A 69,877-nucleotide genomic window follows, 5' to 3' on the forward strand; every position below is an offset into this window, starting at 1 on the left:
ATACGAAAAGGTAAGAAGTACGGATTTGCTTGGTGTGATGATGATGAAAGGGTATGCCAGGTGTTAGGTATTTGTATCAATACCACATCTTAATATTTCATTTTCTTAGGGATTTTTAGAAGTTTGATACATGATACAGTTTTTTAATATTAACTACAGTCAGTATGTCAGTGGCTATAGTCTTAAGTCCTTTTCCATTTTTCAAATTACATAGAATATTAAGTTTGGTACTTTTTTTACTCTATGTAATTTGACTTGGGCAGAGGCCATACTTTAAGGCTGGGTTTGTTAATTCCCCAATATCTATAAATCTATAAAAATATTGGTAGTTAATTTGAGTCAAATGATTAGTTATTTTAAATGGTCAGACAGTGTAAAATTAGGCTGGAGAAAAGAATATAGATTGTGTTCTTCATAAACATACCTTGAAATATTTATGTTCTCTCCCCTAGATAAACCCAAAAACTCAATTTTAAGTTAAAAAGTTAATGTCTGTATAGTAAACTAATATGAAGAAAAATGTATAATCTATACTATAAGATTTTAAGTTAAATTTTAGCTTACTTAGTTACTATTTTTTAAGACAAACTTTCTTACTATGGATTAGTGTCTGACAATATAAACCTGTAGAATGCTTTTTTGCATTCAGAAGGTGGCAGTGTCTACCCTTTAATCAAAGTCTCTACCTTCTAGTTAAAATAAACGAGATAGGTTGTGGTGCATAATTTCATGTAAGTGAAGCATAACAGCAAATGTTAGACCATGGCATTCAATGAGCTATGGATTATTAACAATCATTTCAATATTTTTAATGCATTTTTCAAAGTCCTGCTTAATTGTGGAGTTGACATGAACCTTAAGATAAATGTATTTTTATATAACTGGGCTTGGTTAAGTTTTGGCATGTTGACTTATTTTTCCCCTTGCTTAACTGTATTGTCTTTCCTACCAATTTCTCCTGCCCTTATTTTGGAAGGATATTGCTGCATACCGAGCTAAAGGAAAGCCTGATGCTGCAAAAAAGGGAGTTGTCAAAGCTGAAAAAAGCAAGAAAAAGAAGGAGGAGGAGGAAGATGAAGAGGATGAGGAGGATGAGGAGGAGGAAGAGGATGAAGAAGATGAAGATGAAGAAGAAGATGATGATGATGAATAAGTTGGTTCTAGCGCAGTTTTTTTTTCTTGTCTATAAAGCATTTAACCCCCCTGTACACAACTCACTCCTTTTAAAGAAAAAAAATTGAAATGTAAGGCTGTGTAAGATTTGTTTTTAAACTGTACAGTGTCTTTTTTTGTATAGTTAACACACTACCGAATGTGTCTTTAGATAGCCCTGTCCTGGTGGTATTTTCAATAGCCACTAACCTTGCCTGGTACAGTATGGGGGTTGTAAATTGGCATGGAAGTTTAAAGCAGGTTCTTGTTGGTGCACAGCACAAATTAGTTATATATGGGGATGGTAGTTTTTTCATCTTAAGTTGTCTCTGATGCAGCTTATACAAAATAATTGTTGTTCTGTTAACTGAATACCACTCTGTAATTGCAAAAAAAAAGTTGCAGCTGTTTTGTTGACATTCTGAATGCTTCTAAGTAAATACAATTTTTTTTATTAGTATTGTTGTCCTTTTCATAGGTCTGAAATTTTTCTTCTTGAGGGGAAGCTAGTGTTGCTTTTGCCCATTTTGGATCATGGTTTATTACAGTGTTTATCTTTTCATATAATTAGCTGATAAAAAGCTTTTGTCTACACACCCTGCATACTCATGATGAGGGTAATGAGCTAAATTGAGACAGTTTTCATCCATAAGTGAAATTCTAAAATTGTGATCAGTTGATAATCAAGTTTCACATAGCCCAGTTACATTTACAAAGTGAAAAGTAACCACTCTACTCACAGCATGGGATTAGAATCAAACATTTTGAAAATCTGTCCTTGAAAGAGTAGTAGAAAAGTATGTTCTAATCTTTACATGAGGACTACGTTTTTAAACTCCCATTACCATGTAATGGCATTATATTTGCAGTTCCTACATTAAAGAAGACCTGAGAATGTATCCCCAAAAGCGTGCGTTTAAAATACAAGACTGCCATGTGAAGTTTTTTGTTGACATTAATTCTGGCAAAACCTCGGGGGAAAAAAATATGGATGGCTTAGGAAACAAGATTCCATTAAAGGTATTTTTAATTAATCGGGCCAAAAATTGTATGCTACATTTAAAATACAGGTCTATTTTTCAAATTATTTGCCCCTTTATAAGCTAAATAGATAATGAAGGAAGAGGACACTTAACCTTTGTATCACAGTATGAATTTATTTGAACTTTATTTTTCTTTATAAAACTCAAAACTCATTAGGGTAATATGTTTATCCACTCAGCCATTTAGGAAACGATTTGGCAGTTTTTGTGGTTTTTGACATTCTTAACAGTGCCAGTGTTTTAAAATAGCATTCTTGTAATTTTACACGCTTTTGTGACAGAGTGCTGTTTTGTTATCTAATTTGACGTGGACCTTTCCATTTGCATTTGTTTTTGTAATTTCAGGAGGAATACTGAACATCTGAGTCCTGGATGATACTAATAAACTAATAATTGCAGAGGTTTTAAATATTAGTTACATGGCTTTCACTTAAGATTTTGTTATGGACATATTTAAATCTAGTTTTTGATAATAACTTATCAACACCATTTAAGGGCTGGCTGGCTTTTAAAGTACTCTGCTTATAAATAGGTTAATGGGCTGATAAAAAGGTTTTTGTCAAATATTCCAAGTGGTCTCAGTAGATACTAAATATAAATGAAAAACTTTTAGAATGTTGGGTTAAACAAGATAGTTTTTTTAAAGCAAGGCACATATTAGGTAAAAAGATAGCGATTGCAAATATAAAAGCCAAATGAGAACCTCAACAGAAATGCTGAAATTGTGTCCAAATTTATCAAATTTTTAGTCAAAAGGAACAAGTCAGTATCATCCCTTGATATATATGGAAGTTTTTGCTATGGTTATAGAACCACATTTAAAATAACAGTTGCTAGCAATGATGATCCCTTTATAAGTGAATTCAAGGAAACTAGCAGGTTAATAATGGAAACTACCTTTTTATGTTGAGAATCTGAACAAGTCTGGACTAACTGGCTTCAGATCTTAACTGGGAAAAATGGATGAAAACACTCAATCTGAAAGCCATTCTGCTCTGTTTCTACAGACCCCTGGAATGTAGGGGGCAATTTAGATAATTTAGTGTAAAACTACAGATGATGTTTTTTAAAGTTACTACATAGGAACTTACTGTTTAGAAATAGTTTCAGCACTATGGTGGGTAAAGATAAAGGTATTCTTAGCATCAAGGAAAGATTAAAAGGTGTAAGTTTAGTAGTTGCATTCTTAAAAATTGGTATACTAATCAAAACTTAACATCCAGTTGCCTAATTTTCCTGTACAAAGGTTAAGAGCTATGGCTGGGTAGTTGTGATCAAGGTGTTGGTATTTTCCCTATCTTGCGTGTGTGGGGTGTGTGTGTGTGTGAAATCTCACCAAGGTAAAAATTAAATGATGTTAAGTGTGTGATAAGAGGAGCCATTTGACATACTTCACTGCCCAGGAAATTGGAAGTACTGCTCAGATATCAGTGTAGTATCTACCTATACTGAAAACCACAATCGAGATGGGGATGGGAGGGGGTTTTTTTGAATGAAAATCATGGTCAGCTGCTTTGGCATGCAATCTGATAAAAGCTCATATCTAAGCTTGGTACACCACACCTGAAAGGTCCTGAAGTAGCTCTTTTTCAGTATCAGCCAGGCGCCTTTTCCCTATGGTAGTATTGCTGCATATTTGCATAAATTCAAATATATTTTGGGTCTTAGAATTAACTATTGCTTGATTATGAACCACTGGTTAGTAAGTTATTAGGCTGTTTTATTCAATAGTGATTGTGGTAAGCTATTTAAAATGTTTTCATATTTGTGCTTTGCCCTTTTCAGATGGCTCTGAATTTTTTTAAAAACTGCATGAAAGCCAGAAAACAATTTGTATATCTATGCAACATAAGATGCAAGCTGATTTTTTTGTCCTCTTCTAAGCAAAGATGTGAACAGCAGTGCTAACACTTGACATAACTTTGGAAATTCCCTGGATCTGAGCCAAGTTGCTCCCTGGAGTAATAAGACAAAGTATAGCTTGAAGACTGCTGCAATTTAATGATACACCACAGCACAAATACCACACAACACAGAATGACACAAGCAGAACAAGCCACACACTCCAAAATATTCAACACCCGTTTTCCATTGGGCTTCAATCTGAAATGTATCTGCCAGGAAGAATATGATCGCTTATACCTTTAGGCATGTCCATTGATTGGAATCTTCTATATAATTGAATTTATTGGTCGCCCACTAAAAGAAAGTAGCAATACAAGATCTGGGATAATGAGGGATTTGATAGACCTGTAGGTGACCACATGAAGAATGGTAGGTGAAGGTTGATGTGGAGACTGAAAGCCTTGTAAAGTACAAAGTATTTTTCATTTTCACATATAAGTGACATTCCATAGTATGAAGCCCATAAATGAATCATTCCTTTACTAATGGTCATTCACATTTCCTACTTTTTTTCTATTTCTAACAATACTGCAGTGAACTGTGTACGTGTCTCTTAGGCACATGTAGGTTTTGTTTTTTTTGGTGGTTTTTTTGTGTTTTTTTTTAAGATTTTATTTCTCTTTAGAGGGGAAGGGAGGGAGAGAAACATCAATGTACAGTTGCCTCTTGTGCATCCCCTGCTGGGAACTGGCCTGCAACCCAGGCATGTGCCCTGACTGGAAATTGAACTGTGGTTATTGGGTTCGCAGGCCTACGCTCAATCCACTGAGCTACACCAGCCAGGGCAGGCACATGTAGGTCTTTAGATACCTCAGAATAGAATTGCTGAGTCAAAAGATTTGTGCATTAACAACTTGGCAGACCGACAAATTGGCCCCCCAAAAGGGTATACTTTAAAACATTTTAGCAATGATTTTTTAAATGATAAATCAAGATTGTTACTGGCTATTCTTTGGCTCCATAAAATAACCATTTTTAAAAGATTCAAAATTAAAATACTGAAATATTGTCATTCGATACCCAAACACAAGAAGACAGAAACAACTGAAAGACCTTGTGTTGGCTGTTAAACTACTGAACAAATTATTTCTCCAAAAAGTTACTACAGTAACTAAATAAATAATTTGTGTGAGAATGAGGAATTTCCCATTTGACATCCTCCAACCTAAACAGGAGCATCAGTAGTTTTACCTGGGGAGGGCTTTTCCTAGCAGAGACTGTCAATCTACAAACAACAGATTTGGAAAAGCAGTAAGTTTTGGCTATAGATTGTACTCAAGGAGTGTGGACAAGATTCTGAGCACTAGGAGATGACGGGTTACTTGGGAAAGTGAATGGACACTGAAGACCTGCCTTAAATGGGGTAAAAGGATGCCTGCTTCACCTCCCAGGGTTGGTAATTTAGGGTACAGGACTTATGCCAATGCATTTATAAACCCTTAAAGTGGAATTAAACTTTGTTCCTTAGAGTTACATAGACTAGTTGCAGGCTTCACCATATTTTTGTTCATTGGGTTTTAATTAGAGACCATCTTATAAAATGTTCTGAACATAACCAATTAAGAATAAATAGTCCTAAAATATAAGTATCAGGTGAGAGAGTACTCCTACAGAAAAACAGGAAGCTCAGTCACCACATCTTCAGATACCAGTGTGATGCCCAGGTGTGAAGAGAGATCTTGGAGGATATTCGGCGAGGACATGGCAGTCCCCTCTCAGATCTGAATTCCAGGGAACTCAGGTCTTGCTGTGCATCTGGAGTTGACCTGCCTGAGATTTGGGTATAGTGACTGGGTGAGGCACACTCAGGCTCTGAAGCAGGGAGTCTGACCCAGAGATTCTTTCACAAGAGGAACAAGAGTTGCCCTTAGTTTGGGGGCCAGTGCAGGCTCATAGAACATTAGAAGCAAAGGGCTTTTGCCAGTCTAGCCTGTGGTGTTTACAGAGTAGAGGGTAGAGGCCCACAAAGACTCAGAGGTTTGCTCAGACCAAAAGTAGCATCAAAACAATAGAGCAGTGCCAGGCTCACAGCAGGAAAAAAAAAAAGAGTTCTTCTGCTTTAGTTTTATTTTTTATTTTTTGTATTTTATTTTTAAATTGAATTTATCGGGGTGACATTGGTTAATAAAATTACATAGGTTGCAGGGGTACAATTTGATAATACATCATTTGTATATTGTGTGTTCACCATCCCAATCTTTCCTCTTCTTTTAAGGATGGTAACAAGGGTCTGGAACGCTTCCTCTCAGTCCCTCACTTTCATGCCTGGGTTCTCATACCACAACTACAGTTGTTAAAATGCAAGCAGGGCAACACTCTGCCATCACTGTGATTCCCAGCTTTCCTGCTCCTATTTACTTAGACTCAAGACACTTCCAGACAAAAAAAACCAAATTACTGCTTATCATATAGGACATTATAAGCTACCCAATTCTAAAGAGCTAAAAAGCACCAGAATTGAGCTCCTTGGAGTCTTTACATTAGCAGTGTGAACCTCCAGAAGTAGAAGGCAGAATTGCGATACACTACACACTGCAATAACTTTTGAAAAACTCTACCTTATTCTGAATGAAATTTGCACTTATTGAAAGAAAATAAATAAGAAAATAAAAATCATAGACGGATAATAGTATGGTGATGACCAGAGGGAGAGGGGAGTGGGGGAAGTAGGTAAGGGAGATTAAATGATGATGGAAGGAGGCTTGACTTGGGATGATGAAAATATAGTATAATATACAGATGTTGTATTATAGAATGGTACATCTTAAACCCATGTAATTTTATTAACTAATATTACCCCCTTAAATTTAATTAAAAAATACATAAAATAAGCTACAATTCTAGTCAGACAAAAATACTGTGTGTCCTTCAGTATATATGTATATATAACATTTAAAAAGCTATGGGGGGATTCACATAAAATTAACCACTTTAAAGTGACAATTTAGTAGTATTTAGTACATTTCCAGTATTGTGCAACCACCACCTCTATCCAGTTTCCAACATTTTCATTGCCCACAAAGACAAGGGCATACCCATTAATTTCCCTGGCCCCTTGGCCCTTACAACAACCAATCTGCATCATCTCTATGGATTTACCTGTTCTGAATATTTCACATAAATGGAACCATACAATATGTGGTCTTTTGTGACTGGCTTCTTTAACTTAGCATATTTTCAGGGCTCAGCCACATAAAGAGCTTTATATTCAATTAATTGCAGGACTTCAAAAGAGAATGTACACATTAATTGGAATGGGTGAAAAAACTGAAAATTTTGCAAAAGCATTACAGCTTTTTTGATTTTCATTTCATTATAGCACTGTTCTTAATTATATAATTTTCAAAATCTATTAATTAGTTGTTTGTATCAGAATTTTTTCTTAAAATAAGATGAATTGTAATTTTACATGTGATTAAGACTAAGACATAGGTCAACAGTTCTAGGGAGTACATGTTTTATTTAATGGCAGTCAACAAGTCAACATAAAATTGGATTAATTATAAAAAATTATCTTCTAGTCAAACCCATAGGAATCTATTTCATCCACTGATGAGCTTGGATTTTACACTATATAGATCAAACCTGGAAAGCAGTGTAAATTTCATGTTTCCTTTAAGAACCCAAATTTAAAAAGAAAAGAACCTAAAGTTTAGAGGCCAACATTGCAAAATTTTGTCATTAACTTATATGTTGAGTTTCTCAGATAATTATAATGGACCATTAGAAAAAATACTGATTTTATTTTTTAAAATTAGATACATTATTGTTAAATAACTTTCTATCTATATTATATACAATAGATATCTGTTGTATATATATATTTGTTGTATATGTATAATACTTGAAGTTTTTTTTTAAGATTTTCTTCATTTATTTTTAGAGAGAGCATAATGGAGGGAGAGAAACATACATCGATTAGTGGCCTCTCACAGGCTCCCAGCTGGAGGCCCAGCCCAAACCCAGGCAGGTGTCCTGACGGGTAATCAAACCAGCAACCTTTTGGTTTGCAGGATGTCCAGCCCACTGAGCTACACCAGTTAGGTTAATACTTGAAGTTTTTGAAAAAACTAAATATTAAGGTCTTGAAGGTTTTTAAACAATTGTGAAGAAATCAACTGACCCGGAAAAAACCCAACAGAGATGCGGTTTGTTTGTTTATTGATTTATTTTTGCTTGGTCTTCATTTTTAGGCCAAATCTATTTTTTCTCACCTTTATGACCAGTCTTAGTAGGCTTTTGCTTATAAAAATGTTTAAAACATCACTAAAAAAAATCACAAAATTACACTCAGTTTGTTTTATTATAAGTATTTCTCTTTTAAAATGGGAAAATTCTTAAGAAGCTAATGTTTCAAACAGAAATTTGGGTTGGCCAAAAAATTAGTTTATTCTTTTCTGTAAAATAAAAGACACAATTTTAATTTTCACCATTAACTTTATTGATTTGGATATTTTGAGTATGTTGGTTGTCTCCCATGTGGTATAACTTTGATTTTTCTTAATTAATGTCTTGATTTGATCACTATTAACTTCAGCTGGTCTACTTGAACCAGTTGAGCATCATCCAATGAAAAATCTCTAGTATGAAACTTCACAAACCACTTTTGACACGTTCAATCAGTCACAGCACCTTCTGCATACACTGCACAAATCTTTTTTGTTTGTTACAGTTGCATTTTTACCTTTCTTGAAATAATAAAGCATAATATGCCAAAAATGTTATGTATTTTTTCCATCTTCAATATTAAAATGGCTACACAAAAATTCACCAATTTTGATGGTGTTTTTTTTTTCTGAATGTACACTGAGTTCTGGCTGGTGTGGCTCAGTGGTGGATTGAGTACCGGCTGGCGAACTGAAAGGCTGCTAGTTTGATTGCCAGTCAGGGCACATGCCTGGGTTGTGGGCCAGGTCTTCAGTTGGGGGCATGCGAGAGGCAACTGGTTGATGTATCTCTTGCACATCAATGTTTTTTTCTCTCTCTTTCTCCCTCTCTTCCCCTTGCTAAAAATAAATAAATAAAATCTTTAAAAAAATAAACTCACGCCAACATGACAGCTATCACAATACAATCTAACAAAATTGTTTTGAATGAAGTTAAAGACAATTAAGCACTACTAGAGCCATCTTACAGAAAAAAAAAAAACCCTTTTTGGCCAACCTTTGATGGCATTCATACCTCTATCCTCAAATAGGATGAAAGGTTAAAAAAAAGAATGAATGAATGCTCATGTCAGAGTTTTATATAGGACTTGGCTTCTCTGTAGACCAAGAGGAAAGCATGTGATAAATGTGTGGAGTCTGGTATTATATGATAGTTTGGGGACATTCTAGTCTCACTTTGGGAAGTGTGTGGACAGCGCTGGCCCCAGGGATGTTGGTCAGAGCTGTCAGCAAGGTAACAAGATCTCAGCTCCAGCAGAAACTCCCATGTAACCAGGATGAAGGGCCCGTTTTAGGGAATGTTTTTTACAACTCTTAACATTTCCTTCTTTGACAGGAACTGAATGCCCAATCAAAGCACTTTCTTCAAATTGAGGCAGCCCCTTTGGAATCATACACGGGGGAAAGGGAATCTGGTACCATTTTTTCTAGAGATAGGCAACCTGCTATAGGTGTGCTGTGTAATGATTTCACTGCAGCAGACTTACAAGAAATAGCTGCTGCTAATTTTCATAAATATTAAAAAACTCCTAGACCTGTTATTCTTTCTCCCAAGAGCTCAGGAATATGGGGCCGCTTGAGTTTCTGATCTTTAATTCCAGGAAGTCAGGTAATAGACATTGTCAGATGATAGTCATCTTCTTATTATCTACTCTGCATTCTTTCCCAGCACCCAATTTTAGCTAAAAACAAAATAACACCCACCTAGTAGCACTTTGAGAGTTAAGAGGAGAAAGTCTGAGGAAGATTTTTAAATAATAAACTAGCAAAGTACACTCGTACTCAAGCTGATAAAAACCATGGGTGAAATCTAAGTTTACACCCAGTATGAAGAAGTCTTTCAATGTTTTATAAAAGGAGTTTAAAAGAAATTTTATTCATCTAAATGTGATTGCTTCAGGTACATGATATTGTACCATTCATGTATGTAGGTGTTCCCTCACTGCCTTAAACTGGTTAGCATGATGTCTAGTGTATAAGAATGATCAAAACTGGGAAACACTCACATGTCTTTACCTTGAGAGTACAAGGTATGTGAAGAACCCCTTGGTTAACAAGTTAAGTCCCCTGGTCTATAAATTCTGTAATGAGCCAACCCCAGCCTCTCTTTTCCTCTCAGGAAGGTTCTACTGGTCACGCCAGATCTTTTCTCCCTTGACCCAAACATCCAGTGCAACAGGGTGCCTGTAGCCACTAAGGAAGCCAGTCAGAACCTCTGCCACCTCTAGGGTCCGTGCACACCCCACAGCTCTCTCCAGTGGGGCTGTAGCAGGTCTCACCACCAAATGCTCTTTTAGTCCCCCAAAATCTGTAGGCAGTGGTGTTGCATTCCCAGTCCCTTATCTCCAGGCACATTATCTTCAAGCCAAGTCCTTTCCCACAAGATTTCTGTTTTCTATTTTCTTTTAAGAGAAAGTGGGGGAGTCAAAATGCAATTCAAAGTACACAACTGTTTGCGACTCTGTTCAAATGATGTAGTCACGTTTTTCTAGCAGGGCTGTCAGTTCAGGAGGGCTGGGACCGCTGCTGTCTGTGACTGCTGGATACCTGAGCAGCTGCTCACATAGGTAAGGGCTTCAGAAATAAATTCAGTTTCTATACCACAGCAAACTACAAATTCTACCATGTTATTTCCAACACTAAATAGGATATAAGTCATTTTTAGAAATTTAGGTTGACATACCCTATCTATTACCCAGTTGCCCAGGATAATGCTAGCAAAATATGGGGATGTTTCATTATAATTATAGTGAAATAAGTTATGGACTCTAAGATCTTTGGAAGAATGGGCACTAATATGTCCAGTCAATATCATATTTTTTACAATATCTCCAGGTGTGTGTATCATTATTAGAAATAATTGTCACTTTGATAAGCTTTTTCTTTTCAGCTGATTTTCTTCTTGAGTATAAAATATTCAGGTTCAGAGAACATTTTTTTTATAGTTAAGACTCCTTCAGTTCCATTAATACATGAAAGTAATTGCATTAATGTCATTAAATGTTTCTAATACACAAAGGGAAAAAATCTTCCTTTCTTCCTTTAATAAAAATCTTCTGAAGTCTTATTAAATACAACAGACTACATTGGACCTGTCACTAAGTCAAATCTCCTGAATTGAACTGAGTCTTTCCCAAATGTATTTTGACCAAGTTTTAGGTGAAAATCATCCTCTAAATGATTGTGCTTTAAAGAGTATTATTGTGACTTTCTAGTTATCCTGTAATTTAACCTTCTTTACATGATACGAGGTTATTACATCAAGCAGTAGCAAGTGGAATACATCACACAGAGAAACGGCAAAGACCACAACATTTTTTTAGCTGGATCCCACACAGTACGTTGGAAAAATATATAAACCCAGGGAGAATAAATTTCCTGACCCCGAGTAAATCCAGTTTCTCCTCAAAGGTTAGGTGGAGGTTAAGTCAAGAAATCCGAGGAGTGGGTAGCCTGCTAGTGGGATCCATACGACACAAATGAGTCAGGCACCATGCTTGGCACTGGAGACCCAGAGTCAAACAACATAGACCAAGGCCCCCCTCACCGCATTACCATGAACTTATAGTGTTATGGAGAAGACAGTGAGCAAGTTATCAAAACACCCAAGAAGATAGTTTCAGATGCTAAGAGCCATGAAGACATAATGTGACAGAGGGTGAGTGAGGAGGTGGGCTACCGAGGTAGTCCCGAAAGGCCTCTCTGAGGAGCTAACAGGAAGTTCATCCACTTTCGAACTTTATTAGGACTTCCGCCTGCTTACTCTGTTGCAGTTGGATAGGATGACTGGTGGCGGGCTAAGGTTTAGGGTCCCCCGGGGCAGCTCCAGCGGAAGTTCCTCAGGACCCTTCCCACGATCCCGGAAGGCCCAGCCTGTTCTCCGTGTCCACCGCTCCCCGTGTGTGCGTCTCTCTCACACCCTCCCAGCAGAGGCTCTGGATCCAGCCCTCAGGATGTGGAGAGCTGCAAATAGCACCGACAGCTGCAGCTGGAGGTGGCTGTCCGGGAAGCGCGCCAGCTGCCACCGCCGCAGGAGCCAGGCCTGCCACAGGCTCCTGGAGCCTTGGTGAGTAGCCTAGCGGAACCCTCGATGACAGGCCAACGCACTAGTGCAAATTACGGCTTTGGTTTTCCAACTTGTGCACACGTAATGATGGGAGGCAGGAGAAGAATGTGTGCCTTAAGTATTTTTCGACACATCTTCAGGCAGCCTCCGAGGTAGGTGAGCATTAATAATTACATCTTCTGTCCAAGGTGAAGTGGGTACGTGACTTTGGGCAGAGCAGTTGAACCGGGAACCAGGACTCGAATGCAGCCCTCTGTTCCTGGGGCACGGCCTTTTCCTTGGCATATGTTCAGTGCCTTCACTTTAGCTCCTTAACATGTTTTCTTCCTGAGCTTGCTGCTAGTTCCGAGACTCACATTTTCGGCCACATTCCTACACTTGAGAGTATAAATATTATTTATAGAGTGCCACGAGAAATTTGTCCAAGGAAGAAAGCCTAAAAAGATTAAAATCCAGCCCCTGCTTCTGCCTCACACGGAACAGGGATGGGGTCAGCCGGGCACAGCCAGAGTCAGTTCTCCCCAGAGGGAAGTGGGAGAATTGACGTTTGGGAAACAGCAGATTCGGCGTCCAGGGGCTTCACCCTTCTGGAAGGTTGGTGTTTTCGCAAGGGTTTGCACCTCTGCCTGAAGACAGAATACAGCCCCCGGCCCGCGCCCCGCCCTTTGCCTCCCCTGCCTCGCACTGGCAGCACTAAGCTGGGCGGAGATGCTTGACCCCACTGGACCTACCCTTGCATGGGGACATGGATGTGCTTCTTCCCCCCTGGGCCCTGCCGGGTGCTGGTGGGGAGTTCTGGTGCCTTGCAAGGCCAGTGTAGCCTGGCAGGTAGCTGTAGATCCAGTCTCAAATGGTCAATTGCCCTGCAAGGTGCGGGTGTGAGTGCTGCTGCAAAAGGAGAGAAACTGCTGTCCTGAGGTAAGGGGGCTGGACAAAAACGGGGCTACTGGCTGTTGGTCCTGGCCCTGAGGGAGCATCTCAGGGCAAGTTTAGCTCCTCCCTTAGCTTTTACGTGTGAAGAAGAGACAACACACAACCCAGAAATGGGCAAATAATGACAAATACAGCTCTGTAATTGTCACAGGTAACTGCTGCCAATAACTGTGACTTTATATTGTACTTTCATCTTTCTCTCTTCTTTTTGTTTTATTTTGTGTTTTGCTATGCAACCAAAAAGGTTAATGTTTATAATCTAAATGTGAAGAATTCGGCTGGTATTTAACACATGTTACTTAAGGGACTTATCTTTAAAAAACCTTTTAAAGAAACCCATACATGTTTAGAGGTCAACACTGAAGATTTTAAGAAATAAGACTTGCAGTGAACAGGAAGCACTATTACATTCTGATTTTTTAAATAAAAGTTTAAAAAAAAGATTTTATTTATTTATTATTAGAGAGATGGAAACAGAGGGAGAAAAGAGGGAGAGAAACATAGAAGTGTCAGAGAGACATTGCCTCTTACCTGCCCGCAACCAGGAACCTGGCCTGAAACCCAGGCACGTGCCCTGACTGGGAATCATACTGGCGACCTTTTGGTTCCCAGGCTGGCACTCAAGCCACTGAGCCACACCAACCAGGGCTATAGTCTGACTCTTCCAACTAAATTTTCAACATGCTTTAGCAAATATTTCTGTTTACTCCAGGTGCATGTTTTGTCTCAGGCTTCCTTTTTGCTGAGTGCTTTAAGTTGGCCAGAATTTCCCCTGAGAGAGAAGATCTTCATGTGGAATATTAACTGCTCTGCCTATTATAACCATAAAGCCAGGCCTATCTAACTTCCCAGGGTGTGTCAGAAGTTGATTTTGTGTGCTGTTTAGAGAGGCCGTGGCATCCAGAACAAACAAAAGTAAAATAAACCAGAGCCCCAAAGAGAGAAGACGGTGAAGTGCAAAGACCTAAAGCGGTTCTCAATTTTAAGTCACTGGTTTTCAAAAACAACTCAAGCACGGGCTTTGTGGTCATACTACTTTGTAGCAGCTCTCAACTTGACCACTTGCTGGTTGGGAGCCCTGGGGCAAGCACTTAGTTTCACTAAGCACTCCTGAGCCTCAGTTTCCACATCTGTAAAATGGGCACAGTAATCACATATATGAGAACTTAATAAAATAATCCACATAAAATGGTGGCACAATGCTTGGCACTTGGTTAGAACTCAATAGTCAGCTATTACTTGAAAAATTTTTAAATATTTACTTATTGATTTTAAAGAAGGAGAGAGGGAGAGACAGACAGACAGACAGACATCCAGTTATTCCACTTATTTATGCATTCATTGGTTGATTCTTGTACATGCCCTAATTGGGGATAGAACCCACAACCTTGGCATATATGGATGATGCTCCAACCAAGTAAGCCCCCAGACAGGGCAGCTATAACTTTTTATATAACAAAAATAATTATATAGGAAATAATTAGCTTGCAATAATTAGCATTATATTATTACAAAGTCTTATTCTTTTCTCCTCCTACTTAAGCTTCCACCTGAATGTAAAAGAGTATAGCGGATTCATTCCTAATTATTTGAACTTGATGTCAGTGGTTCTCAAGTTTGTCTGAAAACTGGCGTCACCTGGTCTCACTCCAGAGACTCTGAGTTAAATGATCTGGCTGTAGGCAGGGCTTTGGAAGTTTTAAGTGCTTCCCAGGTGATTCTAGTGGACAGCTAAGTTTGAAAATCAGTGTTTTTTGCTGTTGTCCTTATCCAAAAGGCAAACAGACACCTACAGTTTAAATCAAATTAAAGCAGTATGTATCCCAAGCTCATCATTTGACTTAACTTTGCTGCATTAGCCATTCAATTCAGTCAATCAGACTTATTTTTTCACTGAATTTATGTTTTGACTGATTTGACCAATTAGTTCAGTAAAGAATTTGATTTAATATATGGCCACAGCCTCAAGTGAATTGAATTTGTTGGGAATCAGCTATGATCGTGTGGGTATTTTGAATCTTTTAGATGATTCATTACCACAGAAGTCACATTACTTAATTTCATCCTATACATTTGCCAATCTGGATATTAAGTAAAAATGCTGATCACTTTGGATTGACTTAACCAATTCGTTTAGTTAAAAAAAAAGATTTCTCAAGCTCCTATAACTGCAGCCTAAAAGAGGTTGAATTTGTGGAGGACCAACTAGGGTTTTAAGTGTAATATAGATTAGAACTGACTACAGGAGTACACATCACTTAATTCCATCCTGCACATTTGCTAACCAACTGAATGTTAAATCAAAATGCTGATCGTTGCAATGAGATTAATGTTGTCTCATCCCTTTGATCTCATCCTGGGACCTCTGAAGGCATGTAGGTAGCTATTGGCTTTGTACACTACCGGCTATGTATTATTAACCTCTTTAAAAATTAATGAGCATGTCCGTCCACTTAGTGCTTTGGTTATACTGACCCATCGGATGCATCATGAGCAAGGTAGCACTCAGCCTCCATCAACTTCCTGTCAACATTTTCCATTAGAGACATGAAATGCTAAGTTAGAAAAAGGCCCTGCACCCCAGGAGTTCTGCATCTGGCCGTGGACTGGGCCTTCATGAGCCCCTTTCACCAGCTGGGCAGAGCAAACCTTTCTGAGATGTCTCTGTAGTCAGAATTCAACAACCGTGTGTCTCCCAATGCTTACATGTAAAACATAAAACAGTTATCAAGTAGAAAACCAGGCAATTTTATGTGTATGGACTACTTACTCCACCATAGAAAAGTTATTTATTAGGGTATTTATTTGTAACACACAAAGAAATGGTATCATTAGAAAATGGAGGGCATAAGAATGGTATTTTTATTTTTCCCTTTTGATTGTTTTATTTAGAAAGGAATTTTAGCTGAAGCTTATGTTTAAAAAAATAGCTTATAGTGGCCGAAATGGTCAGAAGGGAACTAGTATTTAGTATGTGCCTATTGGATGCAAAGCTTTTTCTGTGCACAATCTCCCTAATCCTTACAACAACCCCTCGAGATAGAATCAATCAGTCCCAATCTGTAGATAGGGTAACAAATTCAGAGAGATTAAGTAACCTGCTCAAGACTACACAGCATGAAATCACAGAAGGGATTTGAATCCTAGCCAGTCTACCCCAACATCCCATGAGCTATTCACTGCACTGTCAGGGTGACTCAGAATCCTGGTTTGCCAGGAACTGAGGGATGTCCTGGAACCTGGGACTCAGTTTTAAGACCATCCCTGGAGAACCATGACAAGTTAGCTACTCTACTTGGTAACCAGAGCCTGGTGCTTCCATAGGTAGCTAGATTCCAGGCCTCAGGTCTCCCCTGCTGGGAAGGACACTTACTTCAGAAAATAACATATCCAACCATATCACACTCCCACTGGAAAAAGCATGTTAATGAGAATTCTAACCAAATTACTATATCCTCAGGTCATGTAGGTCAAGGATCGGCACACTCTTTCTCTGAAGGGCCATGTATGATTTTGTGGGTCATTGGGTCTCTGTCACCCCAGCAGTGACACTACAATTACAGAATTATTTCTGTAAGTTACTTTAATTGGAATAGAGCCAGTGACAGTTGGGAGCTGTCTTTTGGACCAACCTATTCACCAGTTAGCCATGTCTACTGTTTTCTAATATTTGGGGGCTATGGAATTTGACTTTTCTAACCCTATACAACATCACTTTGTGGGTGTGTGAAGGCAGCTGAATGACATCTCCCATCACAAATTTATATCCCCTTTCTTGTCTGTGGGGAGATATTAGTCACACTCATTTTTCCCTGGTCTTTCCAACCACTTCTTTTGTTCCCAAACGCCATTTAAGAAGTAATTCCTATTGCATTCCACATAAACTGAAGAAATACTCATTTGCTTTAATATAGCATCTTCGTTATTTTTGTTTTTAGATTTTATTTTTAGAGAGAGAGGAAGAGGGGGAAAAAGAGAGGGAGAGAAATATCGGTGGCTGCCTTGAGCATGTGCCATGACAGGACCAAACCCGAGGCCCACACAACCCAGGTATGTGCCCTGACCAGAAATTGAATCTGTGACCTTTCACTTTGCAGACAACACCCAGCCAACTGAGCCATGCCGGCCGGCCGGGGCATCTTCTTTATTGTGTGTTGAAAACGCCTGTTAAATTTATCTATACTGAAACAGAAATACTCATTTACCACTAGAGCAGCCTCTGCCATCCCATTCATCAGTATCTTCCCGCCTGCACTCTGGGTGCTCTCTGAGCATTTGCTTTTTGAGGTGAAGGAATGGGACCACTCCAGACCCTGTACCCCATCACAGAGATGCTCCCGAGTGGAGGAGCCCACACAGCTTCTCAGATCCTCAAGTGCAAAAGGAACACATGGGCGTGGCTTGAGGACACACAGGGGAGGAATGCAAATTTTGGGGGAGAGAACAAATGGGAAGGCTTGGGCTCAGGAATAAGGCAAGTATGGGAGGGGAAAATGAATAGATTAATTCAGGAACAAAAGACACTCAGCCTTTGAGTCATAAGGAGGGCACCCATGTTAAAGCAGGCAGAAGCCACTAGTTCTCAAGCAGGAGATGGACAGTGATAAAAATAGAACTTCAGGCAGGTGCCCTACTGCTGGTGTCCAGGGTGGTTGCAACTAGAAGGCTAGGTCAGAATGTGGCAGTCAAAATAAACAGAAAGGGACAGGGTTCAAAAATAATTTTATAGGAATCAGGAAAGTGTTAGTAGCATCACTAATTCCAGAAAAATTGGGAAGAGGTGATGCTCATTTAAAAAGATGATTTCATCCCTGTCTGATGTGGCTCAACCCACCCCTGGATCGAGCACCAGCCTGTGAACCAAAGGATCACCAAAGGATTCCCTGTCAGGGTGCATACCTGGGTTATGGGCCAGGTCCCCAGTTGGGGGTATATCAGAGGCAACCAGTCAAGTATGTCTCTCACACAGTGATGTTTCACTCCCTCTCTTTCTCCTTCCCTTTCCATCTCTCTAAAAAAAATAAAATCTTTAGCCCTGGCTGGTATAGCTCAGTGGATTGAGCTCGGGCCTGGGAACCACGCAACCACGGTTCGATTCCCAGTCAGGGCATATGCCTGGGTTGCAGGCCAGTTCCCAGCAGGGGACACACGAGAGGCAACCACACATTGATGTTTCTCTCCCTCTCTCCTTCCTTTCCCCTCTAAAGATAAATAAATAAAATCTTTAAAAAAATAATAAAATAAAATCTTTAAATATATATATATACACACATAAAAGATTTCAAGATTCAGCTTGAAAAACTTCAGATATTTTCATGCTCCTTGAATAAAGGTGTTCTCTGAGCCAGCTCAGGTGAGAGATCAGGGCTGTGTATGTTTTATGTAGAACTCTCTATACAGATGGTAAATGAATCAGGCAAGGAGTTTTTAGTGTTTTTTTTTTAACTTTTATTTTCTTAATTGTCTCTGCCTAAATTGATTAATGTCTGGAGAGCAACATTAGAACTAGTGTCTCCTCTGACTTACTCTGGTTGCACAAACCTGCAGATGACATCCATACTGAACACTTCTGCACTAATTTTAACTTCCCCAAATCATGGCTTTTGAGGTAACATGTGAGTGGCCTGAATTACCAGCTCTGGCTAGGTTGGGTTCTGGCAGCTGGTTTTCATTGCCATGTCCTGCCTGTCTTGCCACGCCACACCAGTCACTGAATTGGTGATTGGTAAGCTCGCACTTGACTTAGGAGAACTATAACTGCTTATGACCCTAAAGGAGAGTAATTTAAAGAAGTTACTACAACATTTAGGAATACATAAACACATACTTAGATAAATATTTAGATGATGCACGCACTAAGCAAGGCATTATTTTGGTTTGATAATAAAATCAATCAACTATTCGCCTGAAAAAATGCCGTAATTGTTTATCAATTTAACCCACGGACTACAATTTTCCAATCTTACCCTTGTAAGAAAGGCATAAATGTTGAAGATTACAGTGATCTCCAGTAGAGGAGAATACAGCAATTAATAGTGTAGTTTCTTTATGCTTCAGTTGCTTACCTGAATTACCTATGAAACAGCAACAAACATTGGTGTGATTGGGAAGTTGACATTATTACCCATTTCTTATTTAACAACAGAATCATTAAAAAGGAGAGAGAAGGGACACTGGCAGTGAGAAACTCACTGTTGTATTAAATACACATGCTGTTTGGAGAGAGGCTACATGTTTGGTTTAGCTAAAGGATATCCAAAAGCCACTAAGCAAGAGAATGATTTCTGTTGTGACCAAAATCAATACTTTTTATTTCCGTTTTCCATAGAAAAGCATGAGTTGAACATAGCTGATTTTATATTTGTACATTTGGGGAAAACATGTAGACTTAGAATCATCATACTACGACACATCCCTTATGCTCTGAATGTTTCCTCACTGCTTTGGGAATGCAGCATGAGCAAAGAATATACAAATTAGTGACCCAGTGACATTCCAGTAAAGTGCTAGTACGGGTCTGGGATGGTCCACACAGGAAGAGCCATTCCGGAATTTTCAGTTATGTGAAAATCTATTGTATAACTTGTGTCTAGAACTTGGAGCTCAAATGTCATAGTAACTCACCAAATTGAACCCTCATTGCCAGGGAATTTTCCTGTAGACTTACAGAGATTATCTTCCTGATCTCACTAGAGATGGGAGCATCTTTCATTCTCCATAAATGCCAAGGTTTTTCCTCTCCAGGAGAGGAGAGTGTTCTGAGGCAGAACTCCCGCCCCCTAGACATAAGCATGTGAAATGTATGCATTCCCAGAGAGGCCTTCACCAAAAGTTCAGGCATCTTGAGAGCTGTTTTTATGAAATATTGTTTCTCTATACTCTGACAGTTGCACCTTTCAGACAAGATGTTTGCAATAAACTTTGTAAACCTTCACATTTTTAGAAAAAGACTTTATTCATTATTTTTTAGTTTTAGAGAGGGGAAGGGAGGGAGAAGGAGAGGGAGAAAAACATTGATATGTGAGAGAAACATCAATCAGTTGCTTCTCGAACGTCTGCAGGCAGGGACCTGGCCTGCAACCCAGGCAAGTGCTCTGACTGGGAATTGAACCAGCAACCTTTAGGTTCACAGGCCAGCACTCAATCTACTGAGCCACACCAGTCAGGGCTATAAACCTCCACATTTTGAGAAATCAATTGTAGGTGTTATGACTGCTAATAGAAGAAATTAATGAAAAGAAGTTACTGATAATGTAAATAAAGTCTTCATTAGTGCTTGGCACATAGCATGTGTTCAATAAATATTATAAATGGTAGATGCCATTTTATTATTTGGGAGTATACATATTTAATGACAAATGGTATCATGTATATACATATTCATAAACATATACACATTTATGTATACAATGGGTATATATAATACAAACACAGAAGTGTCCAACTTTTCTAATTGCCAAAAATAATCTTTGCCCATGAATTAGTTCATTGCTGTCTACTGTTTATTTGTTCTCCCTTTAAGAAAGTTGGAAAAGTGAGAACTACTAGAGGTGTGAAATGGCTCATCTATTTTACTTAATTATTAACCCAGAAGCCTCACCATAATTATTCTAAGCATAGCATTAAAGCTGCTTTGGTAACTGATAAAACACCTAATCAGTGAATTAAAATTGTAAAACATATTGCATGATGCCACCTTTATCACAGAATAGAATGTGAGAATTAGCAGGGGCTTCAGATGGCTTCTAATACAATGCCTTCACAACTGCAGAAACTGGGGCCCAAAGAGGTAAGGCGACTGGGTCAGAGCACACGGTAAGTATCAGGGGTCATTCTGAGGCTGGACTTTTGGCCCCATATCCAGGCTGTGTCCAGTCTCATTATCTGGGCTGCTTGTTCCCCTTCTAAAAACAAGTCTGATTACACTGAGTCTGCATGAAGACACTACAGTTGCAGTTGCCTCCTTGGCCTCTTGTGGGTGATGACCTCGTAAGCCTCTCAAATGCAGCAGAGAGGGATTATGATTCTAAGACTTCATTATGATTGAACTGAAGTGACCCAACAAGTTTCCCCTTACCCTCACCTCTTTTGCTCTGCTCTGCTGTTGTAGACATCTGCAAAAAAACAAAAAACGGGTGCCCAGCAACATCATTTCATTTTAGAATAAAAAAGGGTATTATTTTACTTTTGCTTTCCAAGTGTATTTTTCAAGTCTTTGAAATAGGTCATGGGAGTCTTTGTTATATCCAGACATAGCATTTTTTAGCAAGAATTGGCTATTGGTAAATTCAAGAAATCACTTGTCTCTAATTCTGCTGTTTGGAAAGGGTAGTCCAATTGGATGAATTAGCCTAACACCCTACCGGCAGAACCTAAAATGGGGTAAGAGCTGAAGAACCAAAGGCAGGACTCCTTTTGGGTCTCCTTTTTGTTTGCATTTCCAGCAGTAAGTACAGGCTTGGGACATCATAGGTGCTCAGTAAGGTTTGTTGGCAAATTAATGAAAGAAGCAGCAGACAGAATTTCTGATTCTTCAAACCTTCCATGGGAAGAGAAGAGCACATAGATCTAGGGGCAGGCAGTTTTGCTTTCTCAAACTGGGGACCCTAAACATGATGAACTGGGGGCTGTTTCAGTGGCCAGAAAACCAACCAACCAGGCAAACAAAAACCTAAACACCTTTTCAAACTTTCCATTCACTTCTGGTGGCCACCGCAAAGCCTATTTCCATGTCTGAAGGGGCATCTTTTGAACTTCAGTGGGTGACCCAGGAGTGCACGTCTACTTCCTGCGGAAGGCTATGCTGTTCAGAGATGCCAGCGTACATAGTTTGCTCACCGCACGGCCAGCTGCCCAGCTTCTTGTGGCAACTCACCTCTTTTGGGCACACCTAGGCCAAGGCCCATTTCCAAGTTTCTTGCCATGGTGGGGGTTGTGTATTGTATGGTGTTTTCCTTCAAGAAAAAATTAACACTTGAGTTTGCTTGATGACATTTTAGACAATTTCCTCCTTTATGAAGGAAGGCCTTGCCTCCCTGTCATTAGAATCCCAGCCAGCCTTACTTTGGATTACATTTGTCCATCAAGTGGTAGGAGATGCTTCAGTGTATGCTGTCGAAAACATGGCTCCCCAGATAGCCCTGTGCTGCCAGGCTACTCGGTGCCTGTGGCCCCGTGGCAGGGAAGGGCAGAGCAGCAGAGTGCGTGTGCGTCAGTGCTGCCCAGAGGCTGTGCAGGGCGTGAATCTGTGTATTTCAAGGAAGGAGCGACAGTTGAGAATGGACAAAAGACACAGACAAGGGCACCCTCCCAAAGCCTGCGACTGCACCAGTAACCAAAGCTTTCTTGAAGAAAGCTCAGTCTCGCTCACTTTTAGAGTCAGAAATCGCATCTAAAGACGTGTTTTTGGCATGGGGACACTGAGGGGCCTTTATATCAGTATCAGCAATAATACTTTATGTGACCATATTTCTTCCCACAGACACCAGAAAAGAACAGGACCTGCCTTGTAGGGCCAAAAAGGACACTCTACTTCCCTTCCTATTATTCTTATATAAAACCTCTGGTTTGGAAATACAGAAAGACAGACAGTTTTGTCTCTGCGCCAGGAAGACTGTGCCACATGTTTTTCATGTGATGGCTACATTTCACAGAAGAGATGCTTTTACCTGATTTTTTTCCCGGTGGCATTTAAAAACCCTGCAGTAGACTTCGCCACATTTATTTTTCTTTCCGTCCCCTAGGCACTACTGTGAGTTGGTGAGAGAAAAAAAATATTAACTTCACATAAGCCTGAAGAGAGGTCAGGAACATGTCCAGAATCATATGGTAACTGGGGACTCAGAAGACCTGCTTGGGTGGTTTCTTCATCAGCTGGAAGGTTGGCTATTTAAACAGCAGGAGATGTTTATTCACTTTGGAAGTGTCTCACATTGTGTTTCTAAATGGCTAACGTTTAGATTAAGGGGCAATCATTTAGATTTTACTCACTACCCCAATGCAACCAAGTAAAAATAAAAATATATTCAAAAAAGTTTGTAGAAAATTTATCTCATGATAAATCAATACTTGGTTATTATTAAGCTAGAAAAATCTATTTGAAAGATACCTCAAGCTTTTCAAATTGATTTCATGGAGTAGGTCTCTGCCCTCATGACCATTTCCCCCTCCCCACCAGCACAGCCACTGTGAGAAAAAAAGCTGGAGGGTGTCAAGACCAACATCGAAGCCCACTTGACATCTTGAACATTTTCTTGTTTGGGTGAAAGCTGACTTTCCAAATACTTGGGTGACACTTTTTCTGTCTTTATCACGATGCTTGTACTGTGGACAAAGCGTCAGAGAATTGAGGGTTTGTTAATCAACTCATGGCAACTACTGATTCTAAATAAAAAGTTTGTTCTTTTTATGTTCAGCTGTGGTTGAAATTCATATTTTCTTTGTATCAATAAAATAATCTTCCTCCTCGCCCTGGCTGGTGTGGCTCAGTGGATTGAGCATGGGCCTGTGAAGCAAAGGGTCACTGGTTTGATTCCCAGTCAGGGCACATGCCTGGGTTGCAGGCCAGGTCCCCAGTGGGGGACACATGAGAGGCAACCACATATTGATGTTTCCCTCCCACTCTTTCTCCTTCCCATCCCCTCTCTCTAAAAATGAATAAATAAAATAAAATAATAATCTTTCCCCTCCTTTACCCTTTGCAGGTTAAACAATTCTAGTTCCCTTAACTATCTGATCTGTTTCTGGCTCCCCTCCTTGAGTCTAAAGTAAAAAGACACCCAAGTTATGGGGTATGTTCCAGGTATTCCTATCACTAAGTCAGTTCGGTGGGGGGAAGTATCAATTAAAACAAAAAGTAGATTTCTTACCATTATTACTATGGCTTTGCATAGGCCCAGGCTCAAAATTTTCACCCTTATGCCACCTCCCATCTCAACCCCCTGGGGGTGGGGAAAGAAGTAGAAAGGAATGGAGCATGTTATTTCTTTTTTCCTAAGTAAACTTGGGTTCTGATTACATTGTGTGTCAACATCACGAGGTCTCAATTCTTATCCTATGAGAATAGCCAGATCTTACGGTTTTAAAAGTCCAGCTGCTCTTATGGGTAGGTCTATCAGTTAAGTGTAGGCCACTTTCAAAGGTTGTCCATGTACACATTCTGCAGTTAAGTTCCGATGTGGCAGTTTAAACTTCTGCTCAGCACAGCATCTTGCCCACTTGTTAGCTTCAGTGTCCATGATCCAACTGTAGAAGGGTGCAGCCAGTGGGCCCCCAAAAGAAGTGTAACAGGGCACAGCCAAGAGGGGGGTCCCAGAAAAGGATTTGGGATGGGGTCCAGAGCTCAGGGTGTCCAAAAAAAATTAAGATGTCCTTCTCCCCCTCCCCAGGTGTCAGTTGGGGGAAGGCACAAATGGAGCAAGGCCACTGAGAGTTGTTTCGCACAGCAACAGTTTTGCAGCTAACCTCTGGAATGATCATTTAACATATCTTTAACTTGTTTCATAGATATGTTAAATAGCTGTGGCCAAGTTTTGAGCCAGAGAGAAGGGAGTGGCTTCTACCCAGGATGTAACTGGGGGGCAGGTCCCCTGAGTTATAGTGCCTGCGTGAGAGCTTGGAGTTGATTGGCTCCACGCCATGGGGCCATACCTGCCCAGACTAATGATGGCAGCCCAGTAAACTTGGGAGTCCTGGAAAGTGTCACTGATTGTAGGAGGAGTTGGAAATGGGGCTGCAAAGGAGGATGGGTGCAGAGATTTAAATCCAGATGCGGCAGCCATTGAAAGGGGGAGCCACACGGTTTCAGCAAAGTGAGGGTCCCCTCTTGGCCAGGTGAGGGGAGAGCCATGCAGTTTTGAGCAGAGTGAGGACCCCCTCTTGGCGAGGTAAAAGAAGGAGCCACGTGGTTTTGGCAGAGTGCAGACCCCCTCTTTCCCAGGTGAAAGGGGAAACCATGCAGCTTTGCCAGAATGGAGATCCCTGTGACCAGATGAAGAAGAAAGACACATGCTTTTGGTGGAGTGCGGACCCCTGCAGCTTTGGTAGAAGAGGCCCACACGGCTTTGGGGTGCTCCCTTTGACTGCATGGCCTGGGAAGCAGGAGATACTTTGCCTGGAACTTGGTACAAAGAACTCTTTGCCAGTGGACCGTGAGAAGGTGCCACATGACTTTGGATTAACTGGAGATCCTGCCTGGACTGCAACACAGCTGACGATACCAGCAGCCTGGAAAAACGGACGTGTGCTCTTTTCCTGATTTACGGTACCCGGAGCTGGGACAGTGGGAGAAGGGAGAGAGGTGGGGGTGGGGGGGGGGGTGTGTGTGTGTGTGTGTGTGTGTGTGTGTGTGTACCCTAAAGGACTTTGATATTTTAGTGGAGGTGTTAGGCCTGAATAGCATTACATAAACATTTCATTTCCTTTTCACAAATCTCTGGCATTGAGAGAGGTCTTTCCAATTGGTGGTGGACAGAAGAGCCCAGTAGATACTAGTATTCCATCCTTGGGAGGGGCCCCTGTTGTTCTGTAGCAGTTTCTGGCATCCCTAGGTGGGCCAAGTATTGCCCCCCACCCTTGGACCTCTGTTTGGTAACAGGATTTGTAATGGGGTCAGAACTCAGGGTGTCCAGGAAATACTAAAAATATGGCATGTCCTTGCTCCCCACAAGTCTGAGCTGGAGGGATGGGATACATGGAGCAGGGCCACTGAGTTGTTTTGCATAGCAATAGTTTCATAGATAACCTCTAGAATGGTCATTTAACATATCGATAACCTTTAACTGGTTTCACAGATATGTTAAATAGCTGTGGACCTGCTTGGAGCCAGGGAGAAGGGAGTGGCTTCCAACCAAGATGTAACTGGGAGGCGACTCCCAGCCTGAGTTACAGCACCGGCATGAGAGCTTGGAGATGATTGGCTCCACGGCATGAGGCCACGCCTGCCCAGACTCACTATGGCAGCCCAGTAAAGCTGGAAGGATACGGGAGTCCTGGCAAGTGTAGCTGATTGTGGGAGTCAGAAATGGGGCTGCAGAGGAAGACTGGCACGAGGACTTAAACAGAGGTGGCAGCCATTGAAGAGAGAACTACACACTTTTGGCCAGAATGGGGATTCCTGCAGCCCTGTGAGAGAAAATCACCATGTAGCTTTAGCAAAGAGAACCTCGAGGCTTTGGCCAGAGTGGGGGGCCCCTCCCCCGCAGCCATGAGAATCACCATCATGCAGCTTTGACAGAGAACTGCCACAGGGCTTTAGCAAAGAATCACCATGCGGCTTTCTATTTCTTTTCCTGAGATACGGTAGCTTGGACTGGGCAAAGGGGGAGAGAAGGACTGTGTGTGTGTGGGTGTTTGAAGGGACTTTGGAATTTTGATGAAGACATTAAGTCATTACTCTTAAGTCTGTATCACTTGAATAAATAATTGCTTTCCTTTTTACCAGTCTCTAACATGGAGAGCTATAATTCTCTGGTGAAGGGAAAGGCAAACCTAGTACAGGGGGACCCCAGGAGAAGCGGGGGTCAACTAGGTAACATTGTGGGACCCCTTCCCTGGCAGCCAATCCAGGAAAAGCATGGGAGACCACATATGCAGTAGCTTTACAACTACTTGTCACAGTAAAAGCCTGCCAAAACTAGCCAGGAAGGATCTACCCTATAAGAATAGAGTCCCTCCAGCCCATGAGGTCAATCTCTGCTTGGAGTTGGCCTGCTCCCATGTTCTTGGCTATAAACTCTGGGTGTTTGGTTCAATTCTTTGTCCTGATCACCAAGAACCTGGTTACCTGTGCCCACCTGTGATTATTAATTTAATATTAATAACCACATTTAATTCTACTTGTATATTTACCAGCTGTCTGCTTAAAAACTGATATGTCTTCTACAAAGAGTATCATAGGACCAAGTGAAATACTTGGTGTTTTGTTTCCCAAACACTGGGTCTGTTAACCCAGTTCATTTTTCTTAACAGGAAATCAAATGGACTTGGGAAATGATAAAAAGTATGCTATTAGGAACCAAAGATGATGACAACAAGTAGAGGTCAAATATACAAATATACCCATGCAGAGTGAAAGAAATAATACATTTTGAGGCATTCTCACAAAAAAGTTACCTTTTTAAAGAAGAAATTAAATTATATTTCTTTACCAGAATTTTCAGATATAATCCACTTTGTAGAATATTTGGAATACTGAATTCCCTTCTCATTCTTATTATCAAATTAAGACTTCTAATATTTCTCTAGAATGAGTATTATGTCCAGAAAAATACAAAGAGCTCAATAATGCAACAAAATATACCTGAAAAGCACATATTTAAAGATAAGATTATCTTTTACTGTTAAATTATTTAAAGTAGTACTCAAAGTAACTTATGAATGCAAAGTAGTCACAGTTATTTTATATGTGACATAACAGCTAAGAAGCTGAAAAAGAAAAGCAATGGGATAACAGAACAAAACAAATGAGAGCAGAGTCACAACGTCTATCGAGCCTAATATTCTGTAAGAAGAAAATATATATACAAGTTGCGCTTGTAAAAGCCTGTTGTGGAAACTTATGGCTTTTGGAAATGAGTGGTTAACCTTGGATAAAGCCTAAAGGAGATGCGGACATTTTGTTCCCAAATGCTTCTGCGTAACAGCAGAGCACTCAGTCACAGACAGAATCGCCACTGAGTGAGGGTTATGCAGACCAGGGTTGGGAAAGAAGAAACCTGGCAGGGAACTGAGGTAGGAGTCAGAGCAAACAAGATTGCAGCAAATGGCAAATGTCAGGGTACAGATAACGATCGAATACACAGGAATTCAATACAGGCTGTTTATGTGGCCTTTCTTCCCTGACTAGAATAGAAGTTCCACGTGGGCAGGGATTTTTAATTTGGTCACTGCCATACCCCCAGCTTCTGGAACAGTGCCTGGCTCACAGAAGTTGCTCCATAAATATCTGATGGGTAAAAGAACATAATCTAAGTTTCGAAAGACAAATTTGTTGAAAGCAATTAAGTTCCACAACTATCAAATGAACACCTAAGCATGCTATGCCAAGTGCCTACATGTAACATGGAAATAACTTCTATCAGACTGCAATGTGACATGAGAATTAAATGGTAAAATGTCAAGCCCCAAGGCTCCATTTTGGATTTCCTGAGTCAAAATCCTGCTGAGAAACCCAAAATGTGGCCTTTTAAACAGGTATCCAGGTAAATCTCCTACATATCAAAATTTGGATTCTCTAAGGAGGGCTTTGTAGATAAGTAAAAAGATGTAATACAGAACTCTCTCTCAAGTACATCAGTAAGTAAAATCTCAAGGGTGAGGGAAGCTAATATGTAGGGTGATAACTATGGGCCAGGGACTGTTAAAGATGCTTTCACACATAATAATTTAATATTCAGTAATCCAAGGAAGTAGATTTATTATATCTATTTTTAAGGAAACAAGTTCCAGGACAGTAACAAACTTGCCTAACCTTGCATAGCAAGGACCTACAGAGAGTACAAGCCAGGTTTAAGTCCTGAGGCCACGTGCTCCAGGATAGAGACATTCCATGGCACCTGTGTTCAGGAAACATACATAGAGTCGGTTTCTGATTAGTTGAGTCTGTCAAGATGAATTTGTGGAAGTCGGGATTTTAATTACGGGTGTTTAGCCTTAGACCTAGAATATCTAAATCACCTATCACTTTAATAATCATAATTTTAAAAAAAGGAGAATGCTGGGTAATATGGTTTGTTTAGGGCAGAACTAGAAAACTCAGGTGCACAGGGTGGGGAAGAGGGGACAACAGGAGGTACAGTCACATCTAACACTGGGGCTCTGCTCTGGCAGGGCAGGTGCTCAGGTCTCATATTTCAAAGGAAGTCAAAAGCCCACCTTACTGTATGAAACGCCCTGATTTTTAAATATAGATAACTAATTCAAATGTTTCAAAACACACCTTGAAGGTCTAACAGGTCTGGAAAACCAGGACAGGCTGATGGGCTCCCAACTGCAACTTCTGGTCTGGACGATGCAAACCCCAGGAGTACAGCTGCACAGATTAACTGTGATGTTGTTTAGTGAAAATGGTGCAGACCAGAGGTGTATGTCTGCATTCTACACACACGAAGACAGAGACTGACTGTCACTACTGCTGATTTCATTTGATAAAATACATGTCATCTTTTGATATTCTACAGATGTATCAGATGTGGCCTGAAGGCCAAATTTGTGTAAACTGAACTGGGCGTTTCTAGTAACTCAGCATTGCAGGGTTCCCCCCTCATTTGGGTTTCAATCTTCAATTGGCATTGAAGATCAACTAAAATTTTATGATTCTAGGGGTTTCAGCTCCTTTTAAAGGTAAATGGTGTAAACTCTGGGGGAAGAACTTCAGTTCTAGGAAGCAGTCCATACTGCTTTATAATAAAACGCATTTGGAACTTCCTAACTGGGACTTCTTGCTATTAAAGAGTTCAGGCAGCTCTGTTTCCAAGCAGAACTTCTCTCTCACACACAAAAAGACCTGATATACTACATGATATGACAGACGTGCTAGAACTAGCCTGTGAGGTTATTTTTTAACATTACACGGTCTAAATAATTTTCCATTCTTCTAGTATTGGCACTGCTTTAGGGGACATTATCATGTCTACCTGTCATGGCAAGGTTAAAACGACCCCTCTCCCTCTGTGTCTTTATTTCTGCAACGTGTACACATTTACTTAATGTTATCCAGAGGGGCGATGTTAACCGACCAAAGCAGACGTCATCATTAAGTCAAGTTCCTACAATGCACCCTCCCAAGTCTGGCGTTGCTGAACACAGTATAGACGCATCAGCACCAGTGTGGACGGACTAAAAAGGCACTTACAAGGATGGGCTGCCAGGATTCCTTGTCTCAAGCCCCGACCAAAAGCCTCCAGGAAGTGAAGCCGGAAAGTTCTAATCTCATTTTCACGCCTCTGTGTTTTTTATTGTAGTTTTCCACTGTAAGACGAAAAAGCATCAAAGGAGTCGAGCGGACTTTTCAGAAGAAAAGCCTTCTCTCTCCTGGAAGCGTGGCGGAGCCGAGTACCCGGAACAGCGTCCCCCGCGCGCTGCCGCCCCCTCCCGGGGCAGAGTGCCGCCGGCCAAGGCGACGGGCGGACGCTTTTTTTGGTTGATTGTTTTAGGAAAGCTCCTGGCGGAGGTAAATCCTGGGCTTCAAAGAAACTAAAGAACTTAAAGATGTTGCTTATCACGCGCGCAACCTCCCAAGAGTCTTCTCTGCCCCCGAGCAGGGGTCGTAATCGCCACCAGGTCCTCCTGAAGCCCTTGGGGCTCTGAGCCCTCCTTCTTTTACTACTTATTCCCCCCACTTCTCCGTACCCTCCAACGGCCTTCCTCTTTCTCCCACTTCACTCCTCCCCCAGTCTCCCATCCTTTCCTTCACCACCCCCCTCCTCTCCCTGCCATTTCCTCCGGCCCGGCTTTCTCCTCCCCCACCGCCTCCTGCCTCCCTTCCCCCACTTCTCCCTCTCCCACCCCCGTCTCCCACCTCCTCCTTCCCTCATTCATCCTTCACCTTTCGGTCTCCTCCTGTCCCCACTTTCTCCTTTCCTACTTCCCACCTCCTTTACTCCACTTCTCCCGCCGCCCAGCTCCCCCATCTCCGCCGGTCTCCTACTTCCTTCTCCCTCACTTCTCCCCATCTTCTCATCCTGCCTTCTCCTCCTGGCCCCACTCCTTCCTTTCGCTACTTAAGGCCTTTAATAACCTCGGCCACCTCTCCTGACCCCCTGGGCTACGGGCAGCTCCCTCCCTCGATGCTGTACACGGATTTGGGCTCACTGTGGCTGCAAGGCCCTGGGTCAAGAATTTAGATGAGAAAGTTTGCCGGCAGCCCATTGGCCGCTACGCTGCAGCCGGGCCTCCATACTCCCCTCCAGTCAGCTTGCGTCCGGGAGGCCAGCTTTATACAAGGGCTGGTGGTTCCCACCCAGGGCCAGCGGTCTCAGAGAGCTCGAAAAGGAACTGCGAGGGGGGTTGGGGAGGAGGAGAGGGAAGGGCGGGGGAGGGAGGTTAGAGCTTCGTGCTGCGCAGGCGCAGGTTTGGGTGCCGAGCAGGGGAGGTAGGTGTTAAGAGCTGGACAGCAGAGCCCTGGGTAAGGAAGTGTGTTGTATTTTTGTTGCCAGACATGATGGCCACTTCAAACTCAGTGGATCCAGCACTACAGCCTGAGAGCACAGTGCCTGCTTTCCCAGCAGACAGGCCCAATAAGTAGCAGGTACCTGATTTAAAAAACAAAAAACCTATATGCCGTTGTGCTAAGAACTTTGCCAAATGTGTTGCATTTAATCCTTGTAATGAGCAGGAGAGCCTTTTATTCTCGTTTTACACATGTGGACACTGAGGCATGAGCAACCTAAGTGACTTGGCAGTGACTGTACACTTTTTAGTGGCCCACCCAGGACTCAAACCTGCATCTGCCTGGCTCCAAAGCCCACATTGTAATTAGTATTGCTTGTGTGAAATAAAATGGTTTACCTTCCGCAATGATGAAACTGACATCTTGTATGGAAGATAGGCAGGTTAGGTTGTCTGAACCCCGAGAAAGGGAGGGAAAAGACACCTACTAAGAAAGGCTTCTTGTGGCTAATGGAACTCAAATAAAAAGCGGAACTTAACTCGCTGGGTGGTTCAGTTGGATGGAGTGTCCTCCTGCGCAAGCAAAAAAGGTTGTGTGTTTGATTCCGATCAGGGAACAATGGGTTAGCCAAAAAGTTCGTATATTTTTTTAACTTTTTTTGTATGCTGGCTATAATAATGCTTTGTTGTCTTTAACTCCATTCAAAACAATTTTGTTAGATTGTAGTGTGACAGCATGCATTTAGAAAAACTTGACAAAATTGGTGAATTTTTGTGCAACCATTTTAATATTGAAGATAGAAGAAGATATATAACATTTTCAGCATGTTATGCTTGATTATTTCAAGAGAGGTAAAAACTGAAATGCAAAAAAAATTGTGCAACTTAGGCTGGCGTGGCTCAGTGGATTGAATACCAGCCTGTTGACCGAAAGGTTGCTGGTTCAATTCCCAGTCGGGGAACATGCCTGGGTTGTAGGCTGGGTGCCCAGTTGGGGGTATGTGAGAGGCAACTGATTTATGTTTTTCTCCTCTTCTTCCTTTCTTCTCCCTATAAAAAATTATAATAAATAAAATCTACCAAAAGTGCAGTATGGAGAAGGTACTGTGACTGACTGAACATGTCAAAAGAAGTTTGTGAAGTTTCTTGGTGCTATTGACATTTTTGCCAAATAATTCTTTGCTGTGGGGCTGGTTTATCATTGGAAGATGTTGAGCACACCCTGGCCTCTACTGACTAGAAGTCAATAGTGGGAGAGAGCCGACATAGTCAAAATATCCAGACCAATAAAGTTGTTGGTGAAAATGAAAAACATATCTTTTATTTTACAGGAAAAAATATATGAACTATTTGGCCAATCCAGTAGTAGGTTGCAGGTATGATACCCAGTTGGGACATGTATAGGAGGCAATGGATGGATGTTTCTCTCTCACAGCAGTGTCTCTGTCTCTGGCTCTCTCTCTGCTCCCCGCTTCCTTTCTCTCTAAAATCAGTGATCATATCCTTAGGTGAGCATTAAAAAAAAAGTTATTAAAAAAAAAAAAGCAGAGCCTAGCAAGCAACTCTACACAGGGGCCTCTTATGCAGACTGCACTTCACAGTTGCACTAAAAACACTTGCCTTGTATTGTGTTTCTGCCCCCTGAAACAACCCTTATAAAGGAGTTCTTGGAGTCTTATTTCAACCAATCAGACCAAACGCTTTCCTCAATCAGAGCTGCGCAACACTAACCAATCAGGACAGTATCTTTTGGACCAGTCAAACCGTAAGGATTTGGAGTCTTCATTTGCAAGTGCACTTAGTGGGTGACTCCTTTCCATATAAGGCAGTTTCCCTCTGGCTTAAAGAGAACACTTTCTTGTGAAGACAGAAGGTTGACTCTCCTTTCCTGAGCTGAAATACCAATCAGTCTCTTGCTAGAGCATACCAACTCAGAGCAGAGCAGAGCTGTCTAGCCAGGGAGGTGCCTGGCCCCAGGGCTGCATTGCCACTGTGATGTTTTCACAGCCGTGATAGCCACGAGCTGTTCTACAGCATGTACAGTATCACAATTGAGCTATTTTGCACTGAATAAAGTTTTCTTCCCTGTGCCCCAAATTCGGTATTCCTGTTGGATTGAATTGGTGCCAGCGACCATGAGTTGACTGTTTGCAGGTAGGGAGATGCTCAAAGTTCTACACTTGTATCTCACTTGACTATCTCTAGGACAAATCAGCACATCTCTACCTTTCAGGATGTAACATCCTGAGGCTTTTCATTAGCAGGAGCCTGAATCCTGCTAATGAAGAGTTCCCAGATGGGAACTAAGGAGCTATTGTTTCTATTAACCAAAGTCTCCTGTGGTTCCTTAGGGAAATAAATCCCCAGAGCCCTAGGTTGGTAACCCTGTGCAAAATTACTGGTCTATTCAATAGGATTTTTAAAATTTTTTTATTTTATTGATTATGCCATTCAAGGTTAGACCATCTCCACCTATGCCTCCATCTTGGCGGAAGTCTATTCAATAGGATTTTTAAAAGTTTCCTCAAATTCCCATCCTGCTACAAAGGAATATACAGTTGTGAGGAGGCAACAAGGCAAGTTAAACTTGAAGATTTAGTAGGACCCTTGCAACAAACCCAGAAATCTCTGTTAGACTATGAAGAAAATTGGGGAAAAACTGGGATCCTTGGTTCCTATGGTATTTTGTAAGGTGTTCACTCTGGAGACTAAGGAGATGGGTGGTCTGTGGTGATGGCGATGAGACTTCGGTTCAGCATGGATGTGCCTTCCTTTCCTGTTTATTCCCAGAGATTATAAAAGCACACCTGGTGCTGTTGGGCTTCTCCAATAGTTGTTGTTTTTTTCTCTGAAGGTTTCAAGACACCACTAAGGATGTTTTTGCTTAGTAGCTATTTTTACTACCACTTTACATCTACACTCCTAAGTCACGAGAACACACCCTAGTCCTCACCCAAAAATGAAATGAAGATTTGATAAGCCAAGCCTTCTAAGAGAGGCAATGGGAAGCCTGGTCCTCAAATACAATGTCGTACACATGTTCCAACAGTGCAGATGCCCTAGTGTTTAAGACACTGTGTGTGGGTAATACCTCAGGGTGCTGTCTGAGAGTTCATTTATTTCTAAACTTTGTACAGCTGCTCTGTTGAAAAATCCCCCACAGGAGCACCAGGAAGTTACCCTGCTGGCTATTATTACTCCAGTTTTGTAGGTGAAGAGCCAAAACCACCAAAAATAGCTTATAATGACCTGACACCCAAACCTTGTGGGTGGGTGAGGTAGCAGGCCTGTGGCTCCTTGGGTGGACAAGCAAGTGGAGAAGAAAACAGATCCCCTACCATGGAAGGGGACTCGGGTTCCAGGCAGCCTCTCCATGCAGAATTGGGCCATTTTTTCCAGGGTGGCCAACTTTCTGGAGAATCCTGTTATCATGACAGCCTGATGGTAGTAGCCGAAGCCCAGGCTGCCTCTTCCTTCAGGTACCTAAATCAGGCTTTCCTTGTGAGCATGAGGAGTCCTGGTCGCTGGCCAGACAGTGTCCTTCCTCCTGTAAGCCACCCTAAAGAGGGAAAGGGAATCATGTTATTCCACACAAGCACAGACACTGCAGTGTCTGAAGCTGACAACCCACCTGCCTCCCCTAACAAGTACAATGGCTCAGAGTAGGTCCCTCATCTGGCCCTTGGAACTCTCTGCTGTTTGCAGGCTGCCCTGTCTGCCACTGCCACCCACCACGCCCCTGACCTTTTCCTGAGGCACAGTGGGCAATACAGGTTTTGGCCTTCTGACCACCCACCCACGAAGACACTGTGTGGGTCTCAGGTATGGTGCTGGGGCCAGGCACCCTCAAGCTTTGGATGTGGCAGAACGGTGAAGGAGGCACTCAGGCCTTTCAGCACCTTTTAAATCTTCCCAGGCAGAGCCACTTCCTCACACTCAGGCTGCCACTGGCTCTGTCACCAGAGATGAAACCCAAGTCATAAAATCAGATGAAGTTCTGTGTAAACCTTGCCAGCTCACAAAGCTAGAAAGTTGAAGACAAAAGTTCTACCCCCTCACTTTGCAGCTGTAAAGACTGAGGGGGGGTGTGCTGATGACCTGACTTGTCACACAGCTGCTCTGTGGCAGGAGTCGCACCAGCCTCCCCAGGGCTGTGGCATTACCTCCTTGCTGTCCCCCTTGTCTACAGCACTACAGCATCTTTTGACTTCAAAAAACAGCTAGAAGAAATTAGTCCTCCAGCCTCTTCATCTCCGTGTTCCTAGCTGATTAAAACTGGCACTTTTGAGAGTGAGTGGCCCCACCAGTCACAGAGGGCCAGTACTGTGGGGAGTGCTGATTCGGAGGAGTGGAAAACAGGCAGGTGACTGAAGGCATAATTGCCAGCCTCCGCCTCAGGCACCTGGGGACATCTATCATTCAAGTCTTTGGGTTTGTGCCCTAGGTAAATACCAACCCACAGAAAGAGTCTGAGTTAACTCTAGTCACCTGATTGTTGGCCCTCCGGGAGGGAAAGCTGGAGGAAATGCCATTTCATCAGCTCATTGGCTTGGGATGAGATGCTGTTTGGGCCCCACAGAAGCCTTCACAGTGTCAGTAATGCAAATTCAGGACCTACAGTATGATCCTGGGCCTTTCAGGGACTGCTGAAAAAGCAGAGATGGTTCTGGCCTTGTCTTTGCCCTTAGTTAAGACCCTTTGGTTATAGATAATCAACTTGAGCTTGAGAGAATGATGTGTGTAAAGCAGTATCTCATGAGGCTCAGGGACAGATGGCTACTGGGACCCCAGGCAGGACTCCTCCTCCAGCTTGGTTTCATGTGTCTCTCAGCCACCAACTTTGCCTCCTTCTTCTCTATGATCCTCAAAAACTACCACCGTTCCCTGTCTGACCCTGGCGACTGGCCATGCTCAGGCCAATACCAAATTCCGGGGGGAGATATTTTTCCCAATGCTCAGGACAGTTTTTGAACTCATCAACTTTGGTATCTTTTAGTGCTTCTGCTGTTTTTTTGTGTCACCTCTTCACATCAGCGAAATGTTTCCCTTTGAGGACTTTTTTCATTGGGGAAACAAACACAAAAAAGTCACTTGGGGCAAGATTGGGTGAATAGGGAGGGTGGGGCACAGGGGTCATGCTGGTTTTGGTTAAAAACTACTGAACACTCAGTGAGGTGTGGGCAGGTGTGCTTGTATGTGACCCATCATGAAATAGACAAACGCGTTGAAAGAGTCTTCAAAAAGAATTCACTGAACCTGAATGCAGCCTCTCACAACACCACCAGCTGGCATATGGATACAGGTGGGTTCCTAGAGTGCTTGCTTAGTAGGGGGAGTCAGTACTACAAGGGGCCTGCCCTCCAGAAGACAATTCCATTTTGGGGGGTCCCCCCTCATATATATATAGGTAGACATGAAATATATTTATATGTGAATATAGATAGATATAGATCTATAAAAATATAACTAAAAACTGTTAACACTAAAAAAATAAGTAAAATAAAAACCAAGGAAAAACAGGTAGCCATTGAGCAGAGTGACAAAAGATGGCTGAGCTCTAATTCCAAGCCTGGACCGATTGTTAAACTTCACTCTGAGCTTTAATATTAAAGGCAAAGAAAAAAAATATTATGAATGAAATAGCTATTATTTATTTTTAAAGTATAAATACAATCCAGGGGCTCCTGGGGTCATCGCAACTAGTTTACGAAGGGACTCTCTCTCAGGACCCTTCTGTCATGAGGGTACAGTGGTGTCTCTAGAGGCTCCATGGCATGTCACATGACCATAGATTGAATGCAGAAGCAGATATGAGAATCCATGTGACCTATACTAAGCCAGACAATCAAGAGATTTGCAAAAATTTTAAATAATGTCATTCTCCTCACCACTGTTGATTTGGAAAATATATTTTTACAAACCAATAATTATGTTGATATATTATGGATTTATTGCTGTTATTTCAAATCAATTAATAAACATTTAAATTCTCGTTTTAATTTCTAATGTGGTAAGTATTTATAAATATATCCTATATAAGAAAAAAACTCTTTGGGGTTCTCAACAATTTCTAAAAGCATAAAGGGGTCTCGAGACCAAAATATTTGAGAACTGCTGATCAAGAATATTAATATTATTTATGCATCTGAGATGGTGACTTTTGCCCCAAAAGTTCCTCTCTAGAAGGCAGTGTTTACCTCTACATTCGACCCTATATGAAACTAAAGTTGTCAGGAATGGATGAGGTATCATTTTGTATGCATATATTCACTTATTCCTCATTGTATCTGTTCCAGAAATACTCACTGAGCACCTGTTATACATATCCCAGGTATTATGCCAACTCTGTGAGTCTAATGAGGGGCAGGACAGACTGATCCCTGTCCCCATGGAGGCTGTGGTGTGGTTCCCCAAGGAGGAACAATGAGGACTTGAAAATAATTCAGAGTCCGTGTAAAACTAGATGGAAACCTCTTTTGTTTACAAGCTACCAGTTACAAAAAAATACTATTCAACCCTCAGCCACCTTCCCTGACCCCCTGGGCTGCGGGCAGCTCCCTCCCTCGATGCTGTACTCGGATTTGGGCTCACTGTGGCTGCAAGGCCCTGGGTATTTTTATTGAGGCTAAAGATTTGAGGTGAAAGAATTTCCTGGCAGCAGGACATCACGTGTCAAGTATTGGATTTACTGGTGATTTAAGCTATAGCAGCCCTTGTCTGTAATTACTGTTTAAATGTATGAAGCATTTTAGAGAAATTGAGTATCTACATTAGAAAGTATTATATCTGTATTACAAAAGGACTTTCACTTTGGAAATACTGGACTTATAAAGAAAGTACCATAATCAATAATATTATTGATTGAATGATTGATCAGTTCATTGTATACTTAAAACATGATTCCAATAATCACATTTGACTCACAATTTTGTAGTGACATGTATAATGCGTTTTGTAAGAGGACAAAGTTGTCTGGTAGAAGTTACAGTAAAAAACAAGAAAGCAAGCTTCTAGGTATAACCAGTGTCTGATGTTAGGGGAGCCTCAAGCCAGGAGGAAAAGTCCAGGGCAGGTACAAGAGAGGTATCCAAGAAAATATGAACTACCAGGGGTAAGCAGAACTTAATTTTTTTGTTTGACATTTCTTCTAGCATGGTTGGGCAGGACGGTCAAGGCAATACATATAAATTTCAGCATTACACTAGACAAAAATCTTTTATAATGTCCTGTTAATTAATGGAGAGATGTAGGATAGATTAGATTGCTTTGCAGCTGGTAGAACAATCACTTCCAAAATCTTGGTAATGGATCCATTTTAACTTTGATGGAGGTCTCTGTTGACTTGCCCCAGGCCTCTAGTTTCAGTCTTACTCACTCAGCACAGTGGTACCCTGCAGAAGTCAGCCATGACAAAGAGGGAAAGAATGGCTTTTATATTAAGGTGCTAGAATCAGGGTCCAAAAATATTTGTAAAGACTGGGACAATGTACCAGGTCTAACAGGATAAAATAGGGTAGTATCCACCATTGAGCCCCAAAAATCCATCCAAATTCAGGATGTTTGAAACCGGCATGTTTAAATGGAGCCAGGATGAGGCAAAGACAAAAACGAATCTATAAAGACTTTGTTATCATCAGGCCACTGCTTGGTTTCCTGAAGCTCCATGACTTTAGGAGGTGTTGGGCCATGGGTCAGGAGGGTGAGGGCGGGGAACAAACTCAGATGAGGAGTGCGGTTTAAGAGTGTGATATACGAAAGAAAAACAATACACTCAACAAATAGCTTCTTCAAATGCTCCAAGAGGGGTCCCAGATTGTGTTAATAGAAATACTATGTCCAAAAAATCAAGGAGAAGTTAGGCCTCATGTGGAATATTGGAGGCAATTCTGGGTTACAGACACTGAACATTTAAATGTGGAGAGAAGACAGCAGTTAAAATGAAAGGGGTCTTGAAATCATGTCACATCCCTGCTCTCAACTCTGCAGAGTGTGGCCTTGTCCAGGCCATGTGACTCCTGGCTACCTCTCAAAGCTCGCTTCTGGCCCTGTCTTTACTGACCATCTCCACTTCAACCACACTGACTTACCTGATACTGCTCAACCATCAAGCATTTAGCATGGTTGGGCCTCTGCTCTCCCCGAATGTATTCACATGGCCCATTTCCTCAGTTCAGTCAGGTCTTTGCTCAGATGTCACCGCCTCATTAGGACCTAGAAGCAGTCCTATTTTCCAGTCTCTTTACCTTGATTTTCCTTAAGCGTAAGTATCATTACATGACATTACATTAAGAAGTTGTTTGTTTAACTGTTTATTTTCTGTCTTCCTTAGTAGACTATAAGTCCAGGAGGGCTGGAACTGTGTTTGGTTTCCTCTTCCATCCCTTGCTCCTTTACCTTAGGGATTCAATGATCACCCTGTGATGGACTCAGTGAATAAAACAAGGTCGTACTGCAAAGTGCCAAGGGAAGCCTCTGAGAGCTGCATCAAATGCTGGAGGAGCTACTTGATGGGAGAGGCTTTCCGCAGGCGGCCAGCCTAGAATGACCAGCGGGCACTTGAGAAAGAGCGTGGGAATCTTGGCTGTGTGTAGAGAGGCTTCTAGCAGTTGATAAATGTGGGCCACTCAGAGCCTCACAGCCATGAGACAAGTTTTCCTCAGAAGTGAGAAAGCCATCTGCAAGGAATTTTGTTTGGAACTGCGATTAGAGAGTATTTAAGATGTTTTTCTGTTCCAAAATTTTATGAAATCATCACAGGTCAGGCCACCTCTTTCTTGTTTAAACATTTTTTTAATTTGGTCTACTGAAATGGTCTTTCTTCCTTTTTAAGATTTTATTTATTTATTTTTAATGAGGGGAAGGGAGGGAGAAAGAGGGAGAGAAACATCAATGTGTGGTTGCCTCTCACTTGCCCTCTGAGGACCTGGCCTGCAACTCAGGCATGTACCCTGACTGGGAACTGAACCGGGAACCCTTTGGTGTGGCTCAGTCCAAGGAGCCATATCAGTCAGGATGGAAATGGTTCTTCTGTGTGAACATTTACACAGTTTTGAATGTGATGATGGAATTCAATCTGTAGAAACAATGTCCATTTTCTGAAATATGGTTTAGAATATGTGGGATTTAGAGAGTTTTATGTCAACAGGGAATGTGTATCATTCTCATAGAGCTAAGAGGGATAGAAATGTACCTAATTTTTCTTATTAACATGTCAAATGCTCTCACCAGCCTTATACATAATTATAAGTGTTGCTTTCTGAGTATCACTCTAGATGAGACATGGCATCTTTTCCAAGGAGAAGGATGTTAGCACTCGGGCTGAACTGTCATCAGTTCAGGTTGTTGGGCAGGAATTTTCCCAGTATGGACAGGCAGACAAAAAAGTAAACAAGACTCTGGGATGTCGTTTCAATGAGGCAAAAGTTTTCTTTTTTGAAAAGAACACTCAGTGTTGAGTATTAACATAGAGCTTAGAGAACACAAAGGTCTGTGTATTTTTATGTTAAACAAACAAAAAAAAACATAACACTGTAGACAACTCTATGTTTCTCACTCAAAGGAAAAGGGACAAAATATCAGTATGGAGGGACTCCGGCTGCCTCCCAGCTAGTAGCTCCAGTGTGGACTTACTCCCATGGTTCTGAAACAGGCCAGGAACAGAGATACGCCTGAAATTATGTCCTGGGAATCTGTGACTGTCCGCACGGCTATGTGATGAGATTTTTGCTGCCTAGACACGTCAGAGGTTGGAACCCCACAGCTTGTGTTCTGGTAACCTAACAAGTAGAAAGTCTTTCCTGGAATTCTGAATTTTGAAAATTTACTTCAAAAAGCCCAAACATGATTTCAGCACATGAAAACAACAATAAACAAAACTGAGCTGTTTGAAAGCTACATAAAGTCTGACTGAACCTTCTCTCTCTCTCTTCCAGAAGCAACCAGATTTTAGAACACAGTTTCATGAGAAGGGGAGGAAAGTACAATATATGGTTGTTTGATATTAGTTCCTAGGAACTTCCCAGGAGGCCAATTTGTAGGGAAATGGGGTCCATGAAGCCAGAACAGACCCAAGGTCAGCAACTGGGGGGCTCCTATTACTTCGTTCTGGGATACAAAGCAACCAATATTCTTTCTTGGGCATCAGCACCAGAGAATGGTTTTTCTAAGTAAAATGGCTTTCCTTTGGGTCTGACCCAGGGCTGCCACCAGGGCCTCACTCTCCAGGTTCATCTTGTGCCTTCCAGAGTAAAATCAGTGCAATCAAGACAACCAAGTATCAAAGCAATTCTGTTGCAGTTTCTGGTTGATGCTTCACTGGTCTCTGATCCCCACTGAGCTGCCAGCTGCCTTAGGACAAGGACACATCTCGTTCGCCATTGTATCTCCACGCACCTTGAACAGCCCCAGTGTCGAATGTGACAAAATTAAAAGCTCCAAAGGAACACAAGTCTACATTAACCCTCTTCTGACCCACAGCACAGATCACATGGCTTAGTGTGACAGTGGAGTTTTCTTCTGCCAAATTGCCTTGGATTTTCAAGGCAAGGCACCAGTGGTGCATTTTGTCACCTGAAGACTCAGTTCCTGGTGGTCTGGGGTTGAGGGCAAGGACTGAATCCTGGTTCACCTGAATCTCCCATACAGTACCTGGCACCCTACAGGTGACCAGTAAACGTGTTGAATAAAAGAATAGAGTGATAGCTATTGGCCCTGCTGGAGTTTGGCGGGCTGCTGTCATTGCCCAATGGATGGGGCTCTTTCAAAACAAGACATGTTAGGAAAGTGGATTTCCCTGAAGGGAAAAGCTGTGGGGGCAGCTAGCCTTTTTCCTACCGCTTTCTGGGAGGGTAGGGGAGGAGAAACTGGGGACAAAACTTCCCAGAGTCGTGGTCCTGCCTGAGGTCTTAGCGGGATCAGGCGCTCCTCGGCTGCTTAAATGATGAAAGCCCCAGAAACAGGAGCCAGCAGGTTCGGCGGCAGACAGGCGTTTCCTCCCCATGTGACACGGTGACTCCAAGCGCTGCCACCAAGTGTCTCAAAGGTGAGGAGGCACACCGCGGCCGCAGAGGCAGCTGCCCATCCCGCAGCTCCTCCTCGAGGCCTCCATTTGGCGACTCAGCCTGGGTCTCCGCCGCCAGGAAAGAGACACCTGCTGGTGGAGCGCGGCAGTGCGGGTTTCCCTGGCCCTGGCGAAATGCAGGCCCAGCCCTGGGGCGGGGGAGGCCAGGGAGGGGCCTGCAAGCGGGTTCCGTTCTTGGCAAGTGGGTTCCCGTTCTTGGCAAGCGGGTTTGGAATTACACTTCCAAGGGCACGATGTGCTCTTGTCTTTGCACATTCTGTGAAAGACTGTAAAATAGGCAAATGGTCAGGTAGAAGAGAGTCCATATGATCCCTGCCTTGGCCCCTCTCAACATCTTCAGCCAGCGAGGCCCCCACACCTGCTGTCCCCTGAGCTGCCAGGACAAGAGAACACAAGAACGGACCCCAGACTTACAGGGTCCTTGAAGGGAGGGCAAAACCTCACTAGATTTAAGTTCACGTAGTCCAGCTAGACTGCAGGGGAGGGAAACACTTACCCATGCTCTGCTTCAGGCAGGAACCCCAAACCTGCAGAGAGGAGGGAAAGTGGAGGAAAATTTGGTACAGTAACTGGTCAACACTCTTCAAAAGTGTTAAGGTTATAAAAATCAAGAGAAGTCTGAGGAACTGTCACAGACTCAGGCGACTGTGGGAGAAATATCCAAGTCCAATGTGGGATTCTGGAGAGGATCCTGACACAAAGGGGACATGAGTGCAAAACTGAGGTCTTCTGTTAATAGTATTGCACTGATGATAGTTTCCTGCTTTTGACAATTGCACTATGGTTTTAATAAGTTATATGATTAATAAATACTAGGGGAAGCTGGGTTAAGGATGTCTTACTTCCTTAAGGCTGCTAAACAAAATGTCACAGATTGGGTGGCTTATAAAAACAAATTTATTTCTCACAGCTCTGGAAGTCGAAAGTCTGAAATCATGGTGCCAGCAGCTTCTGTGTCTGATGCGGGGTGCTTCCTTGTTCATAGATGGTGCCTTCTTGCTATGTTCTAGGAGCTAGGGAGCTCTCTGGAACCTCTTTCACAGGGGCACTGATCCCATTCATGAGGGCTCCCTCCTCAGGACTTAATCCCCCCCAACACCCCACCTCCTAACATCATCACATTGGGCATTAGGATTTCAACATACCGATCTTGGGGTGACACAAGCATTTAGACCATAGCAGGGGATATGTGGAGATCCTCTGTGCTGTTTTTGCAACTTTTCTGTAAGTCTAAAATTAGTTCAAAATAAAAAGTTTAAAAACAGAATATATTTTTGTATATGTGAATTAGGGGTGGGCAGTGAGTGGTTTATGATGTAAAATAGGGTGAACTGTGGTGAAAAAAGTTTACGAGCCGCACTGTGTGGGTGTAGAGGGCATGCGGGCCATGCAGTGAGGGCCAGCTCCTGGAGCTGAGGTCCCAGAGGATCCTGTGGGTGCTGTCAGGGAAGGTGAGACACTGCAGACCACACGCTGTGGTCAGTGAGGGGGCTGGGGTTGTCATAGTGCCATCAGGCAGGTAGGCCTCAGTTCAGCTGTTTGACAGTGGCTATGGATTTCAGATGGGGAGGAACTCTGACCCCAGCAAGTCTGAGAGGTGAGTGGACACTGTGGATGTCACAAGGCTATCCTGTTATCACCTACAATGTCCACTTTGGGGGAGGTTACATGCTAGAAAGTGATTCCATGCAGCCTAGGGGAATTTGATAGTCTCAGTTGTGTTATTTCTTTGATTTTTTTTTTTGGCGGGGGAGGTGGAGTGGGAACCTAATTTCAGGTGTCTGTTTCATAATCTGTTTCACAATCAGAGTTATGATTGAAGACCTATTTCAAAACTGAAACTTCTCTCAGTCCTAAAAGCCCCAGGCAGATAAATGTCCTTCTTTCACTAGAAATTCTTTATGCAACCTGGAGGAGTGGAAGATTCTGGTAATTCAGTAACTTCTAACCTGCCTTGCAGATGTATCAAGTTGGAGCGGTGATTCTCAACTGAAGGCAGTTTTGTTCCCCAGGAGACATTTGACAACATCTGTGGACATTTTCACTTGTCACAACTTTGTGTGTGTGTGTGTGTGTGTGTGTGTGTGTGTGCATATGTGCTACTGGCATCTGGTGGTCGGCCAGGGATGCTGTAAACATCCTGCACGAGACAGCCCCTCTGCCCCACAGCACAAAATTACCAGCCCCAAATGTCAAGGATGCTGAGGCTGAGAAACCCTGAGTTAGAGAAGGTGAAAATGTGAAGTCAGTTTACATTCAGGAGAGTTGCCTGGGTGCTTTTAACAAAAGTAGGGTATTAAACTTCATTTCTTGGCTTGATTTCAAGTGGCTAATTATAACTTGTCTACCTAAAATTTACACTTCATTTTTAGCTGGTATCTTCCTCCAGTTTATGCATAAACAGGCCTGGTGTGATTGTATTCCTGACAACAGGACGACCTTCTGTTCCTGAGTCAGTTACAGGCCAGCAGTGGGCGAAAGGGTTGGTCCTGAAGCGGTTTGAAACCTTTGGGGGATAAACAGCACTAAAACGAGAAACTCAGTACATTATTATCATTATTAGTAGTAGTATTTCAGCACTCATTCCACCACTCTAAGCATCCCCACAGGATTGCCATTAGTACAAAGGTCAAGATCAGATTCCTGACCTTCGGTCTAACCAGACGCAGCCCAGAATTAATATGTGAGCCTTTAAAACTAGGGAGCGAAGGCTCTGCAGCCTTGGCGCCTGCTCCCAGCCTCTGGGAAAGGCTGCACCAGCAACACCCAGATTCAAAGAGAATCTTCAATCTTCTATTTGTACTCACCGTTCCCAGATTTGGAGCAGAGCAGCACATACTTGTGTATTGCTTCAAGGCAAGAGCAAATTTTGAAGGTATTAAATAGACTCTTACTTAAGAAAACAAGACAGCCCAGAAAATGTTCGGGGCAAGGCTCGCTTCTCCCTTTCTTTACTTTTTAAAGGCTATGATCCACAGGAACTAGTATAAAAGACACATGGACAAGAACTAAGGGGGGTGGAAATGGGAGGGAGGTGGGGAGCACGGGGGGGGGGGCTGGGATGGGAGTAAAAAACAGAAAACTGTACTTGAACAACAATTAAATAAAAAAATGTTTGTTCTTGAAAAAAATAAAGGCTATGTACCTTTAGCATGGCAAAATTTAAAATCAGAAGTTGGCTGCCTACTGATGGACAAACCAAATAACCACCTTTCTATAAGCTACACAGACTAGTTTGTGAAACTGGATTTTTTTTTTCCAAATATTTTTACATTAAACAAGCCCGGACAGCTACAGACAGGTATAAAAGGAGCAGGTTGGGCTTTCTTTTTTTCCTTTGAGGGTTTGTTTTTGGGGGGAGCAGGGTGGTTTATTTTCCCTAGGATTTCTGTACTGGGAAAGATAGTATCAATCTCATCTATAGGAATCTGGACTTTTGGTGAGGTGTAACTTTGGGGATTGTGAATGGTGGTGTATGTTGTTTCTTTGCCTGACATGTCTTTCTCCAAGTAGGTTTGGGATGGAGACTCTCCTACCTTTTGTATAAGGACAAGATTCCACTGACTTCGATTTCATTTTTTAGTAGCTGACTCATCCGCACCCTCTTACTTAGCCCCTTAAGAATATTATGAAGGTGCTGAGGTGAGAGACAGAAACTTAAGCCAAGGGGCAGAGTTTGTCTTTGCGAATCAAACTGGTATGTCCTGGACAAAGCCTGAGACCCTGGCTCCTGGTTGGGAAGAATCACGGCATAATATGTGTTAATATTTATTGGCTGTTTAGTAGGTGCCAATCTGCGTCCAAGTTTTCCTGTGGCATGGCTCATCTAAGCCTTGCCACAACACCTTAAGGTGGGTGCTACTTGTAGCCTCTATTTTAAAGATGAGGGAACTGAGGCTCAGAGAGGCCAGATATTTTACCCAAGGTCACGGAGCAGAAAGGCTCTCCTGGAATTTGAAACAAACCATCTGTCTCTAGAGCCCTTGCTCTTGACCTGTTCCAAATAAGCAAACAAACAAATAAACAAAATCAACCATTAATAAGTCCTGGCCAGGTGGCTCAGTTGGTTGGAGTGTTGTCCTGTGCACTAAGAAGTCACAGGTTTGATTCTCGGTCAGGGCATGCACTTAGGATATGGGTTTGACCTCTGGTTGGGGCATATATAAGAGGCAACTGATTGATGTTTCTCTCTCCCTTCCTCTCTCTCTGAAATCAATAAACATATCCTTGGGTGAGGATTAAAAAACATATAATATTAGCTTATAATAACTAAATAGTTTGTTTTTTAAAAATATTTTAAGCTATTTTCACATTCATCACCTCTTTTGTTCGGGAGGCGTGATGGTGACTACAGTGCTGGAAGGTGTTTCTTCGTAAAGTGAAGACACTTCAGAAATGGGAAGACACAGTCTTACACAGTCTTCCCAGTGCCACACACAGAAGGCTGACTTGAGCAAATTCGGTGCCTGAGAGATCACCTGTTTATTCTCCTCCTGCCCAAGACAAATTTAGATGGTGGGTGTTTTAGGTTTTCTTTTCATAACACTTTTTCTTTTTCTACACTTTTCCAGAACACGGTGCCATGGACACCCTTTTGAAGTTTAATTACACCCCTGGCCTTGCACCGCACAGAGCGTTTTACTCATGGCTGTGTTTCTGGAGGCTAAAAGCATGGCAGGAAGGGCGTGTTCATCTTGGAACTGATACTCAAGAAGTGAGTTCCTCCCTTGAACATGGCCTGAGATGTATCACCACCCCATCTGGGAGTCCAATCTCGGGTACATAAGGAGCCGACTATAAATTTTAACAGTAAAAGGGAGCAAAAAGCCATTAATTTGGATGAAAGCTGATGAGACAAAGTACAGCCATCTATCATTTCTTCCTGTTTCAGTACACATATGTCCCTCTGCTGCCTCCCCACTCATTCACAGTGGGGGAGGATCAGAGTAGGTAGCAAATCACCACCTTCCACAATGTCTGTTCTCGTCTCAAGATGGCCTTTCTGCATCAAGTTGGAAATGGAACAAGTTGATAAGGTACAGACATTCTCTGCTTATGAGATGTGTGGCAACTTGTGGGCATGGGCTATGAGGCCCTTTGAAATTGGTTTCCAACCTTTGTGTCTAGCTATAGCACCTGCCACTCTCTACCCTGCAGCTATGCCAGATGGTGTGTCCCTTTTTACTCCAGGTGAGGGAGGAGGCAAGTCAAAAAGCCAGTTTAGTCTTCTGAGGACTGGCTTCCTACTTCCTCTAGGCTGCAACTTTGAGCCTTAGAAACAAGACTAGGATGAGTGCTGGGGTCCCAACTTGGACCATCTTGGCTCAAATCTGCAAGAGACAGGGAATTTAAGGTAGGAGGCACGTCATGCCTCTGCTCAGTCCATCTGTGTGTCTCCCTCATCCCAGGATGCCTTTCTTTCTTTATCTCTGGAATTATATTTTTCTATCCATATCCAGCCATCTTCCAGAAAGAAACTTTCCGTTCATGCTTTACTTGTTACCTTCTAGGCCCTAATCATGTATAAATACCTTAAGCACCATCACAATCTTAAAGGCACAGGTCAGGTGTTATTGGTGAATCTGAGCTCCCCTGAGTATTCTGTGCTCAGCATGAGGACAGCCCTTCCCACCCCCTCATCTTCCTGAGCTTCTGGGGATTGGGGCTGACCCCTTTCACGTTCCTATTCCTCACAGCACTCAACTTAACAGTTTACATCTAGGTGCTCACTGTGTGTTTGGGGATTGAGTTTTATGTAACAACCATCATTCATGTTAACTGGATGAACACCACTCTTGTAGAACTCCAAAAGATACGGGAACCTGGGTAAGCTTCATAGTTAAGACTGAATGGTCTGTCCATAGTGGGCCCATGAGAAGGGCTGCACATAACCTGGAATTTTCCAGACAGTCTTGGGTTGAAAGAATCTATCTTCTTCTGTGACTATGTATATTGTATTAATCTTACACTAGAAGTTCTAATTGGGACTTGGAAAATAACAGTGATTGCTTCACATGGACAAAACCAACGGGGAGGGTGGAAGCAAGGGAGGGAGGTGGGTTTGGCTGGGGTGGTGGAGAGTGGTGGGGGGAAAACGCAGAAAACTGTAATTGAACAACAATAAAGTAATTAAAAAAAAAAACAATGATTGCTTTATCTGTGGAACATCCAGAATAACAATAATAATAATAATCCACCCGAATGAGTCAAACATTTGTTAAAGACAAGCATAAAGGTAAGTAAGCATGACCACAGAATGAGGCAGGTAGGTGAGAGAAGTTTGTACTATTTTTCTGGCTTTGTCATTTGTAAGTTTTTTCGACCAATTTTTCAGTCTCCTTGAGGTTCTTCATTTTGGGCTCTGCATAGGTCTGACCCAATGAAGGTGTCAAGTTTGCTATAGAGCTGCAGCAGAAGTCTCTGACACGTGATCTGTTTTCAGGTTTATGGATTACTCATGGTGACTGTCAGCTCTTAACATAGATAACAATTTGAGGCCGTCCTAACCGCTAGCTTAACTTCTTTCAAGGAGGCCTCTGGCTTTTCCTTGTGAGGGTTACCCTTCTTTTCTGGCAGCTCAAAGGACCCCATTTGCTTAGAATTATGAAGTACTGTGGACTCTAAAAAAAAAAAAAGAAGATATCTACTAAGAAGGGTTCCTGGTGGCTAACTGGGCTATAAAAGACACAAAACAAAAAAGAGAGCCTAGCAGCTATTTGTGCACAGGGGCCTGTCACAAAAACCACACTCCAGGGAGAAACCTGCACTTAGTTAGCTGCCTGCTTTCTGCACTGAGCTGCCTGCCTGCACTGCATTCCTGCCATCTGAGCCAGCCCTTATAAAGGAGTTCCTGGTGTTATATTTCAATCAATAGAACTGAGGCTTTCCCTGTCCAATTGGAACTGTGCAGCTATGTCCCCCATCACCATCTTTACAGACCAACCAGAGTCTCCGTTCTGACCAATCTGGACAGTGCCTTTTGAATCAATCAAATTTGCATAAGGTGGACCAATCAGGGACCAAGGGTGGAGACTTCTGTTTATATAAGTCAGCTGCCCTTTGGCTCTGGGAGTGCACTTTTCCTTTCCACTGAAGACTGTTTCCCCTGCTGGAGCCAAATACTGAAGGTGCCTTGCCAGCAGATACCTTGCCTCAGGGCTGAGTAGACTGATACAGAGCAAAGCTGTCTAGCTGGAGAGGGGCTTAGCCCCAGGGCCTCCTGGCCCCAGGGCTGCCTCACCCCATAGCCCCTAACAGCTGTGTGGCTTCTCAGCCATACTGCTTCATAATTGAGCTCTAACACTATTGAGTTGTTCTATAGCCTGGCTGTTCTTACAGCTATGCTGTATCACAGTTGAGCTGTTCGCACTAAATAAAGTTTCATTCTTCACCACACCCCCACTTAGGGATTTCCTGTTGGTGTTAAATTGGTACCAATGACCATTGGTTGAAATATGAGCCCTTTATATACGTATAGAAGGTTCTTTTTGTTTCTGGTAACTTGCACTATTCTATTCTATGTTAAGTCCTAAAGCCAAGGTGGAGGACATTTACAACTGGCTGTCTATAATCTCTTCTCTCCTGCTTCCTGGGATCTTCTCCCTGGACTTTCCTTAAAGTCCAGCTGTGGTGCCAAGACTGCGTCAAGCATTTCCCATGACCTGCAAAATCTATCTGTTAATAGACAAGAGAAAACTTACAAATGCAGGCACAACTATTTATTGCAGATCTATAACATTTTCCATGGAAGGCAGTGGAAATGGGTCAGGCAAGTGGAGTTTAATCCTTTATCTTAATCATATGCTATCAGTTTTCTTACGAGTGAATCAGATCAGGGGCTGGAGGGCTGGTGAGGGCAAGAACGGCCCGATGAAGACCGAGTCCTCATGTCTCTGGGCCGTAGGCATCACGGAACTAGGCTGAAGGCCAAGAGAAGATGTCAGCCCAAGTGACCACTTTTTAGTTTCAATTCCTTCAACATCCATCAGAAGGGTTAGGATTGGTGGGTAATTCCCAGAGATCCTGCTGCTATGCCAGACATGATTTCTTGAGCAAAGAGTATTTGGGGTTACCTGAAACTCCAAAATTGTCCATGTGATCATCTGACGTGCTTTAAAAATGTATTTTATTGTGGTAAAATACACATCATGTTTTTATACACATGAAGATTTACCATTTTAATATTTTTAAGTGTACAGGTCAGTGGTATTAAGTACATTCACACTGTTGTGAATTACTGCCATCCACCTCCAGCACTTTTTCACTGTCCCGAACTGAAATTCTGTCTTCATTAAACACTAACTCACCATTTGCCCTCTCCCCAGCCCCTGGCACACAACCTTCTACTTTCTGTTTCTAAGAATTTGGCTCTAGGAACCTCAGATAAGTAGAATTGCACAGTATTTGTCCTTTTGTGACTGGCTTATTTTACTTGGCACAATGTCCTCAAGTTCATTCATGTTGTAGCTTGTGTCAGAATTTTCTTCCTCTCTTTTTGCCACATCTTCTGTGAGACTAAAGGCCATTCTCATCCGTCAGCGTGTCGACATTCCAGAAAATGTCAACATCACTCTGAAGGGATGCAGTTACTGAGAAGGGCCCCAGAGGCACCCTGTGGAAGAACTTCAACCACACCAATGCAGAACTCTATCTCCTTGCACAGAAAAAGAAGAGGCTCCAGGTTGACAAATGAGGAAATAAAAAAGGCACCGGCCACCATTCGCACTATCTGCAGTCACGTACAGAACACGATCAGGGATGCTTCCCTGGGCTTCTGCCACAGGATGAGGTCTCTGTACACTCACTTCCTCAGCAACGCCACTATCTAGGAGAACGGGCCTCTTGTGGAAATCTGAAATATCTTCGGTGAGAAATACATCTGCTGGATTCAGATGAGCCCAGGCATTACTGGTTCAGTATCTCAAGGCCAAAAAGATGAGTTAATTCTCAAAGGTAACAACGATGCACTCATATCAAATTTAGCTGCTTTGATTCAGCAAGATACAACCTTTAAAAATAAAGTATCAGAAAATTGTTGGATGGCATCTATGTTTCAGAAAAAGGAACAGTTCAGGGGGCTAATAAGTAATACCTAAGTTATCCACCTATAGAAATGGCAAGATGCTGAATGATGTCTAAGACCAATTTGTGGTATTTTAAAGATCCAATGAAAGCCCTGTATTGAAAAATGTCTCTTCTTTTTCAAGGCTGAAAACTATTTCATTGTACGTACACATTACATTTTGTTTAGCTGTTCATCCACGGACACTTGGGTTGCTTCTCCCTTTGGGTGCTGGGACTGCTGTGACGTTAGTGAGTGCACAAATGTCTGTGACCCTGCTCACAGTTCTTGTGAGCGTATTCGCACAAGTGGAATTGCTGGATCCTACGGTAACTCTCTGTTTACTTTTTTGAGGAACTGCCATGTCTTTTTTGCATAATGGCTGTACCACTCTGACACTCTTGGCAGTGCAGGTCTTTGTAAGAGGCTGGCTTGGAGAAGACATGAATGTTCTTCTTTAATTTTCCAAGGAATTGATGCTGGAGGTGTTACCAAGTTTCTGCCTTTGGTCCCTGTCTACAGAGGGGAGAAGGCTGGCACTGCCCTTCTCAGGAAAACCAGGAACTACGGGGAGCTGTTGAGATAGGCTGGGAGAAATCTGGTTTCAAAAACCCTGAGCTCCCAGGGCCAGAGCCTTTGCTCCTCCTTCCTCCAACATGAGCTGCCCCTCCTGCTGTTGCACTGTGGTCAGGGCTGGGGATGGCTGGTGGCCACATTTGGGTAGCTAAGTTCTCATACCTGTCCTGCTGATTAGACATGGATATCAAGAACCTTCTCTGAGGTCCTTGTATAAAGGACCATCCTCAGCCAGCACACCACTGTGCCCGCATTTCTGACTTTTAAGCTTGCCATCTTCTTCTTTTGGTGTGGCATACACTTCTAGAGGGAGGAGTGTCTACTGAATGTCCATCAGAATCCGATGAAGATTTCATTAAGAATGTGGTGGCTGCATTCTGTCCTTCAGCCTCTCCCTTCCTGACCCCTGCCCAGTTTTTACTCAGGGTGCCAGAAGCACTGCTGAGTTCAGAACACACATTGTCTCTCTGATCCACATTAGGGCCCGTCAAAGGAGAGAAGTTCCCATGCCTATCTGTCACTGAGGAGTACAAGCAAATTGGCATCCTGTCCTTTGGAAGGCAGCCTGAGGCTATACCTTGCCACCCTGGCACTAGGACAGGCTGGCCTTTCGGCAGCTCCAGCCAGAGTTACTCAGGAGTCCTCTGAAGGAGGGCTGTTGGAGAGGCAGGGAAGTGCAGGGCACTGCTGCATTGGCTGGAACTCTGTTGTGCAACGTCTTTATCACAGCTCCCGGAAAGGTCACTCCTGAAGAGTTCTGCAGTGTTTCTTGTCAGGCTGCCTGCAGCCACGAGCCAAGCTAGCCACACCAAAGACTCTTGTCCATGCAAGACTCGCAGTGGGAACCTCATTATCCTCAGTGCTGACCTAGGACGTCTCCAAGAGACAATTTCCCACCTGTATCTGCTTGCAAAGATGTGCCTCTTGCTTCTAAAGCATCAGCTGGCAAATCCATTAGGGCCTTAGTGGCCTGGAAAGGAGGGAGCCATCCTCTGAGCCATGGCCATGATACAGATGAGAGCCTGAGGAGCTGTGCCCCAATCCCAGTCTCCTGGCCAGGCCTCCTGGGTGTGGCTTCTTGGAGATGATGTCCTCTCTCCAAAGTGAGGGTCTGTGGGTGGCAGCAGGGGTCCCTCTCTCCCTCACCTGGACTAGCACCAGGCAGAGGAAGCACTCAATGAAGATTATCCCCAGCTGAGATCTGGCCTGGTGAACAGTGGGTTCACCTGCTGTTCTAGAGGACAGGCGCTGCTGGGAAGTGACTGCTAAGGAGAAGCCTTTGGCAGTTTCACTTAGAGAAGGCCTTGGGCAGAGATAACCAGTGCTGCTCCTCCCTCATCTTTCTCTTTTAACTGAGCCCTCACTGAACACTACCTTAGAGATGGGGGAAGCAAAAATATTGCCAGGCTTTTTCCAAATGGGGGAAGGGACGACCGGAGTGGTGGTGGGATCCAGTTTAAAATGCGTATAGTAAGGATGCCACTTCTAGGGTGGGCTTGGGGGGAACTTTTTGAGACCAATGCACGTATTTACATAACCACACATACAACCAAACCTGCAAAGGGGCACCTGGCTTTTCCCACCCAATCCTTCTGCTCTTTTCTTTGCAGGATGTGCTAAGTCGAAATCTGACTGCTAATGTTTTAGATATCTTAGGTGAAAAAAACCCAACAAACTGAACATGCCATTTAAAATTTAAATTAAAAAATGTCATTTTTAGTTTTTAGTTTTTGTAAGTAGTAAAGAACATATTTCACAGACCTTTTTCCAAAGAGGGAGAAAGTGTTCATCTTCAGCTTGAAAAATAATATTGGATTTACTTATTTTTTCCTTCTTTGTATGTGTGTTCAGTCTCCTACCTTATCCCAACAGGAGGGCTAACTCGGCTTGGAGAAACTGAGTCTCTTTTTTTTTCTGGATCATTATGAAAGGTTTTCTTAGGCTCCACCGAGGAAGAAATGCCAATCAGCCACAAAGTTAGGCAGTGTAGAGCTTTATTGGGGTTTGCACACCCAGGCAAGGTTCTCTGGTCCGCAGAGTGGGGCCAGGGAAGTTGTGCCTAAGCAGGGAATATGGTGGGGTTTTATTTTGGTTGGCACTTTTCATGGGAGCTGGGGATTGGTCCCCTTTGAATAAAGTGGCAATATATCATTGGTGGTTCTCCGTTTTGGCAAAGCCCACCCTTTAGGCTCTCTGGTTTGACGTCAGCCATCTTTTCTGGGTTGTAGTTCAGCCACCATTTTGTCCTACCCCACCCATCCTGACATATTATACATTTTCCAAGGGGAAAGTGGATTCTCACTTTCAAAAAGATGAAACTGTTTTCTGTTGCTTAGTAATCACCTCCCTGAACCGACCAAGGGGGGCCTGAAGGCTGGATGCTGGGGGAGGGTCCTAGGCACGCAACACGCCGTGTGACCCTCCCAGAATCACCTTGCAACAACCTGCTGCACAGGCTATTAGTACAACAATAAGCTTGATCTTTTTCTTTGGTTACAAAGAAGAACAGCAGCGGCTCCAAGTCATGTGTTGCAGTCACATGGTGCTGAGTTACAGAACCCTGCTGGCAGTTGTTAACTAATGCTGATGGCCTGGGTGAAAATGAAAGTTTTAAAAACATGAGTTCAATTTCTCCAAAACAAGCAGGACTACACTAGAAGGTATTGGAGTGGGTGGGTGTCTTAATCTTGCTAAGAGCTTTCTGAGGAAAGGAAGAGAGTCCGTAACCATTCCCTTGTTTCTTTGTTGCTGCGGACTTGCCAGATGGAGTCCCCATTTTGCAAACCTGGAGGGCTCCCAGGCTGCAGCGTCTGGGGTTTTGAGTTGAGGGAGGTACAAGCACTGGGCCCCGTGACTTGGAAAATGGAAGGCAGAACTCTGAAATTAGTAGAAAGCAAATAGTCTCTTCCTTATTAAATTCATGCTTCTGGCTCAATCAAAATTCAGTAGAGGTGCAAAAGAGACAGTGAGTTTGTGGGCCATTCTGGAGTTTTTGTGAAAATGAAACCAATACTAAGCTTTTATCTCCTTTAAGTCCCTCTGTGGTTAAGAACAGAAACAGGGAGGACTCAGCCTACCTGAATGTTTCCTTGCTCAGTCACTTGAATTTAGAAAGAGGTTCTTTCACTTTCTCCAACTTACATAGTGTTACTTTGTGCTTTCAAAAAGTAGTTATATGCTGAGTTTGTTTTTAGCACAGAAGCTACAATAGTGGGGGTAAATAAAGAGTTTAGAATCTTTGCTGGAGGGAAGGGATAGATAAAGTACAGATAAAAGGCCTTAGAAGAAATGGCTAACATTAAAAAAAAATGTAGGTGTGTTTGATTTCACATTATAGAAAAAGTATTTTCCCAAAACAGTATGCAATATGGACTCAGCCTTCCCAGACAATACACCTGCATAGTCTGGAGCCTTAATTTCTTATTTCATTTAACTCTTTTCAGAAAGAACAAATCCATAAAGGATTTCCAGTTTTCTGGGTTCATTGTGTTGTTAGAGGAAACTGGCAGTTATTTTAAGACATAGCACAGCACCCAGGGAATCACTTGTGTTTTTTTTCCCTTCGTTTCTTGCTTGTCCCTGCACACCAGAGATAACATTTGTGCGCTAGAGACAACATTGTGTCCCTGTGTGCTAGAGATAACATTTTGCTTCTGTAAGCTGCTTTTTGCTTTCCCACCAGAAGTAATGGTCTAAGTGACAGACCACTCCTTACCCTATATAAGCAATTGCTCCCTGCTGATCAGGGACCAGAATTTGGAGACTGCCTCCTCTGGGTCCATGTGTGTAAATAAAGGAACCACTTTGCTTCCTCCAGTGTTTGGCCTGAGTTCTTCCAGTAGTATTTTGGTTCCCTGACCGGGAAACGACTGACACGAGTAGGCATTTGCCTCCAGTGAGGCGGTCTCAGGAGCTCTGTGGAGCCCTGTGATGGAGAGGAAGCGCCCGCCCCAGTTACTTTGGGTCCTCACCTGTCCCGGACTCTGAGGTTAGCTGCCGGGGAGACCCACTCTCTACCTGGGCTGGAGAAGGAGTGAACTGGTCCAGCTTGGGAAGTTGTGCAGCCTTTGGATTGGTAAGTGCCCTGGGGACTAGGACCTGAGACTAGACCCACCCCTTGTGGTGGAAGGAGAGACTAATCACCTCTCAGACAGGCAATTAGCCATAAGTCCTTTAAAGGCCAATTGGCCACTTGGTAGGGGAAATGTATCCCCACTTGGTTAGGGCAATCCTACTCGGGCAGGACTGTATAAACTCTTGGATGTTTGTCGGAGGTTTGTCTATGTGTTTGTGTGAGTGACTGAGTAGTGGCTCCATGCGTGAAAATCTACAGAATCTGAGTGGGCCCCAACCTGCAGTTCCTTGGTCTGTCATATGGCATAACGGCTGGGAGTTTAACCCGGATTCTATGTGGGCAGCCTTAGCTAAGACAGATGCAAGTCCCTCACGAGAGGAGAGGTCATGTGGGCAAACCTGAAAACTCCATTCTTTGTTTGTCTGTGCCGTTGTGGGAGGGACATCATGGGCACAGGACCCTCAACAGTACTAGGCTGCATGTTGCAGAACTTTGATCGGTTTTGGGGCCAGGACCCAAACAAGACTCAAGACCAATTAGAAACTTTCTGTACATCAGAGTAGCCAACATTTGGGGTAGGCTGGCCCCCTGAGGGAACCCTGAACTTAAGGATAATTTGGGCAGTACATCTAAAAGTCACAGGCAATCCAGAACACCCATATCAGTACACTTACATAGACATATGGCAAGACTTAGCACAGGACATGCCATCATGGCTCCAGCAGTGTGCAGATCAGAAGCCTAAGACAGTGGGAAAGGCTGGCGGAAGGTGAAAAGTGGCACAATCCAATGTTTTAGTCACCCAGTCAAGAGAAACACGCCACCCCCCCATTTTCAAAGGACAGCCAGAGGAAGAGCCACCTATCAGTCTACCTCCCCCGTATGCTCCAGGAACTCTCTTGCAGGTCCCAGAGATTGAAACTCCACTGCCCTCCTGTGTTACCAGGATGCCCTCCTCCGAGGGATCCGAGAGGGGGCCAACAACCAACAAACATGTCGAAAGTAACCAATGTCACCCAGCACCCCGATGAGTGCTCAGGGGATTTTTATGAGCATCTGTGTGAGGCTTATCAGTTCTACACCCCATTTGATCCAGAAGGGCCAGATAATCAGAGGATGGTCAAACATGGCCTTTGTCTCTCAGTCAGCCTTAGACATCCAGAAGAAACTCCAGAAACTTGAAGGGTTTGCCGGCATGAACATAAGCCAGTTAACAGAGTTCACTAAAAAGATCTATAACAACAGGAAGGAGACGACAGCATGAGAGGCCCAGAAAAAGATGAGGGAGAGGGCATCTCTTCTGGCAGCCACTCTAGGTAAACCCCTACCAAGCAAGAAAGGGCTGACTAAAGGAGGGGAAAAACAGCCATCTGAGAAAGGAAATAGACCAGCACCCCAGAGCGTAGACCCAGACCAGTGTGCCTATTGCAAAGAGAAAGGGCACTGGAAAAGAGAGTGCCCCTATAATAAAAGGATAAGGCTGACCGGTGGGCGACAGGGACCAGGGTCACAGGCACCTACAGTCCTCAGCCTGGCTGGCTTGGACTCAGACTAGGAGGGACCAGGCTCACTGAATCTCAGTCCCCATGAGCCCATGGTGAAAGTGACAGTAGGGGGCCACACACTCCCATTTGTGATAAACACCGGGGCAGAACACTTGGTGGTCACTACTCCCATTGCACCACTGTCGGGCTGTGAAATCTCTATAGTCAGAGCCACAGGATGGCCCACTAGCCCCAAACAATTCTGCCAGGCCCGAACTGTTGAACTTGGGGGCCACCAGATAAAGCATGAGTTCCTGTACCTACCAGAATGCCCTGCACCGCTCCTAGGGCGGGACTTGCTCACAAAGCTGGGACCCAGCCTTATTTTCCATCCATTGGAAGAAGCCAAGCTACAGGTTGGCACCCCAAGCCTCACTGCAGTCCTGGTCCCTAGGGAGGAAGACTATCTGTTATATCAGGGGGCTGAAGGGGACTGGAAGGGAGAGGCAGAAGATAAAGAAGTCAACCTGTGAAAAAAAATATCCCGAAGTATGGGTGGAAGGTAACCTGCTGGGAATGGCAGAAAACCGTACACCTATACTAATAGGTTTAAAACCAGGAGCCAGCCCGAGGCAAGTCCACCAATACTCCATCTCCAGAGAGGCCAGGATAGGCATTGCGGAAGTCATCCGCAAGCATCTACGAGAAAGCATACTTGTACCATGCCAGTCCTCGTGGAACACCCCCTTCTGCCAGTACAGAAGCCAGATGGGAGTGGGTATAGGCCAGTCCAGGACCTGAGGGCAGTGAAAGAGGGCTGCCTACAAACAGCCTCTGGGATGTGGGAGCTGCTGGATGGCTGGCTCTGCATCCCACAGGGCCAAGCCAGCAACCTGGTCAGGCAATGCCATGCCCTCACTCACCTGGGAAAAACATCCCTAGAGACTTGGCTTAAGAGATACTATTACTTCCCCAACATGTCTACGCTACGTGCTACAGCCTCAGCACAGTGCTTGACCTGTGCCTGGAACAATGCAGCAGGCCACCCAAAAACTCCAGTGGGAGTCCAATACAAAGGACTACAGCCTTTTGAAGATTTACAAATAGACTTTACGGAGGTAAAACCTAGCAAAGGATACAAATACCTCCTTGCGATGGTCTGCACATTCTCCAGGTGGGTAGAGGCATTCCCCACTCAAACAGAGAAAAGCAGAGAAGTAGTAAAGGCTCTCTCAGAGAAGTAATTCCAAGGTTTGGACTGCCCACCACCATAGGGAGTGGCAATGGACCCATCTTTATAGTCAAGGTGATCCAAGATCTTGCAACTCAGCTAAGGATTAATTGAAAATTACACACTGCCACTGCTTCCGAAGCTCAGGAAAAGTAGAACATATGAATCAGACTCTGAAAGAGAAACTGGCCAAATTTCAAGAGACTAACGTATCCTGGCCTGACCTGCTGCCACTGGCACTGTTCAGAGTTCAGAATGCCCCAAACCCCACTGGGTACACACCATCTGAGCTAGTCTATGGCAGGCCACCAGCTATCTTGACCCTGCCTACGGGAGAGCTTAAAGTTCTTGGAGAAGCAGGGCAGACTAGGTATCTCCAGAAGCTAGGGGAAACACGTAGCCAGATACACCAGGCTGGATTAGGCCAAGAACCCTGTCTATGAGGGGGGCCAGCCCACTCACATAAGCCTGGAAACTATGCATGGGTAAAAGATTGGAAAAAGGAGCCCCTCCAACCCACATGGACAGGGCCTCATTTAGTCATTTTAATTACCCCAACTGCCCTTAAGGTTGCAGGAATCACACCTTGGATCCACTACAGCTGAGCCAAGACCGCAGCAGACCCCGAGGACCAGAGGGCTGACGAGGATCCAGAGCCACCATCGCCGAGGCTGCCCACCTTAAGGTTGAGAAGAAGACCAGCCACCAGCAAGGACTCTGGTGAATGGATTGTTGTTCCTGGGGATTCCTGCCTTCCTGGGGATACCTGACTCTTGTTGGTATCTTTGCAGTAATCCTAGGAATTGGATTAGTGATCGTAACTCCCCAGGGATGGAGTTCTGAGGAGTGGGCCACTCTTGGGGTAGCCTGTCTCTGTATTGCCTGTACTTTTGGATGCTTAATATGTTTTGCTTAGCTTGCCCAGCCCCTGCCACAGCCCCAGTTTGCAAATGCAGCATGCCAAGAGAAAGAATAAGGATAGAAGGTGGCGAGTATCCTGGTACATGGAGCCAAGAGACTTTACGTCAAGCACCTCTATGTCCTCAGATTGTGTTAGAGGCTTGTCGCTTCGCAGCTAGGGAGGGAAACTATATCAGACAGGCATTATGGTCAGGAATTTAGGGTATCAGAGCCGGAAGTGTATACCTCATGGGCCCTCAGGTGGACAGGTCTACTGGAACCACTATCCAACGGCAGATTAACTCCCTAGTAGAAGTCACCCTCCAGAACCAGTGGGCCCTAGATCTCCTCACCATGAAAAAGGGGAACCTGTCCATTCCTAGGAGAGGAGTGTTGCTACTATGTAAATCAGTCAGGGATCATAGCAAAGAAAGTTAAATCAGGAAGAACATAAACCACTGTGCCAAAGAAATAGAAAGTTGTAATTGGAGAAATTGGGGAATAAATCCTCAAGCCTGGCTCCAGCGGCTGCTTCCCTTTCTAGGACCCCTAATTATTATCTTCCTAGGCATAAGCTTTGGGCCCTGCATATTTCGGACCTTAATCCAGACACTAGAGGCCACAGTGACTAGACGGGCCACAGCATAAGTCCTCGCCCTCCAACAATACCAATATAGGTACCAAAACTTACTGAAGTCTAGAAACCTAGATAACAGCCAGCTATAGGTGATGCTAAAGTAGCCAATAACGGCCTATAGCCTCAAAAGGGGAGAATGTTAGAGGAAATTGGCAGTTATTTTAAAACATAGCACAGCACCCAGGGAATCACTTGTTTTTTTTTTTCCTCCTTTCTTTCTTGCTCGTCCCTGAGCACCAGAGATAACGATTGACAGAGATAACATTTCACTTCTGTAAGCTGCTTTTTGCTTTCCCACTAGAAACAGACCATCCCTCACCCTATATAAGAAATTGCTTCCCGCTGATCAGGGCCCAGAATTTGGAGACTGTCTCTTCTGGGTTCATGCGCATAAATAAAGGAACAACTTTGCTTCCTCCAGTGTTTGGCCTGAGTTTTTTCATAACAGTATCACTGAAATATTTCAGGAAATTTAGTGACAGAGTTTAGTTGTCTCTCTCCTCACCTTTCCCCCACTCTACTCTCTCAAAAAGATAAAAATACGTGACCTAAAGGGATGGATCCTGGTTTTCTAGAGCCTTATATAATTTGAAGCTTACATAATTTGGAAGGCCCTTTTGAAGAGAATATAAAATTGTATATACAAAATTAAGCATTAAAGTATCACAAAATCCAGAAAAAAATCATTTGCTTAACATACCCCTAAAATCCTTTTACACTGTTTTGCATTTTGGGGTACATATTTTTTAAAAGATTTTATTTATTTATCTTCAGAGGGGAAGGGGAGGAGAGAGGGAGAGAAATATCAATGTATGGTTGCCTCTTGTGTGTCCCCTGCTGGGAACTGGCCTGCAACCCAGGCATGTACCCTGACTGGGAATCGAACCACGATACTCTGGTTCACAGGCCTGCGCTCAATCCACTGAGCTACACCAGCCAGGGCTGGGGTACATATTTTTGATGGCCTCATATTCTTGAGAGAATTTTCATTTTGACCAGTCATCAATTTTAAGTGTACCTAGAATTGTCCAAGTTTGATAATTGAAAAAATATCCCTGGACTAGCTTCTGACTGGTCTGTGCTGGCTCAATTTCCCATTTCCCATATTGTGTCCCCTGCCCTGGCCCACAATAGCTCAGGTGCAGGATATACGCATATTGTTACCTGACCTCCGGGTCATAGTCCTCACATCTCCAGGCCAGTCAGTAGGAACAGTGGGCCATAGAAATAGTCCTCAAATCCTCTCTACTCCAGAATAGCCAGCAGTCACTTAACTATAAATGCAGTTTATAGATTTATAAATATATCTTAACCCAAAGCACAGGTATCTTGAACTCAGATTCCTCTTGGCCAGATCCCAAAAATGCCCATGGACACTCCAGAGTCACCCAAGGAGCAGCAGTCTTAAGCAATTAAAGTCGTAGCATGTTACCATTGCCAAGTTTACAAAAGCAAATGACTACGAATGTGCAGCTGGGAGGCCTGGAACTTCATTCTCATTAGCTTTGATCTGGTGTTTGGTGACTGCTGGGGCATACTAAGTAAGTCTCAAGGAGTCCTTTTTTGAATTTTTTAATAGAAGAAAGATGCTTAACTTTGAGGTAAGCTGCCTTACATGGATACCATGGAATGATTTGTCAAGGTAAATTGCATTCAATAAGAATCCTCTCTTGGGCTCTGACTCAGGCCCCCCAGTGTGTCCTTATTGGGGCTAGGCTCTCAGGGAGCCCAGTCTCCTGCTCTGGACTCACAGTAAAGGGAGGAGGGTCGGAGGGGGCAAGGAAGCCCCCTCTGTTTGGCTTTGTTCCACATGTTGAACTCCTAAGGCTCAGGATGCCCCTTCAGAGTGGCTGTTCTAATTAGTCCTGTGCTGCAGATGACAAACAGGGGCTCAGAAAGATGGTTTCCTGCCTACAATCCCAGGGTGGAGTCCTTTCAAAGCTGGAACTCAAAACCAGGTAGGTCTCTGTGACTCCCCAGGCTGATTCCTTTGAGGCAATCATAACTCTAACCTTATACTTTTCATGAAGTAAATGTGACACTCATCCTGTTTAACCTCTGTAGTGTCCCACTGAATTTCCAGTGCTAGCCCCCCTCTTCCCTTGGTGCTAGTGATGTGAGCTCATTGCCTGCTCAAACAGGGTGTGGGGCCCACAGGGCTCCTTGAAGTTCCCCTCTCCCCCTCTGATGGAATGTTTTCTCCTGGCCTTACCTGCCAATACCCCTTTAACCTTATCAATGTGACTCTTCACTCTCACCATACCACCCCCTTGATGTCCCTAAAATATGCCTCCCTCCTTTATGCTGCACAGCAGAAAGAGTCACCTTGTTGAATTGCTTGCTTTGCTTGTCAGGATGGTATTTTAAATTGGAAAGGCTTGCCAACTTGCTGTTTAAGGGGGAAAGGCTGTCAGTTCAGGCAATCCACAAAGACACTAATTAGCTAGATGGAAAGTGCCCAGATGTGAGCCAGTGACATCTCTCTCCCCTCCCAGATGAGATAACCTATCAGATATGTTTCTGATGGCTGGGAGTCTTCCTCCCAGGCCAAGCTGGAGACACAGGCTCGAGAGTATTACTGATTTCTTTAGTTCAGGGTTTTTCAGCTTCAATGCTGTTGACATTTTGGGCTGGACCAGGGTGAGGGAGTGAGGACCAGCCCTTGTGCATTATGGGATGTTTAGTAGCATCCCAGGCTGCTCCCCACCCCCAAATTGTGATAATCAAAAATATTTTCAGACATTGCTGAATGTCCCCCTGGGGGGCAAACCACCCCCGGTCAAGAGCCACTGCAGCAAGACCTGTCAGCAGACCACCCCCATCAACTTTCAGTTGTGGTGATTCTTAAGGTGTGGGGTCAGGGGACAGAGGAGCTCTCAGCTGTGATGGGGAGGTGTCCCCACAGTGAGGGTGTTCTAAAGCAGGCACGGGCTCATGGTGCCAGCCCTCGGGTGAGAGTGTTGTGAAGAAAAAGGTACACAAAGCTTTGAGTACAGAAACACACTTATTTCTCCACAGAATTAACCTGAGGGTGAGCAGGTTGTCTTGAAAGTTTAACTTGGAAGTTAAGAGCTCTGTAGTCAGCTCTGGCTGGTGTGCCTCAGTGGACTGCCATGGGCCATCAGCCGATGAACCAGAAGGCCACTGATTCAATTCCTGGTCAGGGCACACGCCTGGATTGGTGGCCAGGTCCCCAGTTGGAGGTATGCAAGAGGCAACTGGTTGATATTTCTCTACCTTTCTTTCTCCCTCCCTCCCCGCTCTCTAAAAATAAATAAATAAAATCTTAAAAAGGAAAAAAAAAAAGAGTTCTGCAAGAGACCCAGGTTTGTTTGAATCCCAGCTTTGCCGCTGATTAGCTGCATGTCTTTGGACAAGTTACTTTACCTATCTGTGTCTTGGTTTCCTAATTTTTAATTTGTAAATGATAATGTCATCTAACATGAGGATGGATGGTGGGCAAAGTAGGTTTTTAGTTGTGAGTACATGAAACAGTTCCTGTTGTATTATTATTTACTAATTATTGTATTATTTATTTATATTATCTTCTTATTGTTTTTATTATTTCATAGCCTTACTTAGGATTTATCTTTCAGTTAATGATGGCTGGTAATTTAACCTACTTTTGCCCAACCCTGTATCTTGTAGTTGTTCTAAGAATTCAATGAGAAAATACATGTGCCTGAATCATAGTAAAGTGCTTTGCCAATATAATCTATTTTTTAAAATTTCTGGACCAATCTTTGATTCTTTTTAAAAATTACATAGACAGGTAGATTCCTCCCCAAGCCCTCTAGATAATTGTGTCAACTTCCTGCTTGACGGATTCTGAAAAGAGTGCACCAAGCACTAACTTTAGATGACTGCCTTCTTGCTCTTTCTGAGAAGTACAGATACCCTGTCTTTGAGAATGTCCATGGTGATCTACAAAGCTGTACTCACCACCACTGACCCAGCAGAGTTCCTGACTCCTCAGGGCCACAGGCTGTATACTCTGTTCATTGTGAGCCTGGGGTCTTTTATAAGCATTTTAGCCCTAGTATGTTCATAAAAAAATTTACTAATGCATTCAATTACAGACAACATATAATTTTTTTAAATGAAAAACAGTGGAAAAAAAAACAATGAATGTACCATCATTCCATATCAGGCAAGATTTTAAAGGACAAATGTCATGTGTAAAACCTGCCTTGCCCTATAGTCAGCAGTAATCAGCCAGGTCAAGGGATGAACAAAAATGAAAGGATTTGAAGTGTCATGTTTTAGAGGCGCCACTCAACAAAGACTCCACCAGCCTCCATCAGGAGCATGCCCAGAGTTTCTTTGAAGAAACTCTTAGAGTCTGGAGTGATGAAATGTTTGCCCCAAGCCATGGATATTTTCTCTGTACAAGCCCCCTTTGAATTTGCCTGACTTCAAAGTACAGTGGGGTGGTGGATATGAAGCTGCTCAGGAGAGTTTGCAGATACTATCTTTCTCAGTGCACTTTCAATATAGGGGGCAATATACATGAGAGAGTACACATCAGTTAAGAGGAGGAGCATATGCTTGCTTTTAAAACACTGTTATTTGGTTGGCACCCATCTTCAGGCTACAAGCCTCAACCTTCCTAGGCAACTGGATGACAAACAGTGCACTTAAGAGCAGCCTTTCAGGATCTAACCTGCTTCTACATAAGGAGCTTCTGAACATGAACAGTCTTGCTACCGCCTGGCAGCTACTTAGTTATTTCCTCACAAATATGACATGTAAGCTCAGATTTGTAAACACAGGATCATTTTGAAAATTTTGAAGGCAGAAACTGGTGGTATAGTTCCAAACTAGACTATATCATCCCATAATCTTTTGGACACAGTGGAAGAGTGGGTGGCTTCTGCCAAGGACTGAGCTGCACAGGGCCAGGGGCGAGAGCAACTCAGCAGAGCACAGGAAAGCAGCTTCCCTGCGGCTATTGCCTTCCCTTTTCTCTTCCTTTCTCTAGTCCGGTGAAGTCCAAGGCCTTGGAATTCGAGCCAAACTTGTTGGCTGCTGTGGAAGAGAACCAGGGAAAGAATCAGCCAGGTTGCTGGCCCAGGCTCCAACTCAGTGTTGCTCTTTCCATTTGTAAGTCCACACTGTTACTGAATAAACCCTAGATGTTAGCAATGACAGGTCAACGTACGATGTCAGATGACTAATGTTAACATCGTATGTACTCTGAAAAGGCTTTGTATTTTTGCAATAAGTTTAGACTTACAGAGAAGTAAAAATTGTACAGGGGATTGCCCTCTACTCTTTGCCCAGCTTCTCTTAATGTCTACATCTTACATAGTCACAGTCCACTGAGTGAGACCAGGAAGAACTCTGATACAATACTATGAACTAAACTATAGCTTTATGTAGAGTTTACCAGTTTTTCCCTCTAATGTCCTTTTTCTGCCCCAGGATCTATTCCAGGATTTCACCTTGCATTTGGTTGTCATTTTCCCCTTGTTTCTTCTAGTCTGTGACAGTCCCCCAGTCTTCTCTTGTCCATCATGATTTTGTCACTATTGAAGAATACCAGTCAGTTATTTTGTAGGTTGTCCCTCCATTTGGGTTTGCCTATTGATCTCTCATGGATTTTTAGCAAAGATGCCACAGAAGGATATGCCCTTCCTTCTCAGTGTATCATATAAAGAGATTCATGATGTTGATAGTTCTTATGATGTTGATGTTGATAGTTCTAACATCATCTTATGATGATGTTAACCTTGATCATTGCATTAAGGGGCTGGGTTTCTCTTCTGTAAAGTTACTAATTCCCCTTTTTACAAAATCAGTAGTTTGGGGAAGAGGTTTAGATTATGCAAATATCCCATTTCTCCCCAAACTTGTGCTCACTAATTATAGCATCCATTGGTACATTTGACCTGCAATAATTATTTTCATGGTGTTTAGTGGTGATTCTGTATTTTCTTCATTTTTTTCTGCATTTGTTAATTGGCGTTTTTCTGTAAGGAAGAGCTACCCCTTCTCCCCCATTTCCTTCCTTTTTAACCCTTATTTTCCTTCCTTCCTTCCTTCCTCCCTTCCTTCCTCCCTCCCTCCCTCCCTCTCTTCCTTCCTTCCTTCCTTCCTTCCTTCCTTCCTTCCTTCCTTCCTTCCTTCCTTCTTTCCTTCCTTCCTTCCTTCCTTCATCAGTATGAACTCATGGGTATTTATTTTATCCCATGGGCTCTTATCTAATTACATTGTCATTTATGTTGTAGGTCACAGCGTCTCAGCTTTGGCCATTGGCAGCTCTTCCAGGTCGGAGTCCTGTGTCCTTTCAATGTTGTGCTTCCATCTTGTGTCAGCACTTTCTTACCTTCTCACACCATAAGATCCTCCAGGCTTATCTCACATTCCCCCTTTCTCAGTTTCTCCAAAAGAGCTCTGGTTCCCTGTAATGGATCATAGTATTTATAGGCCAACATTTGGGCACTAGGTGTGTTCCCTGTGATTGGGTGTCATTTCTTCCAGGCCATCTCAGGAGACAGAGCTAGGAAATATGTCCATGTATAATAACCCTTGTATACACACATATTTGTATTTACTTTATCTATCAATCTGTACACATATTTTAAAAATATGGGTTCATACTGGTACCACTGATTCCACCCAATACCACAGGGTTTATTCTAGCCTTTCCCTCATTTGAAACTTCTTTTCTGACTATCAGAAGCCTGGCTGTCCTATGTACACCACATCTCCTGTTTTGTTCAACTGTAGTGTATACATAAGTGATTTGAGAATTGCTAATCCCCTGAGAAACAAATTTATTAATTAGAGTACAGTATTTGTATAGAGTTCTTTTTGTCTTAAGCCTGTCTGCATCCTGTTAAGATAGTGTTTTCAAAGTTTCTTTTCTTCATCCCTTTTGGAGTGGTTATGTGATGCACTTAAGTTAATTTGTTAGAGTTTATATTTTTCAGGTTCCTCCCACATCCTGGTTTGTTTAAATTTACATATAGAAAATTTCATTCTTCATGGTTTATGGGAGGAACATAAACCATGTTTGACAAATGCATAGAGTTGTATATTCATCACTACAATCATGATACAGAATAATTCTATCACAAAAATTCTCCCATGCTGCCCCATTATAGTCAGCCCCTTCCTGCACCTTGACCCCTGACATTCACTGATCTGTTTTCTGTCCCTATATTGTGGCCTCTTCCAGAATGTTAAATACAAGGAACCAATAGTCTTTTGGATCTGGCTTATTTCACTTAGCAAAATTCATTTGAGTCATCCAGTCTATTTTATGAATCAATAACTTGCTTCTTTCTGCTGCTGAGTAATATTCCATTTTTTAGGCACCGCAGGCTATTGCTGCCGTCACTGTCACACTGCCCTGAGTCAAGACTGTGTATGCTACAGGGAAAAATGATACTGCTGGCTTGGTGGCAATTTGGAATCTGGTCATTTTCCTCAATGTGCCTGCTGCTATTTAATTTTTCAGAGCCCTCAAACAGCTGCTGTGTTACTCTATCCAGGTGTTATATGGGAGACTCCAGGTGCAGAGTGTGCTTACCATCTTACCCAGAACAGAAACCTTTGTCCATGGTCTTTTTGCTTTTAAAAGTCTGAAGTCAGTGTGTTTCCTGATCCTTATAATTGACCTATTTTATCTCTATGGAAACCCATAGGATCTTTACTTGGTCCCAATGGTACCCCATGTTTAGAAATTATCCAGTGATGTTCCTTGATCTATTTTCATCCACTGTGTTGAGTACTTGGTAGCACCTTTAATTTGGGAAACTCATGTCCTTCTGTTCTGGGAAAACTTCTTGAATAATTTTGTTGCTAATTTTTCTCTATTTCTATATTCCCTCTTTCTGAGGTGCTGTCTATTATTTAAATGTCAGACTACTTTTCTCTTTCATTGTCTCTCTCTTTGTTTTGTTGCTCTAGTTTCTGGGATATTTCCCATTAACTTTACTTTCCAGGCTGTCTATTTAATTTGTCATCTGGTGCTCTCATGCTTTTAATTTTCACAGGTTCTTTTTGTTCTCTATATGTTTCTTTTTAAATAGCATTCTGTTCTTTTTGCATGGGTTGTCTGTCATCTCTGAGGACATTAATTATTTTTTCTTCTCCCTACATAGACTCCAGGTTGCTTTCATTTTGTTTGTTTTATATCTGTCTTCATGATAAAGACCTGAGGACCCAAAAACTAACTGGGAGCTCCTAGCTCAAGGCAGGGCTAGTTGACTCTGAGCTTCACTGTAGGATGAGCTGGCGAGGTGGACCATTTCTGGAGCATCCCCTAATTTCAGTATCTCTGGGTCATTTCTCTCAGGCTGCTCAGATGCTGCAGAGCAGTTTTAAGCCTTCTGCCTGGGAAGCTTAAGGGCTGGCTGCCAGTGTTCTGGGAGCTAAGTAGGGGGAAGAGGGCTGGGGGCCCCTCAACACTTAGCATTCATGGTGTATATATTTATTTAATCTTTATGGTTTTCATGTAATGCATTCAACTTCCCAGTCCAGATGTTGCTGGTGAAAATGGGGTCCTACTGCTATTGCTAGAAAAGCATTCCAAGGAACACACATGGGAAGGATGAGGTAATGTTGGTAAGATTTATTGAGGCTGGAGCAAACACAAGGGACTAAACTGGGTTCAGCTCTGTCCCACTGAGGAAGAAGTCCAGCCTTGTCTTCATCAAGCCCAGAAGGGAGGCCAGGGTCTAGAAATTTTGTGCCATTGGTTCAGCTCATAGCAAAGCTTGATCTGGTTCAGCCTCTGTCCCTGTCCGGCTAACGGAGCCTGTACTCCTGACTGTACTCCGGGCCAGCACTACTTTACCACACTCAGGATGGCACTTGGAGCTTGTGCTCAGAATCCGCATGGCTGCTAGGCCTGCATGGTTGCTTCAAAGAGAGAATGCTGAACAAACAGGCAAATGAACTTGTGTTAGAGAGAGAGAGAGAGACCTCCTGTGGGCACATGAGCCCTTGACTTTGGGAGGCTCCGATTAAATTATCTGGGGTTTAGGAAGGACCAGGAGCTCTTTCAAACTAATGAATCAATTTCCCAATCCTTCTGCTGGGCCCTCCCCCTAACCAATCAATTTCCAAGATCTTCAGGGGTTCGGTGTCCCTTCTCCAGTCTGATCCTTCTGCCAGGCTAGACACTTTCTCCTCGCGGTCCTATTTTAGCTTCCACCGTGCATGTGCTTACCTCCCCCTGACATCTTGGCTTTTACTGGGTATGCACCCAGCTGAGGAATTTTCCCCCTTCTCTCTCCAGATAATCCTGGTATCGTCTGGTTGTACCCTGGAGACATTGGAAAACTGGTTCTTCCTTCCTAGATGGGGTGATGGAGAGGTGTTATTCCCTTTGGCAGGGCAATGCTATCATCACCTGGGATTCTGAAACTGTAACTTCTGACCTAACTAAGCTTAGCCAGTTTTACTTCCTTTTCTTTTCTTAATCTAGCTAGTTACCTACGTTGACACA

General features: G+C 43.1%; 1 protein-coding gene, 1 long non-coding RNA gene and 1 pseudogene across 2 annotated transcripts in view; all 3 read left to right on the forward strand.

The window, feature by feature from the left end:
* The window catches only part of HMGB1 (high mobility group box 1), a 4,683-nt gene extending 3,074 nt beyond the window's left edge, over nucleotides 1-1,609 (forward strand). Inside the window, exons 4-5 of the mRNA XM_037129580.2 lie at nucleotides 1-10; nucleotides 977-1,609. The exon at nucleotides 1-10 is cut by the window's left edge and continues 165 nt beyond it. Of these exons, the coding sequence (XP_036985475.1) occupies nucleotides 1-10; nucleotides 977-1,153 (187 nt within the window). The 3' untranslated portion in view covers nucleotides 1,154-1,609. The remainder of the gene's footprint in view (nucleotides 11-976) is intronic.
* Nucleotides 1,610-25,462: 23,853 nt separating this feature from the next.
* Nucleotides 25,463-33,501, forward strand: LOC119037405 (uncharacterized). Its single transcript, XR_005080191.2, has 3 exons — nucleotides 25,463-25,527; nucleotides 30,227-30,435; nucleotides 31,421-33,501. It is a non-coding gene; the product is annotated as an uncharacterized LOC119037405 (long non-coding RNA).
* Nucleotides 33,502-48,654: 15,153 nt separating this feature from the next.
* On the forward strand, nucleotides 48,655-51,541 carry LOC119037388 (60S ribosomal protein L9-like; annotated as a pseudogene).
* The last annotated feature ends 18,336 nt before the right edge of the window (nucleotides 51,542-69,877 follow it).

This window comes from Artibeus jamaicensis, unplaced genomic scaffold (assembly GCF_021234435.1).
Source record: "Artibeus jamaicensis isolate MK-2021 breed Jamaican fruit bat unplaced genomic scaffold, CSHL_Jam_final contig_793, whole genome shotgun sequence".
Classification (NCBI taxonomy): domain Eukaryota; kingdom Metazoa; phylum Chordata; class Mammalia; order Chiroptera; family Phyllostomidae; genus Artibeus; species Artibeus jamaicensis.